The following is a 72,089-nucleotide window of genomic DNA, read 5'->3' as shown; positions in this document are numbered from 1 at the left end:
GAGAATGTCCTGACTATTGGCTAGATCTGGGTAGGGGTTTAAAGTTTACCGCCTGTATTGTCCTTGGCTGGTGCCTTAGTTTGAGCGGGACCCCCGGGCCCAAATCTGCCTATCATAATGTTCTACTTGTAGGTTTCTAGGACCCTCTGGATCCTTCTACTTTGCTATTCTCCCATGCTTCTCTCATTTAGAGTCCCAATAGGATGTCCTCCCCTCTGTCTCAGTTTCCTGGTAAGTGGAGGCTTTCGTGGGACATGCCCCTTGGGCTAGTATGCAGATATAAGTGAGTATATACCATTTGATTCTTTCTGCTTCTGGGTTAACTCACTCATTATGATCATTTCTAGCTCAATCCATTTATCCACAAATTTCGGGAATTCCTTGTTTTTAATAGCTGAGTAGTATTCCATAGTGTATATGTACCACAGTTTCTTTATCCATTCTTCTACTGAGGGACACTTAGGCTGTGTCCATGTTCTGGCTATTATGAATAAGGCTGCTATGAACATGGTTGAGTAAATTTTCTTGTTGTGTGCTGGAGCATCTTCTGGGTATATTCCAAGGAGTGGAATAGCTGGGTCTTGAGGAAGCCCTATTCCCGTTTTTTCTGAGATAGCACCAGATAGATTTCCAAAGTGGCTGTACTAGTTTGCATTCCCACCAGCAATCAAAGAGTGTTCCTCTCTCCCCACATCCTTGCCACCATGTGGTGTCACTTGAATTTTTTATCTTAGCCATTCTGATGGGTGTAAGATGGAATCTCAGAGTTGTTTTGATTTGCATTTCCCTGATGACTAAGGAGGTTGAACATTTCTTCTTCTTTATTGTTCCCTGAGTCTTGGGTGAAGGAGTGTTCTGCTGATGTAGCCATTTGGACTGGATTGTGCTCTACAATTCTGCATTGATTGGTTGTGGTTTCCTGTCGTGGTCTCTGTCTGCTGCCGAAAGAAGTTCTTCTTTCTTTCTTTCGTTTTGTTTTTTTAATTAAAAAATTTATTCACTTTTCATCCCAATCGTAGCCCCCTCCCGTGTCTCCTCCTGGTCCCACCCTGCCTTCCTTTTCCCCCTTATCCCCCCTCCCCTAGTCCTTAGAAAGGAGGAGCCCTGAGAGAAGTTTTCTTAATGAGGGGTAAAGACCAAAATTACCTGTGGTTATAAGGACAAATGTTTATAGACTGTGGTTAGTAAATTAGAGGTTGTAGGCTCTCCTCCAGTTGCCGTGACTTCGTTAGTGCTCAGGGGTTGGCTAGGTCTTCAGCACCAGGCATGGTCTCCCTCCTGTTCAGCAAATCTTAAGTCCAAGTAGAGAGCAGTTGATTACCATCAAGGAAGGTCTATAATACTAGAACGCCTGTAAGGTTCTCAATCCATGCTGGCCAGGACCTTGTTTTGTGAACCTGGCAGGCTGGTGACCGGTTGGCACTTAAAAGGAAAAGTCAACAAAGGTGCTGTGTGGGTGTGTGTGTGTGTGTGTGTGTGTGTGTGTGTGTGTGTGTGTGTATGTGTGTGTGTGTATGTGTGTGTGTGTATGTGTGTGCATGTGTATGTGTATATGTGCATGTGTGCATGCATGTATGCATGCATGTGTACGTGCATGTGTGTGCAAGTGTATGCATGCATGCATGTGTGTGTGTCTCAGCCACGTGTGAGAAGAACATTTTGAGTCAGCACCAATAATTTCCCAGAAGGAAAGTTAAAAAAAAAAAAAAGACAATGCTGCAATATTTAGGCTTCAGAAATCTGCCTCTTAGAATTATTAGAATAAGATACAAGCTTGATTAGTATTCCTGTTGGGCCTTTTGTTTAACTTTTGGCAAAGGGTTTTATTTCCCTGAAATATGATTCCAATATGATGATCATAAGCTGCAGTTAATTCTGAGACATTTCCCTTCACTTATGAAAAAGGGCTCATCAGCAGTCCCCACCGAAAAACTCATTAAAATACCTTTTAAGCTCTACTTTAAGGCCATTTTAGCATTTGCTGAAGTGCTAATTAGGAAGCTGCAGTTCTCTTTTTCCTTGCTAGAAACCTTCTCAGGTAGCATCTCTGACCGCTTGGCAATTCTGCTGACTGTGCTGTTCTCAGAGTTAAACTTTTAACAGAATAAATGGCTCTAGCATCACTTTTCTATATTTTTGTTAACTGTTAGTTTTTCAATTTCTGATTAACCTAAAGCTATCACTTATTAATTTATTGAGATGCTGCTCACATTCTCCATAGTTAGAAAAGATACCAATTAAAGTGGCTGCTGCTACAGCGAACACTACAGAAAATAAATGTGTGTGCTCCTAGCACTGGCCTTCTATCTGGTTGAGTTTCACTTTCCTTAAAAGTACAAAGGTCTCCCGTGCAGATTCAATATGCTTTTTTTTGTTATTTCTTGGCAGACATTCAGCAAAATTGCTCAGCTATTGTCTTTAAGAAAGTGCGCAGAGGAAAATGTAAGTTCTTATTTTGCATTTGAGAGAGGAGGACACAGGAACCCTAGCTTCTGGTTCAGGTTATGAGGATCTCCATAGCTAGTCAGGAGCCAATACAAAGCCAGTGTTTCAAAGGTAGTCTTGCTGCAGAATTACACAGGAGCCACTTTAGTGTTGAGGCCCCGTAGCGTTTGTGTATAAGATGCCTACGTGTCCTGAGAGCTATTCCTCTGAGTGCTCTTCAAGAACTGGCATGTGGTGGTAGAGATAAACAGAAGCAGTAAAATCAAACATTTTCATGTGTTTCAACTTAATCCAGATAAAATGGTGCAAGTCCATCTTAGGAGTGTGATATAGCTGGACAGAGAGCACTTTTTGCCTTGAGCCAAGAGATGCGAACTCAGTAGACACTAGGATCTTGCTGGGACAAAAATCATCAGTGACTCTTTGGACCATAAGTGCAGTTGTCATCATGGTCTTCGTCATCATTGTCATCCTCTTCCTCCCCTTTCTCTACTTCCTCTTCTCCCTTCTAGTCTCCTCTTCTTCTCCCCACCGTTCTTTGAAGTAGGGCCTTCTTTTCCAAGGCTGGTCCAGGCACTGTGTAGCCAAGGGTTGCCTTCAAGTCACAGCAATCATCTTTATTCTTCTGCCTCCTAGGGAAGAACAGGAGCCGCAGGTAACAGGGCCAGGATAGAAGTGGGAGGGTTGGTCGGCTGCACGACTCCAGGCCCGACTGATTTTATGGTCACATCAACCATCATCAGCATGTAACGATCACCTCAAATGTAGAAGCTTGAAACACTAGATAATAATTCCCTCACAGTTACCATGGGTCAGACCTCAAGATCCCTCATGGAATTGCATTTATATTGATGGAGCTTTTAGGCCTTGGGTCAGTGTCACATGGGCCTGGCTATAGGCGCCTGTGTGTCTTCAGGGCATGCTAGCTGGTTTTCCATTATGCCAGGATAGGGAGAGGGGTGGAGCAGGGGGAGTGAGGGGCAGGGGGGGGTGAGGGGCAGGGGAGGGAGAGAAGGTATGTATGTCCCATGAGTCTTATTCTAGCACACTGGGTATTCTCCAGTGTGTTCTCCAGAGGTATGTCAGTTAAACTCAAGCTCAAGAGGAGGGGACTTAGTGCTTCAAGGGGGAAGCTTACCAAGAATTTGCCAATGTCTCTTTAAAATCTCCGCAGTCAGCCCAGTGATGACCCAGTGCGTATAGGCGATGGCTGCACAAGCCTGGCGACCCGAGTTCAATCACAGAAATCCATGTAAAGGTAGAAGGCGGGAACTGACTCCACAGAGTTGTCGTCTGACCTCCACACGTGCATCACCGCAATGCATACAACGTGAGCACACATACACTCTGATAATAACAGAACCCCGCAGCACTCTGTGAGTCCCTCCCTCCCCCCCCCCCACTTATGTGGGTACATATTACAGTCTCAGTTAAAAGCCAAGAGGCCAAGGGCTAGGTGTGAAAGGTTAAGGAAGCCTGTAGCTATCCAGAGCAATTCTGGTTCAGGAGCAGCACGGCCACTCTGCAAGGCAGCATGGCGCCCCGGGCCCGGGTTTATGCGTCAGACTCTTGAGCTGTGTGAAAGGATTGCGAAGAGGTGATAGTTTTGCCACCACTATCGGGTGACTTCCCTCATTGAACTCTTCAGTATACTCTATGGGTTTGGCCACTGGCTAATTCTGAGGCATGTGCCTTTCCACAGCCATGGCCACCTCCTCACTCTACTGTGTGATCTAGGTACATTAATGGTAGGCTTGCTCTACTTACGTTCTCGCTTTACCCAGGATGCATTCACCTCACAGCAATCAGAATCATCTTTAAAAAGTACAAGCTCCCGGGTAGGTGTTCCAACTCCAAGCGGTGAGCCCTAAATACATGTATGCCTCAGCATATCATCAACACTAAAGGGATGTTTGTGTGTATGTATGTGTGTGTGAGAGATAATAATAATAATAATAATAATAATAATAATAATAATAATAATAATAATAAAAATAAAAAATAAGAGATGGGGTCTCTAATTTGAGAGGGGGTGTGAGTGCATGGGGGATAGAGAGGGATGGAAGTGATATAAATACCATACTCATGGTGACATTCTCAAACTTTTTAAAAAAGATTTATTTATTTATTATGTATACAGTGCACATTAGGTCATATTATTGGCGGTTGTGAACCATCATGTGGTTGCTGAGAATTGAACTTAGAACCTCTGGAAGAGCAGACAGCGCTCTTAACCACTGAGCCATCTCTCCAGCCCCTCTCAAACATTTTTTTAAATTAAAAAAAGTACAAATCAGTTTGTACCATACCTCCTTAGTAAGCCTTTACCACTTCTGTATGATTTTAAAATGCAAGTAAAATTCTTTGCTGTGATTCAGGCTCTTGTTGCACTATATCCTCCCTCAGGCCCTCATGTTTATACTCCCACTCTTGGATTTCTGCCTCCATGTTTTCTCAAGGCTGTTTCCTTCTTCATCTTGAGGCCTTAGCTTAGCTATCGCTCCCCACAGATGCTCCCTTGGTCACTGGGTATTACAGCTTTTCACATAATTATTTTCCATTAGAGCAGTGAGCATATCTGCCATCTCCCCACCCTTTAAGTTATTGTCTTTACCCTCTTGGACCTCATGCTCTTTGAGTTAGTTTGCTGACTGCCATACCCTTAGGGCTTGACTCAACCTCAGCATCCTAGCACACTCTTAGAAGTGAGTTACCAAGTGAAGGTGTATGTGGAAAGGCATGTTAAAGTGCTAACACCATGCCTGGTGTCTAGTATATGCCAGGCAACTGTGCACTGGCTATGTGAATGTCTGCTTCACAGGACAAAGAAGTGAGTCTTTAGTAGTATTTGAAAGTCACTAACTGTAGACCTTGGCATGTTAAAATTTCAACTACAATTTATTGATGCCTAGCACATTGTTTGTATAATGGACACGGAAAGTGGCTACTCACTTTGTATATGTTTGTCAACATGTATGTATTTGGGATTCCCTAGGAGTTGAACTGAACTTTCAAAGCCTCATATTGATATTATTTAGATTTTTAAATCCCAAGCTACCAAATGTTGTGCTCCATGTAGAGAAACATGACACAAGTGAGCATGTTGTTATATGGGTTCAGTTTATTCCATAAAATAAGCCACTAAATAGATCTTATCATTGGAAGCATCACTAACTCACACACCCCATCAGTTTACCTTTTCTACATGTGACAAAACCCATCTTGTTTGTGCTTGCACATTTGTTCTCTTATATCAGGAACATGGATGAAAAAATTTAGAATCAGAAAAATTATGAAAAGAGAAAAAAAACCCCTGAAATATAAAGACTGCAGTTGGCAGAGTTTTCATTCTGTGTTCAGCTGTGCCTTATTTTAGGACATACCAATGCCACATCTTCTAGTGGCTCCCTTGGCAAACAGGCTAGCACAGGGAAGGTGGTTAACTCATATTTCTTAAAGGAAAGAAAGCATAAATCCATGCCAACACCTTATTCACAGGCTAAGAGCAAACAACACAGGTCTATGGTTTTGAGAGCAGGATTTAGGTCATTACCACTTTGCTTACTAGCTATGTAGCTTTGAGTAATTTACTTAACTTCTCTGGTCCCTAGAGTCTAAAACTGTAACTTGGAAGAATATTATTAACTTTGTAGCACAAGACTGATGTGCTAAAAAGTGGGAGACAAGATAGCTAATTGGATGAAGTCAATTATTTTTATTTTCTTCCCTGTCAGCTGGCCCGAGAAAAATGCCTCGCTTATGTCTTTTCTAAAGTTTTCAATCTTTCAACTTACACATGTGGTTGACAGATGTCAGTTCCTCACAGACTGTTGGATTGAAGGCCTCAACTGGTTGCTGTTGTCTGAAGAGTTTCTATCATCTCAGGCTACATGGATCTCTGTGGAGACAGCTCACAGTATGGTGACTTGCTTCATCACAGTGAGCAACAGTAAGGCAAGGAGAAAACATGAGCCAGGTCGAAGCCATTATCTTTTATGATCCAGTTTCCAAAGTGGTGTTCTGTCACTTTTGGCAGAGTCTGTTCCTGAAAGGAAGTCACTAGATTAAGCCTACACTTGAGACAATTATGCAAGGGCAAAGACACTGGGAATTGGGGGATTATTGGGGTTCATAGTGGAACTTCTTACTGCAGACTTGGGATGGTGTAAAAGGAGAGGCATATTCAAGGGAAAAGACCACAAATAAGAGAAACCATGAAAACAAGAGTAAGGCCTGATTAAAACTTATAAATATTTTAATGGAATACAAGTTTGATGACACATTTATAGTATCACTTGGCCAGGTTTGCTCTGAACTTGTTATGTAGCTGATGATAACTTTGAATTCCTAACCTTCTGCCTTCTAAATCCCAGGTGCTGGTATTTTAGGAGCAATCCATGGATAAGGCCAATAAGAATAAACCTTAGAGGTCTGATGTGCTACAGCCCAGTGGTTATAGCTACTTGTATGGTACTGTAGACTTAAAACATTCTTACTATGGTCCACTAGTTACTTTTCTATTGCTGTGACAAAATACCAAGGCCAAATAACTTAGAGAAGGAAATGTTTATTTGGGGTGAGGGTTTCAGGGGCTAAGAATCCATCACCCTCTGCAGGGAAGCCTGGCAGCAGGCAGGCATGTTAGCTGGGGGCAACGAGCTGAGAGCTCATATTCTAAACCGAAAGCAGGAAGTGGCAAGAACCAACTGGGAACGGCATGCGGCCTTTACACCTTAAAGTCCATCCCTGCGACACACATCTTCCCCCAAGGCCACACCTGCTGAACCTAGCCAAACAGCGCCACTGACTGGGACCAGCTATGCAAACATCCGGGTCTGTGAGCAACATTCTGATTCAAATGCCAAAACCACGTGTCAAGCACTCTGGCTTCCTCACAGTTCTGAGCACTGAACCCAGGTCCTAGGGCATGCCAGATAAACAGCCTGCCACTCAGAAGAAGCCACGTCCTTCATGTTAGTGTTCTCACTGCAAAACGAAATACAAATAATCCATAAAATAACCTGTAGGGACACGGGGAACTTTTGGGAGGGATGCATGTGTCACTACCACAAGTGTGGCAATGGCACCGAGAGTGCAGTTATTCTATCATTTGATGCGTATCTCCAAATATATGAAGTTAAATAGATGAAACATGCCCCATCTTCTGTTTGTTACTTATATCTCAATAAGGCAGCTTAAAAAAAGAGGCTAAGATGTGCCGTGTGTGGAAAAATAGTGTCTGTGTAGTGAGGTTTGGCGAAGGAATTCTGAGGAGAAAAGTGGTTACATATTGTTGTCGAAAGATCACTCTTAGGGCCATGATGACAAAGAGCACATCTGTTGTGCTTCCAGACAATTCCATTAGAACCTCACAACTGACATACATGTCAGCTTCAGGTCTGTAGGAGCACGGGATTCAAGGCTGAATAATACGCTATCGATAATCTATCGCTTGATTAGCTATCGATAATCTATCGCTTGATTAGCTATCGATAATCTATTGCTTGATTATGAGGCTGCACGAGCTGTATTAGTTGTAAGCAAAGGGCAGGTGATTGGCATTGTAGGAGCAGTAGGAGCTCCCTCAGAGTCACTCCTTCAGGTTAAGAAGATAGAGTCTCTGGCCAGAATGGAGACCTAACACTCCAGTTGGCCTAGGTCAAATCACCTGCTAAGGGACCACCTGTAAGAAAGAGAGTTCACCTTAGCCATGCAAAGGAGATAGGTGAAATAATTTAATGTGAAAGAATTTAATGTGAAAATATTTATTTTAGGAGGCCAGAGAGATGGCTCAAAGGTTAAGAGCACCGACTGCTCTTCCAAAGGTCCTCAGTTCAATTCCCAGCAACCACATGGTGGCTCACAATCATCTATAATAAGATCTCGTGATCTCTTCTGGTCTGTAGGCAGAATACTGTATACATAATAAAAGAAAGAAAGAAAGAGAGAAAGAAAGAAGCCTGTGCTTCTAAAAATTTTTATTTTATTAGTTAAGAGTTTCATACAATGTGTTTTGATTATATTCACCCTCTCTCCCTACCTCTTTCCAGATATACTCTCTCTTCATTACCCACTTAAGTTTGTGCCATTTTTAAAATACTTCAATACAAATTTGAGTCTCTGATTTTCCCTCTGTTATCTGGCAACCATGAAAAGAGCCCCAAATTCTAGGATTGATCTCTTTCTAACATGAATTTCATGAAAATTTAAATGAGAAACAGTAGTTGGTTTGTCCTGTGGGGGAATAAAACTTAATATATTCTTGGATGTGTTGTCTTCCTCTGGAGAGTGGTTGAGTTACCAGGACTACACTCTTAGAGAACACCCCTCTTTCCCAGCAGCTAACACTTGTGAACAACTACATGGCTCAGGGTGGGAGTATATGCCCAGCTGTCCTCTCCATGCTAGGATTTTGTATGGATTGGGATTATACAGGCCATGCTGTCCCAATTGCCATGAGTTCATATGTGCAGGCAGTCATATACTTGTGTCAAGAGGAAAATGTAGTCTTCTACCACTTCTGGCTCTTACTCTTTGTGTCCTCCTGTATTAGTCAGGCTTCTGTAGAGGAACATAGCTGATCTCATGAAATCTATTTATCTATGTCTCTATGTCTCTATGCCTCTATCTATCTATCTATCTATCTATCTATCTATCTATCTATCTATTATCTATCTATCTATCTATCATGTATCATCTATCTATCTATCTATCTATCTATCTATCTATCTATCTATCTATCATCTATCTATAATCATCTATCTGTCTGTCTAAAGAAAATATGTGTATATGTATGTTACAGATATATTTATGTGTTGTAGGAAGTTTCTATGAGATCTATGATAGTAGGTTTCCATATATCTTTTAAAAAGGTCTTTAGTGTTATTATCCATCACTACACTCCATCTTCTATCCTACCCTCTGCTCTGCTACCTCAGTTTGACTCTTACTGTGCGGAATAATTTTTCCTTTAAATATATAGAAGATATATTTATTATACATATATAAATCTGTATAGATTGATATAGAGAGCAGGCTTTAACCTCAATCAGAAAGTGGTTGGTTATTCCTATGATAGTTATGCCACTGTTGTGCTAGTGGGGATGTTTCACAAGATAGTCATTGTTGTAGCTCTCAGGGTTTATTACTAGGCATGATGAACACTTTTCTTCTCTGCTAGTTCGCACAGCACCTTGCAGCACTATGAAAGTTAGCCAGGAGGGATAATGTTTCTAGATCCATACCAGCTTGATTTCCCCATGTTCTATGATTCAACTCTGTGTTGTCTTCAGCAATAATGTCTCACTGTCAAGTTCTGGAGGGTAACTAAGAGCAAAGCCTGTAATGTTTGCACGCATGTGTATGTGTATGTCTGTGAGACTTCACTGACTCCAAAAGAAATAACCCATTCTTGGCACTGGGCTTTTAGTGTTAGTCTCTGGTATATAGTAAGGACATTATTTCCCTGTTATAGGTGACCCCATTTTAGCCCTATGTATGTATGTATATATGTACGTATGTATACATGTATAGTGTGTGTGTGTGTGTGTGTGTGTGTGTGTGTGTGTGTGTATGTGAACATGCATCCACATTTGTTAAGAAGCTTCTATAGTACCAGGTCTCAATATATCTATTTTGAATGGTCCTTAGTGTTATTATCCATGCCTAGGCTCCCTCCTCTACTCTTCTCTCTGCTCCAAACCCCAGTTTGACTTCTCCTGTGTGGAATAATTTTATCTCTAATAAGGTACTGTGCTTGTCCTTCCCCGAGACCCTGGCCCCAGAGCAGGATCTTAGTGGGCTGCCGCATGCAGCTTTGTGAGTCTGCCCCATTTTCTGTGTTATTCAGGATAGTATAGCTTCCTCTGTTCTTCCTTCTCTTCTCTAAGCATGCTTTCCCTAATGCTTTGGCTTTTTCTAACATTTTGTTTGGACTTCCACAACGTTTTGGGTGTCCTTATTATTTTTTGAAGCCTTCCATGCAGCCACGTGATTGCTTGTCTGCTATGTGTCTGACACATGGCTCCTTTTTAATGGCTCCTTCCTCTTTATCCCTCCATTACCCTCCTCTGGGCAGCTGTAAGATTTACAGCTTGTCTGCCTTGGAGGTTTTCCTTTTAAACTCTAATAAAATTGTCCTCAAGCTTCTGTTTGAGATAAATTAAATTCTTTATTAATGAAACTAAGAAATCCAAGAGGAGTCCCCGATTTCCCCTCTATTGTCTGGCAACCATGAAAAGACCCCCCAAATTCTAGCATTGATTTCTTTCTAGCTTGGATTTTATAAAAATTTATATGAGAAACAGTAGTTGGTTTGCCCTGTGGTGGGATAAAATGTAATTAGCTTTACCTTGAAACCTTAATGTTGTGTAGTTGGAAAGTTGTTCAAAGCCATTAACAGAGCACTGAGGTTGAAACAAACATGGGCATGCTCTGGTGACCGTTTAGAGATTTGGAAAGGTTTTAAGCTAAAAGCAATAAAGCAATCTTGTCTTAGTTCCTTGTTTGTTAAGCAAGAATCTTGGAGACAGAAGTCCCCAAAGCCCTGAGCATTCTGCAACTGGAAGGTTCTGTAAGTAGCGCAATTGCTTAAGAATCTGCTTGTTTATTTTGCTTCCCAACATTAATCTTAGGGCCGGGTGTATTTTCCTCATTTCAGCATGACATTAATTCTCAGGTTTTTTTTTTTAGGTTGTATCTTTGTGGAGATGGGCTTTTCTTGTATTATTGCAAAATGTTTAGTGATGCAGTTGCTAAGATAGCATTTGTCCCTGTGAAAGGCACTCGCTCCCCACTCTGCAGCTGCCAGGATGAATGCCTTTTTCTTTTCCAGGAGAATTATTGTCATTTCCAACAGGGAGTTTATAACCCATGAAGAAGAGGGACAGCTTAGAGTGATAAGGAAGAAGTGGAGAGTATGGCTCACCTTTGTCAGTCATCTGGGAAGCTCAAAGCAGCCATGTGTGTATCTTTGTGTGCTCATGTCATCTCTGCCACGTGTGAGGCCTGTGGAGAACAGCCCAGGCATGGCTGTGCAGTGTGGAGATGGTGCAAACCCATCACTTGTGAGTTGAGAGGAGGTCTGTGTGGTTTGATAAGGGACTCTCTATTTATGGCTATCTTGAAAGGCTCTTGAGCTTGACATCCTGTAAAGGCAGCAGAATTTATAAGCAATGACTACGGCCCTATTATCCTATGAGCGCTACAGGCAATTTGCCATGCACATTTACTCACCAAAGGGAGGTTTAGGGTTGGAAGGCCACGAGTTCTTCTCTTTGCAGAGCTCATAGATTATCTAACCCAAGCAAAAGCTGCATTTCAAGGTCCCTTATTCCCTAAGTCTCTTCTTCTACATCTTTTTCCTGTAAAATAATTTCTCTACTTAAAATATAAACAAAAGTTTGTATGTAAGAATGCAATGTTAGAATCTCACCTCTGCTCAGGCCACCATTTCCGCAGCAGCCTCCTCTCCCTCTTTAGCAGATACCCACATGTATCCTACCGAGATGTCTGTGTGTCCTTAGCAACCCCCTCCTTGCCTCCTTCCTAAGAGTCAGAAGGCTTGGTTACATATTCTTTTTTTATTAATATTTTTATTTTTTACATATATATATATATTTATATTATTACACACATATAAAATAAACTACATTTAGTAAGAAGAACCACGAAACAATCAGGAATTATATTGATGTTACATTCATAGTGTTTTGGCTGTTTGTATTTGACAACCTTGTAGAAAGCATCTTTCCTATCTTGGTGAGTCTAAAATTCTGAACGTAAGTCAATATCTATCATATCTCATCTCTATCAACTTAAGACATCTATCTAGATCTAAAAACATCTTAACCCCTAAACAACTAAGCTTAATTGTAAAACTAAACTATCTGGTCTTAAAACCCCATCAGAGACTTGAGAAGAAATAAAATTACTTACCCAAGTAAACAATAAGTGCAGGCCAGCAACTTCCAAAGTGAAAAAAAAAAAAATGACAGAGACAATTTGCTGCCTTAACAGTCACTCAAAACTCTCTATAATGTTGGAGCATCATCTTCAGCCTTCTGACCCAGGCAGAAACTCTTGAGGACTTGCTTACCCTGTCTTGGCAGAGTTTGGCTGTCTACTCTGCCTGCATCCAAGCTTGCCTGTTTTTAGGCAGGATTCTGTCTGTAGGCGAAACGAGGACTATTTTTGCCTAGTGGCCTGTTTGCCACATTTGAAGCCATCTTCATGAGGAGGTTCTTTGATGCTCATCATCCTCTTTGAGGTTCTTGCTGTAAGACCTCTGCCTACCCCCAAGAGCTATAAATAGAAGCTTCCTCTGCCATATGGGCTCTGACTTCCCTGCTATACTGTCTCTGGGGCTGGGACCTGAACTTTCCTTGGGGGTCCCTGTGATGTTGTCATGTGTCTGTCCATGGAGTTAATAACATTTTTAATAATCACTTTACTCCCCAGTAATCCATCTACTTGAACACATCACCGGAAAACCAGCATCCCTCATGTATCATCCCTCTCTTCCCATCCATACTTCTTTTCCTTTAATACAAGATGACTTCCCTGTGTAGCCCTTCCCTGTGCATCTTTCATCTTCATATCTGTTCTCTTACTGAACCCTCGTTATGGGAAATAAGCATGCTTTTGGCTGTCTTGTCCTAAAACACCCTCCTCTGTTGAACTTGAGGTCCCAAGTACTTTCTTTTTTACCTGTTTTTTGAAAGAGTAATCTTTCTGTCTCTACCGTTACTCTTCTAATGTCTTGTCCTAGCCTCTGCCCCCCCAATACTCTACTAAGACTGCTGTCCCTGAGGATCAATGGCCCTTTCATTGTCACATCTAGCGATGCTGACATTTTTCCAAGGTTGTTTTATGGAACTCCGAAGTTGTATTTACTCTCTTGTTTTCCAAAACTCTGTAACTTTGAACATCATGAGATTTTTACTTTCTTGGCTCTCCTAGTTCTCAGACTATTTGGTTGGGTTGTTTGGCTGCTCAATGAATCTGCTCTGTTTCCAAAGGAATTAAAATGACTTATCTAAATGAATAGTAAGTATCACATGTTCACTGTAGATATTTCTTGGTTTTTTGAAAGCTTTTTAGCTTGGCTACCCAAAGGAAAACCTTATTGTTAGCTTTAAATAATTTTTAGTAGGTCGTATATTCTAATTTTATCCAATTAAATTTGACATTACACTGGCTTAGAAGACAGAATATCTTCTTGGATCTGTTTATCTGCTCTTATTTGTGCAGGAGCTGGGTGGCCATTAAATCTGTGTACTAAAACAACTGAATCCAGAACATTCTACTCATAGGACAGACATAACAGCAGAATTCTGTAAGTGGGAGTTGAATTTGGAGATTAGAGGAGGTAGAGAATGTGATTAAAAAGAATATGAGCACTTCTAACAATTTTTCCCCTCCCTGGGCATGAGTTAAAAAAAAAAAAAAGAAAACTTTTATTTGCTTTTCCTCTGCTATCTAAAAAGGCAATACAAAGGCTTAGAAATACTAAGCTGCTCTTGGCATTTAAACAGATTTTTGGCATATGGTATAGTAATCCTTGCTTAAGTCAGTTCTATAGTGTGAAGGCAGGTGTTAAAGATAAAGCCTTTATACATAGAATTTAATGTTACATTTGGTAGAACAAGAAAAAAATTAATACAAACATTTTTTCCCTGTCAATACTATCATCTTCTTGCTAGATAGAAATGATCTCTTTAAAATCCCACCCAAGGTAATATACACTGGTCGTTTAAAAGAAATGCCCATGGTTACTTCATTTGATCAAAAATTCAACTACACATATTCCCCCCCACTCCCGACAAAGACAACTATTTAAATAGGTAGAAAGAAGGTCCATGAAGTCCTATGCATGACAAAGCAATTGTGTGTCTATTTATTCTTTTTTTTTTAAATCAAAAGAAATTTTGTTTTCTTTTGCTGGCTCACATGAAATATAGCTGGCTTATGCCCTGTAAACAGCCCCAACCTTCTGCAACTGAGAAGTCAGGCAGCACGCTTGACTAATGGCCATTTAAAGCCTCTGATGCACAGGGATCAAATTAAGTCAGGCTTTGTATTGTCAAGATTTAGAATCTACTGATGCACCGACATTTATTCAGCTCTGAAGGCTCACAGGTCAGCTGCCTCTGATTGCTCTGGCCGCCTTCCAAAGTGGCAGCAGTGGGAGGGACAGGCTTCCTTGCTGCCACCAGGTGGCAGACTTTGATGCAAAATAAAAAAAAATCCACTTATTTGAAACCACTGGTTTCTCTCTCCATCTAATTTTCTCGCTTGTCTCTCCCTCACTCAATCTTTCTCTTTCATGATGTGCATATTTTTGATTTTCATTCCTAAGATTCATCTTATTTATATTTTCAAGAATGGATTTTTTATATTAACATTCTTACAGTCACAACCCTCTTCCCACCTCTGAAGGAATGCAATGCCACTACAGCAGAATAAATGCACATAAAATAGACCAAACCACAGTACCAACTACCAAGACCTCATCATGAAAGAAAAAAACATAAAATAACCTGCTCAAATGTGCATCTAATTCATCCCAGAGCCTCTAGAAATTTTATCCTGCCTTTGGCCTGGAAGAACTGATTGTCACCTGCTCAACCTTGCTCTTCTCACTGGCCACCAGGAGACAGTTTCCTGGTGTCTGAAGCAGACATCTCAGACTGAGATCTGAAAGTCCATGCCTGTCTGTTTTGCTTTCAACCTGTGAAGCAATCTTCTATGTCTGACACTGCCTCAGGTCTCACCACAGGCCACAGGGGAAGGGTCTGGCCGCTTCTCTGGACTGGCCACTGCACAGCTGGAAGGTCAGCTCTTACACCAGCAGCTGCACAGCTGCAAGGCCAGCTCTTACACCGCAGCTGCACATCTGCAAGGACAGCTCTTACACCAGCAGCTGCACAGCTGCCAGGACAGCTCTTACACCGCAGCTGCACAGCTGCAAGGACAGCTCTTAGATAATCCAACATGGCTTTACTAACTCGTGAGTGTAGCTCCTGGTGGAACAGAACTGGCTGAACCCAATGCTTTCTTTCATTCAATCATTTTTTTTCTTTTATTTAAAATAGATTATTTTCTCACACAATATATCCAACTCACATTTCCCCCTCACTCTACTCCTCCTGGTTCCTTTCCACCTCCCGTCCCACCTGGATCCACTCCCTTTCTGTCTCTCATTAGAAAAGAACAGGACTTTAAAAGATAATAATAATTCCTTGTTTTTAATAGCTGAGTAGTATTCCATAGTGTATATGTACCACAGTTTCTTTATCCACTCTTCTACTGAGGGACACTTAGGCTGTTTCCATGTTCTGGCTATTATGAATAAGGCTGCTATGAACATGGTTGAGCAAATTTTCTTGTTGTGTGCTGGAGCATCTTCTGGGTATATTCCAAGGAGTGGAATAGCTGGGTCTTGAGGAAGCCCTATTCCCATTTTTCTGAGATAGCACCAGATAGATTTCCAAAGTGGCTGTACTAGTTTGCATTCCCACCAGCAATGAAGGAGTGTTCCTCTCTCCCCACATCCTCGCAGCATGATACCCTATGAGAATATATAGGGGGACGTAATCCCCCTCAGGAACAGTCATAGGGGAGGGGAATAATGGGAAAATGGGGAGGGGAGGAATGGGAGGATACAAGGGATGGGATAAACATTGAGATGTAACAAGAATAAATTAATAAAAAAAATAAAAATAAAAAAAAAAAAAAAAAAGAAAAAAAAAAAAAGAAAAAAAAAAAAAAGATAATAATAAAATATGACAAAAAAGACATAATTAAAAAAAAACATGATTGTGGTTGGAAATAGCAAATAGAAAAGCGAAGACACAAGAGCCAGGCACCTGCTCATTAGCACACGTAGGAATCTCATAAAAACACTGAGCTGGAAGCCATAACACCTACACAGAGGTCCTGGTGCAAGCCCTGTGCATGCTGCTGCAGTCTCTGTGGGCTTATTTGAGCTTTGTTCATATCGATTTTGAGGGCTTTGTTTCCTTGGTATCCTCCATGCTGGAGGCTCAGAGTTGCCAGGCTTCTCCTCTGATAACCTCCAGCTGCCCAATTTCCTCCACAGAACAAACACTCTGAGGGCTGTAAGGATGGACAGATGGCCAAGCTCTGCCATACAGAGTAAAAAGTCTAAACTGAGGACCTGAAAACTCACTAATCTCTACCCTGGAAATCTCTGCCTGCCCCCTAGGGCTCTGAATAAACCTTGTCTTCTGCTCAAGTTATCTGTTGCTTTTGCCCCGGGAGAGGCATCCACCCTCCTGGGTTTTTCCCTCCCGAGAAATCTGTTGTGTGAGGTTTGTTGTGTGCCGTGACTTGTGGTATTCCTTGACTCCTGACTCCTGAGGTTCTCTTCAGAGCTGTAACACACGCATTAGAGAAACTTTTTCCCCTCAGAGCTGGAATACTTACACATTCCCTCTGCCCCCTCCACTCTTTCTGCATCCTCTTCATTAGGGTTTCCTGCTCCTGGGGATGGGGGAGAGTGGAGGGGAGAAGGGATCTGATGGAGACACCCATTCAGGGATGAGTGTTTCAAGGTCTCTCACTCTCTGTATAATGTCTGTGGGCCTCTGTATTTTTTCCCATATGTTTCAGAAGGAAGCTTCTCTGATGATGGCTGAGCAACAGCCTGACCTGTGAGTTCAGTAGAATGTCATTAGTCATTTTATCACTACATTTATTTTTTTTAGATCAGTAGTGTTTAGTTTTACCCTAGGTCACTGGGCTGTCTTGTCTCAGGTTCTTGGTCACCCAAGCAGTGTTGGGTGTGGGTTTCATCTCGTGGAGTGGGCCTTAAGTCAAATCAGATATTGGTTGGTTGCCGTAAAAGTAACTTTTATCCTCCTGGCTCAATCGTTTGGGAGGCTAACTACCTCCTTCTGCTGGCCATGGCCTAGGCCTGTAAGCTTCTAGCCTCTGTACAATCTAACCTAGGCCTAGAATGTTTTTAGCCTCTGAGACTTACTGCTTAATAGGCTCGCCTTTTCTTGTTCTTTCTGAGCTCTGGGCTAGCTGGTTCAACTCAACTGTTCTGGCTTAAACTCCTTTCCCGGCTGACTTATTTAATCTGGCTTCTCTCTCAGCTCAGAATTGCTCTGCTTGGCCTCAAACTAACTCAGCAATCTGTTCTAATCTTCTGGCTCCTTCTCATTTTCTGGCTCGTTTTGTTTTCAAGTTGCTTCAGGGGAGAGTGAGATAAAGAACACAGGGAGAGACAGCTAAGATTAACTGTCATTTGAGGGGTAGTATGGAAACCTACAGCAGAAGCTTCCTAAAATATAGAAATATATGAATATGATCTAAATGAAATAGCCAAGTAATGGGGGAGACAGAGACTGTCCATCTCTTGTCACCAAATAAGGTTTCCAGGACCAGGATTGGGTTACATTTAATTGGGTTGTTGACCAAAGGGGTCCTTTGGGAATCCACAAATAACCCAGACTGTCACCAAGACTATACGTTGTTCTCCACAAACTGATGGCAAAGCCCCATTGCTGAGGGCAACACCTACACAACTCACTGAACACAGAGAAGTCAAGCTGATGCCTACGAAGCCTTCAGTCCTATGTTCTAGTGTTGTTGGTACAAGAAGTTACTCTGGATGAGACCAAACACAGGCATCAACCCAGCCACAAAAACCTTTGATCTACAGTAGTATATTGCCTGCAAAATATGCCATGGCAATGGTGGCACAAACCTGGTGGGAGAAACCAATGCCGTCTGTTTTATTCAATCTTATAAATCTACTTTAAATCAAAGATGAAGAAATGAAGAAGAACCAGAAACTTAGAGAGGTGACTGTGTTAGAGACAAGACGCAGGTCCATCCACATGAACACCTAAGAGACCTTGGAGTTTTCCTTGAGGTTAATTTTTAACCAGACTTCCCCAGTTCCCCACAGTTCTCTGTTCCCAGGTCTTTCCTAGACCCATCCTTCCCCTCTGGCAGCTTCCTCAGATGCCATACTCACTGTTGGTTTAATCCTCCCTGGTCAGTGCTGTGAGCATTTACACAGGAATCTTCTACTTGGTGAGTAGCCTGCACGTACCCTTTACCTATTGCTCCTCCTTTGTGGGGCCTTTATTCACTCCTGTACTAAGCACATTGACACTCTGCAATATGCTTTCATTTTTTGTTTGTTTGTTTGTTTGTTTGCTTTTTCTAGACAGAGTTTCCCTGTGTAGCCTTGGCTATCCTGAAACTCATTCTGTAGACCAGGCTGGCCTTGAATTCACAGAGATCTGCCTCCCAAATGCTGGGATTAGAGGTGTGCTCTATCACCACCTGGCTGTTTTCTGTACTGTTAAAAGTAGTTTTTCATGTTCTTCAGTGTATTTGAAAGCTTGACTTTCAATATAGCAGGCTTTAATATTTATGAATATGCATCTATTAGTTATTTTTGTATTGTCTTAGTAAGACACACTTCAAGACTGTGAAAAGTGCTTTCCTACATTTTCTGATTAGGAATGTTTTCCCTCTATTACTTAAAACACTTCAAAGTATTTTTTTAATGTTACAAAGCATAGATCTAATTTTATCCCATTTTGAGACTAATTAAGCATTTGAAATAATGAAAATAAACTCAGTAAGCACTTAGTAAATTTACACTACAAGGTAGGTATTTTTATTCTCATTTTTCAGAGAAAGAAAAAGCCACAGTATAGAAATGATATGTAACTTCTCTAATCTAAATAATAATCTTTGTTGGTTTCAGGAGCCATGGAAACCAGTAGCTTTTAATAGGTAATCTGACTTGAGGACTTAGGGTCCATCCTCACAGATTTAAGTAGGACAGATCCTTAATTGTATTTTATATTTTCCCTTTAAAATATTGAAAGGTTAGGATGAAGGTTAACTTAATGTGCTTTCAGACCACATCATAAAATACTAAGTTTAGTAAAGTGATTCACAAGAAGTTTAATACAAAGACTACAATATTAATATAAATATAAACTTAGAAATGGAATTATAAGTGGGTTTTCCAACCTTGCTCAACATGTTTGAAAACGCTTCACCCATTTCCATATATGAAGCTATGTATCTAGCTATGAAGGCAGTTGGAACTGCACCTGCCCATTTCTGCCTGTCTTTCCATGAGGAAGGTGGTTGAACACCCAACACTCACCGACTCTCTTGCTCTCACCCCTTGCGACAGTCTGGACCTCCTGCTGTTTGGGATGCAGTATGTTGCTTTGGAGCCTGCCCAAGACCACTCTGCTAAACTAATCTCACATCTTTCAGGCTCATTAACTCTATACTCTAACAAGTTAAGTTCATTTGAGTTACATTTGTTAATTTACTCTGCCGGGGAATTACTGTGTATGTGGTTATGCCTTAGTGGCCTGTGAGAGAGAGAGATCATTGCTTATTATCTGAGAGTTATTTTTCCAATAAAAAGGATTTGATTTCACCCATTTTCTGCATAACACTAGAATATAAGTATTCTATACTTGACTTCCTGTATCCCTAAACAAATTTTAAATGAAATAAACCCCACTAAGGCTGTGGAGAAAATCAGCGCATCTAGGGACCTGGCATTGTGACCTGGACATCACTGCATTAAATCATTAAGTAATTGATTTGAGAAAAATAATAGCCAAGCCAAATAGAATTATCTTTGAAGTTTTTCAGGGTGCAAATTGTGATTGTGTTCTGTATACCAGACACTGAACAAAATGAAGCCCAGATAAAACCCAAGAATATTTCAAGACCACTTTAAAAAAGCTCATCTCCCTTGAAGTAAGCATTTTGTTTTTAAGAACAATGACTGAATTTCACTTAAAAATCTGATCCAAAGCTGGGCATGGTGGTGCACACCTTTAATCCCAACATTCTGGAGGCAGAGGCAGGTGGATTGCTGTGAGTTCGAGGCCAGCCTGGTCTACAAAGTGAGTCCAAGACAGCCAAGGCTACACAGAGACACTCTGTCTTGGAAAAAAGAACCGAGCTAAACTCTCACTCAGTGGGTAATATGGATCAGGGCTTATAATTATATAGAAACTGACAGCTTTCAAAGAGGTTTCTTTGTGTCTGTCTGTCCGTCTATTTGCCTGCCCATCCGTCTGTCTGTCTGTCCATGTCTCTCTATCTCTCTCACATACACACACACACACACAAACACACACACACAACACACACACACACACACACACACACACACACACACACACACACACACACACACACCAGAAACTACAGACTCAAATGACAGGAGCAAATTCTGAGGGAGCTGTTCCTGTGGTTTGCAGAATAAACTCCATTGGAGAAAAATCATTAGTCTTCGGCCATGGCCGTGTGTGAATGAGAAAAAGACATGTAGTAAGCACACTCAGTGTAGACACTGAGTCTTGGGTGATTGAAGCCGAGTGCTGAACATTCTCCATGATTGCTTTAAGTCCTGTGCAGGGACCAGGACCCAGTGTCTCTGCCCACAGCCATGGGTAATGGAATGATAGGAACCAAGACTCACTGCCTCAGGGAGGGCTGCAGGCTTAGAAAGACAAGCAAGGGGGAGGCTGGGAAGCATGCCAGGCCAGAGCTGTTCCTGCAATCCACACTCAACTAGTCAGGAGGAACTAGAAGGTGACCTAACGCCCTCGTTACTCATCCCATGTAGTCCACTGTGTACACAATTCTGGTGAAGTTAACAGGTGCAAGTGCCCATAGTGGTCCACTGTGTGGAGTAACCATAAGATTCTTGACAGAATAGTTTCTCATTTGTCATGGGGATGACAGCATTCGGTGAACTCCGGCTGATGATTTTATTCAGAGTTCCACCCAGTGGAGAAGGGTTAGACCCCCTAGAAAACCATGCAGTACATAGTCAGCCTGGTGCTCGGATTAATTCAGGAGAAATTTCATAGCATAAACCCAGAAGAGACTAGATCCCATTTCTTGGCAAACTGTGAGATTTTGAGGAATTTAGGTCTCGGAAGGTAGAGGCTCATTCAAGACCATGAAGGGAACACAGCTAGGCTAGGACAAAGTACAGATCAGAAAGCTCTGTTCCCTGGCTGGCCACCCTCTGCTTCCTGACTTCACCAAACGCACTTGTTCTAGCAAAGGAGAGGTCTCCTGTAATCTGTTTCTGGGATAAAATTTTCTCTGCCATTTGCAACACTCCAGGGAACAGAAATGTAACGAAATCATTGTTTTGTGTTAATACTTCTCTTTCCAGCCATCTCAGCCATCAATCAGAACTTTCATCTTGTTGCCTGAAGAGACAAGGACATTTAATTCACCACAATTTCCTCTTCCCTTTCTCTCAGGGACTCTATTAAATAAAACATGATGGATCATACTCTCTATTTGCATGCCAGCTAAAAATGCGGCCATGGTGCTGGTAGAGCAGAGAGAACCGTGCTCACATCTCCGTGACAGAGGTCAAGGGGAGGTCAGCACTAGGGAAGGTCCAAATCATGCAGTAGTGTTCCTTCATTGAGGGAGGGGTGGGGGAGGTGATTGCTAGCTAGAGGGAAAACTGGAAGGTAAGCTAAAATTAATAAATAAGTTCAAATCAGCAAAGAGCATAATAACCCTTCCCAAGTGAGTCTAGCCATTTTAATATTTTTAAAATAACATTTGGGTCTTGGAGGGCAGAGCTGGGCACCACCATGTGCTTAAATATTCACAGTTCTGTACTTGCCTTTTGAGGTAATTCCCTTCTTCCCATAGCAATCAGAGCTGAGGTGTTTTGCATCTGCATTCGCAGAGAATGCTCACCTTTCCTCTTCTTCAGAGTGAGAGTGCCCAGGGACGTTATTCTTGCATGTGTTTTAGAGAAACCCAACACACCTTGCCACCTTTGGCATATGTAGCCATCGAGTACAGTGTTGGCAGGACCTCGGGGGCATTGCTCGGCCCAGCCACCTGGCTTTATGAAGACAGAGGATCACACTTTACTGTGAGATTCTCTTCGGCAGATTGAAGGTAATTGGTGAGGTGTGGAGTGTGACCCTGACTGCAGGTCTCCTGCCTGCAAGCGGTAATGACATTTCACTCTTTTACTTATTCATCCAAGAGATCCTATTTTTGGCTGAAGACATGAAAATGAGCTAGATGAAATAATCTTGCCACAAGAAATTTACAGATGGCGTGAGGTTTAAACAAGCAGGCAGTTATAAAAGTCTGTTGAACCTTTATAAGGTGCACCGGATTCTGCGGGGTGAGTAGTTCACGGTGCAAGTGAGGGTTGAGGAGAGATTTCTGGAGGAAGTGAAGGCTAGACTGCAACCTGAAGGATCACGAGGGGCCTTTTCCGTAAAGCGGTGGGGCACCTGACAGAGGGATCAGTCTGAGGCGAGCCACCCAAGGAAACCGTTGTGCCACTGATGGGCAGGGTGACTAGGTAATTGACGGCGCTTAGGGAGCTGAGCAGACAAATGTGTCAGAGCCTCGTGGTGCTAGTAAACGGTTTGGGGCTTGCTGCTCATTGCAATGAGAAACCGCCGCAGAACTGTGAGAACAGAAATGACCCAGGAGAGTCTGCGTTTCGGAGTATGAGGATTTAATAATATAGAATTAAGACAAGTTGAAAAAGATACCACTACCCCAAACCTGCCCAAGCTTGGGCTCTCAACCAGCCTCCTTCACCTACGGTTGCTCAGAAGGACTCTTAGTGTATTTAGGAGTGAGCAAATAGGAATTCTACTGACTTGCTCCCTGAAGTTCACAGTGTTCCCAAGTTTCAAAAGTATTAATTCTCTAATGATACAGGCCCCAGAGGACAGGATAATGCTACTAGCATGATGGGCTTATTTCGTCTAGACTAAAGCCATTCCTGTAAGACTACATTTATTAAATACACTAGTAAATTCTTTGTGTGTGTGTGTGTGTGTGTGTGTGTGTGTGTGTGTGTGTATGCATGCGTACATGTGCAAGTGCCAGCCGGAGGTTGCTGTCAGGAGGCCCTTTGGTTTGCGTTCTATCTCATGCTGTGATGCTGAGTCTCTCAGTTGAACCTAGAGCCGATACAGTGCCCTTGCTTCAGTTGTCAACTTGACACACACGGACAACACTAACCTCAATTGAGGGATTGCCTACATAAGATTTCCCTGTGGGCATGTCTGTGGGGGCGTGTCCTCGAGTGTAAACTGGTATAGCAATCTGTGGTACCCACCATGTGGGTGGTACCATCCTTAGAGGCAGGTGAGCCTGGCCTATGTAAGAAAGCTAGCTGAGTGAACCACAGGGAATAAATCAGTAACTGATATTTTTTTTCCCCCTTCATGGTTTCTGCTTCATGATCCAACTTTGTGTTCTTGCTAAAATAAATTCCTCTCCTAGTTCCTTTTGCCAGTGTTTTGTCCCAGAGAAGCAAACTAGAACAAAGGGCTAATCTGGCCAGCCATCTCCCTTTGGGGATTCTCTGTCTCTGCATTTCCAAGGCTGGAATTGTGGGTGGCAGGACACACCCGGTTGGCGTTTAAGTGGGTCCAGAGGATTCAAACTCTATTCTTCATCCTTGCTGCTGTGGAGTAAATGATTTAACCAGGGAGCCACCTCCAAGGCCCCTTGCAAACTTTGTTGATTGTAGAAACCAAACAATATGAAAACTGAAACCCAGAGTCATACATTCTAATACGGTCATACAAAATTCATGGCTACACACAGTATGTGCCACAGGGAAAGAGAGATGGGTGTGGGGAGAAGACTGTTGTTGTTGAGGTCTGGTGATAAATAAATAAGTGAATCCTGAAATACACACATAAATAAGTAAACGCAGAGGATCCGTGTTACAGGATGCTCTACCACTAATACTGTAGCCAGCACACAAAGTGTCCTCAGGAGGACAATCATAGCTGAGCTCTAGTAATAGACCTCAAAGGCTGGAGAAGAGCTGGCACAGCTCACTGTGTGGTCGGTTCACGTGGTGGCTTCTAGCATACAAGTTTATTCCCAAAAGAAATACAAAACTTCAGGTTTAGACGAAGAACAATAGAACTATACAGTACCCACAAAACGCAGCTCACGTCTGACCGCAACACCAACCCAGCTTTTGAAAGCCAGTTTAAAGTGAGCACGCAGTTGTTCCGAGGCAGACGCCTGCTCCTCCTGGCATGACAAGCTTGAACCGACCGAGCTCTGTGTTTACAGAGCCCAACAGAGAGACATCAAACCCAAACTAACCTACTGAGCATTATCACAAAGATTGTTTCTTCTAGTCAAAGAAAATTCCCCAACGCCAGTAAGTTACAACACCCACTATGCTGGCTAGTTTCCATCAATTCGATGCAAACCTGGAAAGAGGGAAACTCATTAGGAATTATCTCCATTAGATTGGCCTGTGGACATGACTGTGGGGCATTATTTTCTGCTTTTGGTTTTTTTGAGACAAGGTTTCTCTATGTAGCCCTGGCTATTGTTTTAAAATCATCTGTATTATCTGTAGGCCCGGCTAGCAATTAATTAAGACACAGACACTTGTTATATTTTAAGATAGTCTTAGTTAACCTGGGGCAGGGCAGATATCAATCCTCTAAACTACTTCCCATAGTGGGGCAGGTATCACATACCTGCCCCAATATCATGCCATTTGTTTTTAATAACTTCTATCAAGCTACCTCCCCATCCATAATCCAAAATACTTGTTAATGTTCTTCATCTGGACTGGATTCTCCATCCTCGCTGGCCGTGTGCTTCTCCTCCATCTAATCCATAGTGCTCTTTTTTTTTTTATGGTGATCTTTTTTCTTTCTCCTTGGATCTTTCTCCTTCTTTCTTGTGGCAGCCTCTCTTCTTCTTTTCCCAGGATTCCTCTCTCTCTCTCTCTCTCTCTCTCTCTCTCCCTCTCTCTCTCTCTCTCTCTCTCTCTCTCTCTCTCTCTCTCTCTCTGTCTCTCTCCTAGCCTCACCTATCTCCTCTGCCCTGCCCAGGTGGGATGGCTTTTTAATTAAGCAAAAGGTGGGTCACAGAGACAGAAGAGACAGAAGTAGTAATTAGCATCAAAATACACCAGACCATGCCCCAACATCTCCCCTTTTTTGTCTAAATAAAAAGGGACTTACACACATAATTTTTAGTCAAAATGTATTTGGCAACCTTGCAGAAAATATTATCTATTTTATCTTCATAAATCTAAAGTTTTGAACCTAAATCAACATCTATTAAAGCTCAAATTTATCAACCTAAAAGTATCTATCTAGACTTAAAAGTATCTTTTTAATTCCTAAACAACTAAGTTTAACTTTAAAATTAACTACCTGGTCTTCAACCCCATCAGAGACTTGAGAAGGAATAATTTTAACTACCTGAGTAAAAGGGAAGTGCAGGTTAGCAGCTTCCAAAATGAAAAAAATGACAGAGACAGTTTGCTGCCTGAACAGTTGCCCCAAACTCTCTATAACATTGGAGCATCATCTTTAGCCTTTTGGCCCAGTATATCTGATAGACATATTTATGAAGCAGGAACCATTGAGGACTTGTTTATCTTGTTTTGGCAGAGTCTGGCCATTGACTTTGCCTGGATCCAAGCTTGTCCATTTTAGGCAGAATTTTGTCTTTGGGAGAAACGAGGACATTTTTGTCCAGTGGCTGTTTTGCTACACTCAAAGCCATCTCCGCAAGGAGGTTCTTCAATGTTCATCATCTTTTTTACGGAGGCTGGGTGCTGCCAGGAGTTAACCTGTCTTATTGTCAAAGAATTCTTAAAATAATAAAAGATATTTTTAAACATCATATTTTGTAGGTTTTTGAAGATTTTTTTTTTTTTTTGGTTTTTTGAGACAGGGTTTCTCTGTGTAACCTTGTCTGTCTTGGACTTGCTTTGTAGACCAGGCTGGCCTTGAACTCACAGCGATCCACCTGCCTCTGCCTCCCAAGTGCTGGGATTAAAGGCACGCACCACCATGCCCTGTTAGTTTTTGAAGATCTTATCTAACTATTTTGTCATATCTATCTATAGAATCATATCTGTTAAGCCTATCATGTATATTTTTATACTTGACATGACTATGAATTAATCAACAATTGACTTGTATAACGTAATTATCCTAAACAGCCTACAAGAACACTATCAGGCTATTGGAAGTAAACTATGTCCTAATTGAGCTGTATGCGTACAATACCTCATATTAGAGTAGAAATATAATGTGTGAAGAACAATACCAAATTTTTAAAAAAATACCAAATTTGAATTTTATTTTAATGTATCAAAATTCAACCTACTTTGTATCAATATACAAAATTTTATATCAATGAATCAGAATTAACCCTATTTGTCAGTGAGAACTAAGGTCTCAAGGTGAGGAGTAGATTAAATATTCTACTTTTTGTCCTATCATCCCTACACGTCTCTAAACTCCCCTTTCTTTTTTTTTTATAACCCCTGTCTTTATATCTCTTAATGACAATACATATCTATAGCCCAAGAAAGCAACCAAACACCTACCCAACTCCCTTTAAGGGAAATGGGGCTTTTATTTTTATTTTTTATTTTTTTATTAATTTATTCTTGTTACATCTCAATGTTTATCCCATCCCTTGTATCCTCATTCCCCCCCCCCCCCCCCATTTTCCCATTATTCCCCCCTCCCTATGACTGTTCCTGAGGGGGATTACCTCCAGAAATGGGGCTTTTAAAGTAAAGTTTCTTTAAGTTGATTTGGGGAAGAGAATACCTGTAGGGGGCCCAAATTAAAAAAAAATGTTAGAGCAGGCTGGCCTCAAACCCACAGAGATCTGTAGAGAGAATCTATTGTGTACTGTATGGAAATATCACATATCAATAAAAAAAACTGATGGCCTGTTAGCTGCTGAGGCAGGAAATAGGTGGTGGGGGTTCCGGCAGAAAGAGCTGCACTCTGGGATAGAGCAAGAGGCAGAAAGATTTGCGCTGGACTCCGAGGAAGAAGGATGCATGAAGCCGAGAAGGAAACAGCCACTTGGCACACATAGACTCGAATAAATGAGTAAAATAAGTTATGAGCTAGTCAGGGGATGAGCCAAAGCTCATGGCCTAGGCATTTATTTATAACCAATAAGGCCTCAGAATCATTATTTTGGGAACTGGAGCATCGGAGGAAAACTTATGGTGACAGATATCCACCTGCCCTTACCTCTGGAGTTCTGGAATTAAGGGGATGTGGCAGCATGTTAGTGGGCCTCGGCTGTATGTGAAAAATAGTAAGTCAGTAAACAGTGCCCTGACTGTCCCCAACGGACTCTACTGAACCTTATGCACCAGGTTCCTGCTATAGCTTCCTTAGATAATGAAAGGTCTAAGATGAAATAAACCCTCTCTACTCCAAGTTGGCCTTGGTTTTAGCAACAGAGAAGCAAGCCAGGGCACCACAGATAAAAACCTTACAGAGTCAGTGCGAAGTACAGAATTAGAATGGAACTATATAGATTTTAGGAAAGTGGCCTAAAATAGTCCATGAAGCACAGTGCTAAGTGGTAAGACACTTGACAAACTCTCTAGGAGTCATCCCCTGGGGGCTGGGGAGATGGCTCTGCATTTTAGAGCTGCTCTTCCAGAAGTCCCGGGTTCCATCCCCAGCACCCACGTGGCACCTCACCACTGTCCGTAACTCTGGTTCCAGGGAATCTGATGCCCTCTTCTGGCCTCCGTGAGTACCAGACATGCCTGTGGTGCACATATACACATGTAGACAAAGCACCCATACACACAGAATACTAAATTAGAAAAAGAATCATGTCCCACTAAGCAGTTAACCTTTTTACCTGCCCCTGTGCCTCTCTGAAGACCCGGGCATTTTACCTGGCTGGTTCAACTTCTTTATGATGGGATTTTTGGTCCTGTGGCAATGCTTTGGCACTGTTCATGTGGGATCTTCCTTGTCTTGCAGGCTTACTCTGTTGCCTGAGGAGCCTTGATCCTGCTTTGGAAGTTTCACACAACTCAAAAATATCTTTACCAAATGTATAAACAAAAGTGGCATAGGATGATAATAGCGTCCAAGCTACCCATGTTGTTAAAATGACTTCTTCCTTTAAACTATCTGCCCCGGAAATTTCAGGCTATCTTACTGAACAATCAGCAATTCAGATTTGAATCATCAGAAGCTTGACAAGACCTTAATATTTCAAAATTATGAGCAGTTACTTCAAGGGGAACTCATGTTATTGAATTATGACCAGTTTATTATCACAAGAGAAAGCAAGTGCAGCCTCACCTCTTAAAAAATGTCACAACTGTTGCTTCATAATATAGAAAGACTACATAATAAAGCTACATGTACTTTAACCTAGAACAAATCTAATCTCTTTATATCCCAACCCACCAAATTCCACTCATTAAGAGGGAATAAAAAAAAACAGAAAGACTTAAATTGTACTTTGCAGCAGCATCCAGCTCTCCTCTGAAGTAGTCAACATCTCAGAAATATGCACAATTCCCTTTTCTTGTTGTAAGCTAGACATGGCCTGAGAATTCATCCAAAACTATTTCTGAACATGCCCTTTAGTCAGAGAGCCGGGATCCAATGAAAAAGTCGGAGTATGCATTAGTTTGCTGTTTTGTACTCTTTTCAAACTTTAAACAACCTTTTGTGAGTTTGTTTACTTGAACCTCAGTCACCACTGCTGAAATGTTTTCTGTCCCTTTCTATATACATAAGAGCTAAAAAGGTATTCCTCCTACCCTGTCAGGTCCAGAAAACATCTCTGTATCGGGAATCCTCTGGTTGAGCTGGGAGGCTCCTGAGGAGAGTATGTGAGCATCATGTGATGGTTTGCTGAGGACAACCCCCACAGGCTCATGTATTTAAATGTTTGATTCCCAGTTGGTGGAACTGTTTAAGAAGGATTAGAAGGTGTGGCCTTGCTGGAGAAAGTGTGTCTTTTGGGGGCTTGATGTTTTGAAAGCCTACAGGAGTTCCAGTTTCTAGCTCTCTGCCTCCTGCCTGTAGACAAGATGTAATCTTTTAATTACTGCTCCAGCACCATGCCCACCTGCCTGCTGCCATGCTTTCTGACATGGTGGTCATGGACAAACTCTCTGACACTGTAAACAGGACCCCAATAATGTGCTTTCTTTTATAAGTTGTCCTGATTATGACCTCTTCACAGCACTAGAACAGTGACTGGGACACAACAGAACCAAGATGTTTGCACTCTCCCTGCAGTTCACTGATCTGCCTGCTTTTGTATTTTAATTTTTAACAATATTTTTCAAATACACTTTTCACTTTCTGTGGTTTTAGTGCAGTCTTTAGTTCCTTGCATCAATCAACTTAAAATAAATCTTGCTGGCAAGTTATTTTTCATCTTCTCCTGATCAGGGCACAGGCATCCCAGATGTCTACCGAGTGAGTCTCACACAACTCTTAGCAGGCCTGCTCTGGAAGTCGCTCTCACTTACTGCTAGTCACCGAAGCTCTAGAGCTTTGGCCCTGCTCACACAACAGCCATCTATATTTCTGTGCTTTTTGTGATAACAAATGTCTTCCTTCTGTGCTACAGTCCGTGCTAGAAGTGCTGCTGTTGGGATCCTCTCCTTGTTCTGCCCCGATGGATTGCAGACATGGCAGCAGTTTACTTCCGGGGGAATTCACAAACCTGTGTACAAACCTGTATGCAGGCTAGGGCCACCAGAAATGGATTGGGAATTCTGGGCCACACTTCCCCAGTCCTTTGGCAGAAACAGCCAGGGAAAGTGGCCCACATGGTGAAATGTAGATATCTCCCTTCTTGTGGGAGGAAAAAGGCAGCTCCTTTTGAGCCTTAAATTCCCTTTTGGTGCTCGCTGGTGACCCACAGATCTTTAGCAGCCCTCATAGTTGTAGCAGTTAAAATTTGTCATGTACAATTGCCGGAGAAAATTTAGTCTCTCAGGATTAGTACGCAAGCTCTTGCATGCTCAGGTATTTATGCCCTAACATGGAATTTGTTTCCTTCTTTGAAATTTTATTGTGTCTGAGTCTCAACTCATTGTCCCCGATTTCAGTTTTCTGTCTACTTTGGGGGTAGGTTAGGGGATATATGTAGTCTTGGGCTGTGGGCCCTTTATTGGCTTTTCAAGGGAGGTTGATGTTACTTTGCCAAAGTGCTTGGCTCTGCTCCTTGGATCTACTAATCTACCTAAAGACTCATTATGCTAAGTGTACATATGTGTGCTTTCATATGTATATGTAGAGAACACATAGGAGAAGTGAATAGTTCTCAGTTACTTCATCAGTGATAGATGTCTTACAAGGCTCACTGGCTCTTCTTTGTCTTCAGCATTTTACCACCCCTTGTGGAGGTGGAGGTCATGCTGATGGAGGTTATGCTTACGGAGTCATGCAGAGGCCATATGGACCCTTGAATAATCTTCTTGCAAACCTCTTGGGTCCATTTACTCCCTTTGCTAGGCTCGTGTGAGACTGATTTAGAAGCCAATGGAGATGGCTTCCATGCAGGTGTCATGTTGAACCTTTTATTTCTTTCCATGTCACTTGCTGTGTTATTGACTCAGAGAACACTGACCAGGCACTGTGTCAGTCTAGAACCCAGAACCATCCTCCTTGCTCTGTTGCCTTTAAGAAAACCTTTTGGACTTACACACACATGCCCATTTCTTTAGGATTTACAATTTAGTCAATTAATGTTCACTAAGATGGAAGTAAACTTTCAAAGAAGCAGGTGGCTCAGAATCTGCTGATGGTCCAGTGTTGGAAGGGAGAGGAGTCTTAGCCCCTGAGGACCCGGAGATGTGCAGGGCACTGGGCTGACTGTCAAGGCAAAGGTGATGGATAGGTTTGCACAAGGGAAGCAGCTATTTCAATAAAGTTTATCTGAGTTAGCCCAGAACAAACAGCTGCTGTTCTCTATAGGGAGTGCCACTTGACACGAATGAAGACAAGGACAATGATCAGATCTGAGGGGCAGTTAATGGAAAGGAGTAGGCTGCTCTGATCTGGAGATTGAGCTTCTTGGGAGGATTCAGGTAGCCAGAGTGAGGCAGATGCTTTTACCATGGGAGGATTTTCCCAGGGAGTCACAAACACCAGACTTCACTGACATCAAATCAGGGAAACATTGACCTCACAGCCTCTTAGAAGGGCTTGATTCCCAGGTGGTACATCTCTTAATTGCAGGGCTCATTAAAGTGGCAAGTTCTTTTCCTGTTAGATCTCTAGAAGCTAAAAAACCAGAGAACAGGAGAATGAAAGAGTGAGTTTAAGTACTTAAACCTCCCCTTAACCAAATACATCGGGCTTTTGGTTGAAAGATTAAAAAAAAATTGGCTAAGGACTCACTGCTGTTTTGGTTGACTCTGAGAATCAGGAATGAACAGCATCTGTCTTGGAAGAATGAATGTTAGTTCTGTCTGAGTGATTAAATCGTAACGTATCATGTGTGTCTCTATTATCTCACCCTCGTTTGTCCAATGTCATCTCTTTAGACAAGCCTCTCAGATCTCTGCTCTGACGACACTAGTGTCCCCTCATTCTGTCAATGATTGCCTGGATATATTTTCCTTTATGGCCTACAGTGCCATGTGAGATATTGTTCGTCTGCCCACCTTCATGATGTAATTGACTGTGATCTCAATCTTGTGGAGGTGGACATTTTGTTTAATTTGTTGTTAAAGATATGAGGTGTGATTTTAGCACCCAGGTTAGTGCTTAAAGTATTAAAACTATCACTCAAGAAAATTGGACAAGGGTTATTACATTTCTCTCTAACAAAATGTATTTACCTTCCCACCTGTTTTGAAAGTTACTTTATTATAGATGTCTCCTTTTCATTTATGATGAAGTAATAAGAATAAACAAAAATATTATATATAATCAAGAAAATGCTAATGCAGTTTTTTTTGTGTGTGTGCGCGCGTGTGTGTGTGGTTTTATAACGTACAGGTTGTATTTGCCACACAGTCAAGAATCTCTATCACCTAATCGCCATATTGACATCTATACCTTATTCTTTGCTGCTTTTCATCCCAGGCCATAACAACCGCTAGCCTGCTAGCCTTTGTGTAATTCATTACTTCAGGCCGTTAGATAACTGAACTCACACAATCTACTGCATCAGCTTTCCTTTAGTTAGAATTCCTTGGAGGAGCTATCCAGGGTACCTAGTGTAGTGAGCATTCATTCATTTTTATTTCTCTGTTCCTTTTTTAAAATTTTATTTTTTAAGTTTCCACAGTACACACCTGTGCTTATGTTTAACTAATCATCAACCGAAGGGCATTTGGGCTGTCTGTAGTCTCCTCGTCTTTTTCCTCCTCCTCCCTTTCTCCTCTCTCTCTCTTTCCCTCCCTCCCTCCCTTCCTCCCTCTGCAGTTTCAAATAAAACTGCTGTTGAGTGTTATGTGCAGGTTTCTTTGTAAACATGGGGTCTTGTCCCTTTTATAGTCACTTTTCGACAAAGTACAATAAAAGGATAAAGGGGGAGTTTCACACTTTTCTGAGAAAAATGCATGATGAAACCGTGGTTTTAAAGGTTTTATGATCTTTTGGAATTCATGAATGGTCCTTGAGACAAATGGGTACCATATAACTCCTGATGAGGTGGCTGAGGATGTAATATTATTATGTTGTATTCCACAGTTTGCATGACCTGAATCTAATTATGAGAAAAGTTAGGAAGCCTGAGTTGAAGACTATATTTCCTACTAAATAGTCTTCTCTAATCTATAGGCCATCCCGGACCCCAGGGTATTCCTGAAGGTGCAGACACTCTTCACACCCTACAGATCCTATGTACTTTTCTATACAAATGACAACTTTCTGTCTCAATTTTTATGTTCTTTTTTCTTTTAAAATTCATTTTATTTTTAAACATATATATTTATTTCATTACACATGAATAAAACAAACTACATACATCAGGGAGAACCATGAGACAATCAGGAGGTATGTAATTGTTACATTCATAGTGATTTGGCTATTTATATTTGTCAAAGTTGAAATAAACATCTTTCCTATCTTGTTGGGTCTAAATTTCTGAATGAAATTCAGTATCTATCATATCTCATCTCTATTAACTTAAATCCTTTATCTTGATCTAAAAAAGATCTTATCTCCTAGCCAACTAAACTTGATTGTAAAACTAAACTATCTGGTCTTCAAGCCCCCTCAGAGACTTGAGAAGGAATAAAACTTAAATGCCTGAGTGAACCAGCAGTGCAGGTTAGCAGCTTCCAAAATGAAAAAAAAAAAAAATGATGGAGACAGTTTACTGCCTGAACAGTCATCCAACATGCTCTATAACGTTGGAACCTCATCTTCAGCCTTCTAGCCCAGTATCTCTGCCAGACTTATTTGTAAGGCAGGAACTATTGAGGACTTGCTTACCCTGTCTTGGCAGAGTTCAGCCATCGATTCTGCCTGCATCTAAGCTTGCCCTCTGTCTCAATTTGTCATACTAGGTTCCTGGATTCATAACTAACTCTTTAAACAGGAGTATGAGTATGAGTTAAGAATATCTTAGAGAAAAGACTCAAAAGAGAACACTGAAAGAATATGATACAGAGAAATCTGTGTTTTTTTTAATTTATTTTTTTAAATTAATTTATTCTTGTTACATCTCAATGTTTATCCCATCCCTTGTATCCTCCCATTCCTCCCCCCTCCATTTTCCCATTATTCCCCTCCCCTATGACTGTTCCTGAGGGGGATTACGTGCCCCTATATATTCTCATTGGGTATCAAGTCTCTTCTTGGCTACTTGCTGTCCTTCCTCTGAGTGCCATCAGGTCTCCCCCTCCAGGGGACATGGTCAAATGTGAGGCACCAGAGTACGTGAGAAAGTCTTATCCCACTCTCCACTCAACTGTGGAGAATATTCTGACCATTGGCTAGATCTGGGAAGGGGTTTAAAGTTTACCTCCTGTATTGTCCTTGGCTGGTGCCTTAGTTTGAGTGGGACCCCTGGGCCCAAATCTGCCTATCATAATGTTCTACTTGTAGATTTCTAGGACCCTCTGTATCCTTTTATTTTGCTATTCTCCCATGCGAAATTTGTGGATAAATGGATTGAGCTAGAAATGATCATAATGAGTGAGTTAACCCAGAAGCAGAAAGAATCAAATGGTATATACTCACTTATATCTGCATACTAGCCCAAGGGGCATGTCCCACAAAAGCCTTCACTTACCAGGAAACTGGGACAGAGGGGAAAGCATCCTATTGGGACTCTAAATGAGAAATCTGTGTTTTAATAATGTATCACTTGTCATTTATATACAGAATACTATAAACACTAAAATGAGTTCCTACAGCAGAGTATAGTGGTGAACAGGTCCTGAGCTTGGGGTGAGCCTGGCATATCTAGAGAGATCTGTCACACAACAAGAAAAAAAAAAGCATGGTGATTATTTTTAGAGGGGTCAAAAGTCATCTGTAAAATTTCATGGAGGCTTAAAATAGGTAATATAACATTGATACAAAATGGAAGTATCAAGGCACAACACAAAGAATATGAGATAAGATTAAATAAACAGTATAATATAGACTGAAAAACATTATAGTTACAGGAGTTAATATTAATTTTAAGGCATGATGACACTGTGCCTACATAAGAGACTATCTTAGGAGATTCACATTAACATATTCTATATAAATTATCTTGACATATACAAGTCAAAAATTGTTCAGAAATGTCAGATACGGTGGTGCACACCTTTAATCTCAGCACTCGGAATGGATGCAGAGGCAGGTGGGTCACTGTGAGTTTGAGGCCAGCCTGGTCTACGAAGTGAGTCTAGGACAACCAGGGAAAAACAAAGAAACCCTGTCTTGAACAACAACAACAACAACAAAACAACAACAACAAAAGGCTCAGAAATTATTTGGAATATTTTGTCTTTATGTTAAATTTTCTTTCTTGTTCTATTCCTTATGAGGCACAGCTTGTGCTTAGACTCCATGAAAAGGTTTAACATATTTTAAGATCAGAGCATAAAAAATAAATTTATAAGCCTGAGAAAGGTTTTAGTAAACAATATTAACCACCGAGTGCATATAGACACAGTCATAAAATGTAATACCATTTTTTTTTGAGACAAAGTCTTGCTCTGTACCAAGGCTGGTCTTGGGTACCAAGAAGGCCTTATGTCTGTCAGGCTGATCTCTTAAGTGCCATGCTGGGATTATAGGTATGGCTTCATTTAAATTGGATTTTGGAGGAAGAGGCAGATAAAGGGCCTAGGGCACCTGACAGCCATAGTGAAGCCTTGGTGGCTAGCGTTACAATGTAAACTCTGTAAGAACAGAGAATGATGGGCTTGCTTCTTTCTGTAGCACAGATATTCAATACAGTGTCTGCAGAAGTTGGTAATACCTTCCATCAAAATCAAAGTACCTTAAGGCTAAGTGTAGCTACAGTTTGACTGCCTTTTACATACTGGTGACTGGAACAAACTAGAAGGTTCCAGCAAGGTGGCTCCATGAGTAAAGATACTCGCCTCCAGGTGCCTCAAACTGAGTTTGATTTCTGTGGCCTATATGGTGGAAGAAGAACACCATCTCTCCAGCATTGTCCTCTGACCTCCACACATGTGCCCTGTGCACATCAACATGCACTACCGTAAACATGAAATAACCTCCACACATGTGCTGTGTGCACGAATGCACACAAACATGTACTACCGTTAAAAAACAACAACTCCAAGGTGTCACAAATCATCACGCTTCCTTATAAACCTTAATCTGTTGGGGCAATGTGTAAGGATTATGTAGATTAGGTTGATCTCAAGCTCTGTGCTGGGATTTTAGGCACTGAGCTGTCAGGGTTGGCTGAATCCAAATTGGTTTTTTTTGGAGGAAAAGACACATGAAAGTGCCTAGGGTTCAAAGTTACACAGAGGCACAGAGAACGTTTTTCTGCATTTTAGGAGATGCTCAGGGCATGCATGGAAGACAAAGCTGTCTAGTTAGCATGAACCACAGAGTGCGTCAAGGACCTAGCAGAAGAAATGAACAGGGCCTCGGAGATGAAAGTGGCTCTTAGGAGCCTCGATCAGTTGGAGCTGTGCGAGTATGTGGTGAAATGAAAAGAAGAGAAGGCAGAGAGGCTCGTTCACTGTTTATTTCAGCAATCCACAGAGTTGCGCATGGTGCCGTATAGGGGAGGCGACACGAGGCGGACTTCCTTTTGATTGTGGAAGGAAGGACAAGGATTGGCCAATCAACATTTCAAGAGCTTGACTCACGAAGACTGAGAGAGTTATACTGCTGCTGCAGAGAAGAGGAAGTCAGGATGAGCAGCCATGGTGAAGGTGTCGAGCGATGATGAACTTGGGAAATATGTGCTCAGTATAAAGAACATAATGCTACCCGTGCCACGTACGGTTCTCAAAGAGAAAGGGACCCCAAACAAGAGAGATGCACTGGGGTGATGTGCTTGCTGTGAAAGCTCAAGGACCTGAGTTCAGATCCCATATGCACACACACACACACACGCACACGCACGCACGCACGCACACACATGCACGCACGCACACACACATGCACGCACACACACACACACACACGTGCACGCACACACACACACACACACACACACACACACACACACACACACACTCACTGCTCAGGGTCAGAGACAGGTGGCTCCTGAGGTCTTGACAGGCAGCCAGTCTTGCCCAGTTAGTGAGCCCTGGTTTCGCTGAGAGACTCTGTCTCAAAATAAAACAAAATGGGGAAAAAAAAATAAAAAAAAGGAAAGCAACTGAGGAAGAAGAGATGCAAGCAAAGACCTGTACACAAATGTGAACACACACATGTATAAAACACATTCACAATATAAAAATCAGAAACAGGGGTATCTGGCAGAATGACTCAAGAGCTGGGAAGGCATTATGTGCTGGAAGGCACGAGAGGAGAAAATGTTGAGGATTCAGTTACTAGCCTTGAGGTGTGAAGTGTTCTAGGGAGTCTCAGCCATGCCACCCAAAAGCAGGTTATTAGATTTTGTGGTTTTTTCAAGATAGGAATTACATCCTAAGGGCATAATACAAACCCACACGATTACTAGAAGGAGATAAACAACTTCCCTGGTTCTCTCTTGCCGTTCTCATCTGGATGGTATGGAGTGACTGTACATGCAGGCATGGAAGAGCAGGAGTGAAAACCCACTGAGCTGCAGCTGTCCTTCCTGTCAGAGTGACATGATTAGGTCTGAGCTTTAGGAGGAGCGGTGGGACCAATGCTTGCAGGAAGCTGCCGAGAGGAGATGGGGAGCATCTGCCACAGTTAGGTTAGGAGGAGGTTGTGGCTGGGCGAACAGACTATTTTCAGGAAACAAATGTCAGGCGCTTTATATGGCAACATTATTCCTCAGTGATGCTTGCTTGGCAGAACCTTTCTATGTAGAGACAGAGTTAATATGGGATGAATGGTCTTGAAGTACAGAAAACAGAAGAGACAATGTATCTATTAATAGGTCCGGTGGAAATGGAAGATGAGAAAGTCATCTTCAGCATCAACATTTCAAACTGAGCAAGGTACCGAGACACCATTCTCAGAAACATTTGGGAATGAAAAGACAATTTTCAAATTTTAAGTTTTTAGTCATTTTTTTTTAGAGCAGCAGAAGGTGACATTGGCCTAATTTAGTGTTTCCCTTTTAGTGAAATGATTTAAAAGACACACCGAATTGGGCCATATGAACTTTAAAAACACCAAGAGCCTCTTTTCTCTGTTTCACATTTTTATATTCTTCTACATCCTCTTATACATGTATGTGGAATGCAAAGGTGTTTTCTCACCATGTGGGGGCTGTGGCTAATGTTTTGTTTGTTTGTTTGTTTGGTTTTGCACATGAGTTGATAGGTAAGGGTGCAGAACATCCAACGGTGAGAGCCATCTTTGTTCAGGTGTATCTGGCAGAGCAGTTTGCAGACACTCAGAATTTAGAAGCTACCTTGTTTCCACACGAATGTTAAACGTTTGCCAGGGTTCACTACTATTTGAACTGAACAGCTTTCTGTAGGATTTCAGGAGGATACACAGCCTCTACTCAGTTCTGCTAGGGGGAAATGCTTGCTTTCACTGCTGGGATGTACAAGGCCAGGCAAGGGTCAGGTCAGTACTTCTATGATTGCAGGATTTCAGCGGTGTATTACTCCTTCAAATGTTATACATACACACATATCATATATTATATGCATGCATATACATATTCACATACATACACATCTCTACACACATTATCAGCACAGAGATCTTAAGAACTTGCTTTGTGCAGCAAGCTATGAAGTAGAGTTGAAGGCTGAGTAGTGATTTCTATTTATTCAGCCCTATTGTATTATTACATGGCTGTGCCCTCTATTGCATGACTGTGAAATGTCTCATTGGAAGGTGTGGAATATCCTTCCTACCGCACTGTTTTTATTCCAATACCCCACTCCTAAGGAGAGGCCTTAGAAGAGATCGGCTGCTGCTTCTCCCAGTACTACTGCCGTTCTTTCTGAGAAGAACACGTTGCAAGCAGCTGTAGCCTCAAGAAGAATGAAAATACCTACACAGCCGCCCTCAGGTCCACCTGCATCCTGAAGCGGACCCCACCCAGAGGTCATTAAACGAGCAAACATGAAGTTGAAGGTTGTTTCTGTCTCACAGGAAAAACTGCCCAGTATCAACAGGAATGTTCAGGTTTACTCACCTGGTAGATATTACAAGCAGAGCTGTGGAAAGCAGGTCAACTGATCTCTGTGCCTGCATGTCTGAGTCTGCTTTCTAGCTAATCCACAGTGAATCTAAAGTCAATCTAATCAAGAATCTTAAAAGTATGCAAGATTTGAACTTAAAAAGTTTTATTTTTATAATTTTATATTTATATTTATATTTTTATAATTTTAAAAGATTTGAAGAACTTTAAATGACTATTGGAAAAAAGTCCAAAATGTTCACAGGGCCAATGATCTTTGATTTTTTTGTTCATTTTCATCTGTGGGAGGGTGTATGTGGCACAGACACCACACCAGACAAGTATAGATCTTAGAAGCCTTGTTCTGCTTTAATCTTCTTGCTGAAACACCCTAGATATTTTTCTTTGGTAATAATTTCTTTATCTTGAGAGATCCAAGATGGTGGCCCAGAACACACATGTGTCTCTCTGTTCAGCAGGACAGCAGTGATTGCACAGTGACCTCAGGGCCGAAGTGGGAACTACTAAGCACCAGTGCTGATGATTCCCAGGTGAGAGGGTCCACACTGTGTGGAGCACTGGTGGGTCGGCCTCAGGCTAATCCACAGAAAAGTCCCTGGGTTTCTGCAGGTGTGTGTGCAGTCTCCAAAGCCTAGCCACTTGCCTGCAAGCATGAGACACCTACACTCTGGGTATCAGACTGAACTGGAGCCTACAAAACACCAGTGTCTGGGTTTTCTAGCTCCACAGTCTGGAAAACAAGTGGATCTGACCTCAGGTCACCCTGCCAATGCACAGAAGTTGCCACATCCATTCAGGCATGGGTGTGGGCCCCAAGGACTAGCTGCATGCCTGGCAGGGCACACAGTACCTGTACTCTGTGTCTCAGAGGGAACTGTGGGCTATAAAACACTGGGGTCTGAGTATCCCAGAGGGCACACAGAGGAAGGGGATGCATGCTATCTGGATGAGACCTGATAGGCTGTGGTCATATGGTAGGGGAGGAGGTCCCCTTCTGTCAGAGGGTCTGGGGGGCATAGGGTGGGAGAGGGAGGAAGGGTGGGAATAGAAAGATACAAGTGAAGGGATCACAATTGGGATGCTATCTGAATAAATTATAACAAGTTTTAAAAAAATAGAGAAGAAAGAAAATAATTTATTTGTCTTATAAGCCAGGGAAAGATCTCTGGCTACCAAAGAGAGTTTGTCATGGTGGATACATCAGATAGATACCTTGAAAACTTGAAAGTGGGTTGAAAATGTTGGATAAACTCATTACCATGATGAAACACTTAGACAATCATTTTGGTTTTTAAGATGTGCAGTATCACATGTTTTGAATCTATCATTTAACTTGAAGTCTATTTCTGAATTCTAGGACCATGAGCCACAACACTCAAATCCTAGATTCTCATACTTTTCTAGTTAGTGGTCATCCTGGCCAGTTTTCATCAACTTGCATGTAGGTAAGTCTGTAGGGCATTTTCATAACTCGTGTGGAAGGGCCAAGCTCTTGGCACATGATCCTGGAATGTGTAAGAAAGCAAAGTGAGCAAGCCATGGAAAGCAAGCCAGTAAGCAGTGCTCCTTCATGGTCTCTGGTTCCTGCCTTGAGTTCCTGCGTCCAGATTCCTGCCTTGAGTTCCTGCCATTGCTTCTCGTCATAATGGACCGAAACCATACGTGGAAATAAACCACTTCCTCCTCAAGTTGCTTTTGGTCATGTGTTTATCACAGCAATAGAAAAGTAACTAATAACAGCCTGGTACATTGCTGGAGTGACCTTAGAGAGCCTTGCTTTCCTCATCTGTTACAGAGTGAGACCAACCGGGTTTGGGTTTGCCTACCATGAACCAAAAAGACTGCTCCCAACATCTCAATTATTCTTCAGAAAGGATGGAGACATCCTTCTCCAGGTAAAGACTGAAGAAATCTTTATCATACATTATTTAATTATTTAGTGTATGAGTGCGTGCGTTCATGTTAGTGCACATGTGTAGGTGTGCACATGTGTGTAGAGGTCAGAAGCTGGTGTTTTGTACCTTCCTAAATGCTCATCACCTTATTTATTTCTAGGTAGAGTCTCTTATAGAAGCTAGATCTCCATGAGTCAGCTATGCTCAGTTCGTTTAAGCTTCTGTCCTCAACACCAGGGCTATGGAGAGCCATCACTATGCTTTTACATTGGTGATGGGAGTATAAGCTCAGGTCCTTGTGTTTGTGTGCCACACACTGTATCAACTAAGCCATCTCCATCAACAGGTGACTGAGCATTAGAACCATCCTCAGTGTCATAGAGCCCTAGCCTGGGTCTCACTGTTCTTCAGCCATCATTTGTGATCCCATCTGCCACTTGTGTTGAGGGTAAACGCCTTTCTTCTGCTAGGACTTAGCACTCTGTTCCTTGGCATCAGCTTTTAAGTTTGCTCTTGATCTCTCTGAGTGCCATTCATAATAATGACAACAGAACAATAACAGTGTCAAAATGATTTATTAGTACAAGCTTTGGAACAAGTTTGCTTTTGTTTGAAATTACAGCTTTGCATTTAAGTAGCTTTGTGACTTTATTTCCTCTTTGCGTTACATTCTTCAACTATAAAACATTAATAACCTCATGGTTACAGTGTAACCCCATCCTCATGAGACTGTTTTCAGGAATAAATAAGCTGACACATGTAACAAGTTTAAAACAGTTTGTTTTCCCACCAGTCAGGATGAAAAAACCATTTAACACACAAACATTCATTTCTCAGAAAGGTGTTACCTTAATACTACCGGAAAAAAAACCCAACAAAACAAAACACAACAAAACACACAAACCCATGAACTAAAGTCTTTTTATAGTTACATGACAAAATTAAAGGTAACCTCAAAAGCATCAAACTGATTACAAAGTCCTCAAGTCTTTAAAAGAATACAAAAACCTCTAAACCCCTCAAGACCTAACAATGTAAAATGTATAATATACAGAAGGAAATACAATCCCCAAATATACAATTGTTGAAGTTATTTTTATAAAACAGTGTTTGTTTCTCTTAGCTTATTTCTTAACCCAGCTATGACACAAATAATTGAGACTCTTTTATAATACAAAAGAATAGTTAGAAGAAAATTGGTATTAGGGATCTTTTCTTGGTTGGGAGACTTTTGATGACTGCCTCTATTTCCTTGGGAAATAGCCTACAGAATTCTACCAGACCTTCAAAGATGAGCTAATACTAATTCTCTTTAAACTATTCCATAACATAGAAACAGAGGGAACATTACCAAACTCATTCTATGAGGCCACAGTCACCTTGGTACCTAAACCACAGAAAGACTCTACAAAGAAAGAGAATTTCAAACCAATTTTTCTTCTGAACATTGATGCAAAATTACTCAATAAAATACTTGCAAACCAAGAATCCAAGAACACATCAAAACTATCATTCACCATGGCCAAGTAGGCTTCCTACCAGGCATACAGAGGTGGTTCAATATGCAGAAATCCATCAACGTAATCCATCATATAAGTAAACTAAAAGAAAAAAACGCAATCATCTCCTTAGATGCTGAAAAAGCATTGGATAAAATCCAACACCCATTCATGTTTAAAGTCTTGGTGAGATCAGGGATACAAGGCACATACCTCAATACAATAAAGACAATATATATCAAACCTATAGCCAACATCAAACTAAATGGAGAGAACTTATATCAGTCCACTGAAATCAGGGAGAAGACAAGGCTGTCCATTCTCTCTGTATCTCTTCAATATAGCACTTGAATTCCTAGCTAGAGTAATAAGATGAGTAAAGGAGATAAAAGGGATACAAATAGGAAAGGAAGAAGTCAAACTATCACTATTTGTTGATGACATGATAGTATACATAAGTGACACTAAAAATTCTACCAAGGAACTTTTGCAGCTGATAAACACCTTCAGCAAAGTGGCTGGATACAAAATTAACTAAAAAAATCCAGTAGCCCTCCTGCATAGATATGGCAAAGGGGCCGAGAAAGAAATTAGGGAAAATACACCCTTCACAATAGCCACAAATGGTATAAAGTATCTTGGTGTAACTCTAGCCAAGCAAGTGAAAGAAAGACTTATATGAAAAAAACTTCAAGCCTCTAAAGAAAGAAATAGAAGAAGATATCAGAAGATAGAAAGACCTCCCATGTTCGTGGATTGGGAGACTCAACTTAATAAAAATGTCTATATTACCGAAGGCAATTTATAGATTCAATGTAATTCCCATCAAAATTCCAAGACAATTCTTTATAGACCTTGAAAGATCAAGTCTCAACTTCATATGGAAAAACAAACAAACAAAAATCCCAGAATAGCTAACACAATCTTGTACAATAAAAGATCTTCTGGAGGAATCTCCATCTCAGATCTCAAGCTGTACTATCGAGCAACAGTAATAAAAGCAGCATGGTACTGGCACAGCAATAGGCTGGTTGATCAATGGAATTGAATTGAAGACCCAGAAATGAATGCACACACATATGACCACTTGATTTTTGACAAAGAAGCCAAGTCTATTCAATGGAAAAAGGATAGCATCTTCAACAAATGGTGCTGGTCTGACTGGATGTCTACTTGTAGAAAAATGCAGACAGACCCTTATTTATCATCCTGAACAAAACTAAAGTCCAAATGAATTAAAGATCTCAACATAAAAACAGTTATACTAAATCTGTTTGAAGAACAAGTGAGGAAGAGCTTTGAACTTATTAGCACAGATACAACTTCCTTAGCAGAACAGTAACACCTCAGGCTCTCAGATCAACAATTAATAAATGGGACTTCATGAAACTGAAAAGCTCTGTAAGGCAAAGGATACAGTCAACAGAATAAAATGACAGTTTATAGACTGGGAAAAGATCTTCACCAACTCTACATCTGTCAAAGGGCTAATATACAAAATATAAAAAGAACTCAAGAAATAAAACACCACCAAGCCAAATATCCCAATTAAAAAATGGGGTACAGAGCTAAACAGAGAATTCTCAATGGAGGAATATCAAATGGTAGAGAAACACTTAAACAAATGCTCAACATCTCTAGTCATCAGGGAAATTCAAATAAAAATAGCTCTGAGATTCCATCTTACACCTATCCAAATGGCTAAGATAAAAAATTAAAATGACAGCATGTGCTGGCGAGGATGTGGAGAAAGGGGAACATTCCTCCATTGCTAATGGAAGTGCAAACTTGTACAACCACTTTGGAAATTAATCTGATGCTATCTCAGGAAATTGGGAATAAGCTTACCTCAAGACCACTCCTGAGCATATACCCTAAAGATGGTCCACCACACAACAAAGTCATTTGCCCAACCATGTTCATAGCAGCCTTGCTTGTAATAGCCAGAATCTGGAAACAACTTAGATATGTCCCTCCACTGAAGAATGGATAAAGAAACTGTGGCTCATATACAGAACAGAATACTATTCAGCTACCAAAAACAAAGAAATAATGAAATTTGCAGGCAAATGTGTGGAACTACAGACAATTATCCTGAGTGAGGTAACTCAGAACCAGAAAGACACACATGGCATATACTCACTCATAAGCAATGTTAGCCACTTAATTCAGGATAACCACTTTACAATATAGAGACTGATGTGCCAACCAAGGCCCACGTAGGATGTGCACCTAGACCCTCCCCTCAGATGTAGTAGAGAAGTAGCAAGGTCTCCTTGTGGTTCCCACAAAATGGGGTACAGGGGCTACTTCTAACATGGATTTGGGCCTTCTAATGTTGTTCACTTTCCCCCTGGAAGGTAGCTTTTCCAGACCACAGAGGAAGAGCTTACTGGTAGTGCAGATGATACTGGATAGGCCGAGGTCAGATGTTAGGGGAGGAGGGCTCCCCTTCCTAATGACTAGGGAAGGGAGGGAAAGGGGATGAGAGAGGGGTTGGGATCAGGAGGTGATGGTGGACTACAATCGGGATGTAAAGAATTAAAACTGAAGAACAAGCAGGTAACTTATATTGTTAATCCCACTACATGGGAATATCTCTGAGACTGGCTGAGATAAGAACGTCTATGCATAGACAAGGCTTTGTGGTCATCACAGATTCCCTGTGACTTATTATTAGACGCCATTCATTGTACGGCATGAATGAATATTTGAAGATGTCTTACTTCTGCTCATACAAAGAGCGGAGAACCGGCATTAATTGTTCTGCGCATCCAGCATACCCCATACAATTATAATTTTAGAGCTGTATAATACTTGTGAGAAATTATGTTTTCAGAACAAAAGAACCGGACACTGATGCTAGATCAGACCTGACAGGATTCATTCCTCTCAGCATGCTGGACACTGACATCCTGCACTCTCCATGTTCCAGCCCCAGGTGCCTCAGTTGCTGTTCCTCATCAGAGCAGGACAGCTTCCAGGACAGCATTGTAGAAAGCTTCTGATCCTGACTGGTCCAGCATTTCAGACTGTCCCACACAGGAGTCTTATTAAGCCTCAATTTTCTAAGCATTTAGAAACTGGACTACAAATGCTATCCCTAGCTTAATCATTTTCCCCAATTTTATCTGGGGCCTAAATCAGCCTGAATAAACCATAAGAGAACAATGTCTCATTTTCTCTAAGGGGGGTTGGATAGGTGTTTATTTGCTCTCTTGGTCAACAGATGTTTATTTTCATTAGCAGTTGGTTATAAGTTATCATTGATTTTATACAGAGAGAAAATTAGCTTGGACTCAGGGATGTCTCTCTTTTCCTTTATCTGTAGGTAAGAAGATAGGAGCTGAAAAAAAAAAAAGAAAGGGAGATATAGAAATATAGAGTAATGTTAGAACAAAAGGCAGATTATTGAATCTACTCACCTCAAAGCCTTAATTGTTACTCACAAATAAGGTTGTTTTTAATTCATTGGTATAGAATTTTGTATATTGATGCAAAATAAGTGTAATTTTGATACATTGGTATAGAATTCAAAGCTAAGACTATTCTTCACACACACACACACACACACACACACACACACACACACACACACACACACACACAATTTCTACCCAAATATGAAGTATTGTACCCATCCAATTCAATTGTAATACAAGCTTTACTTCCAAGTTTGAAAGTGGTGCTGCAGACTATTTAGGATATTTAAGTAATACAACCTAATTGTTAGTTGAACAAATCATGGTCATGTCAAATACTAGTCTATTTTTATCAGAAGATCCTAGGTGTAACAGATAGATAGGATTCTAAAGATACATAAGGAAATTAGTTAAAGTCTTCAAAATCTTCAGAGACCTACAGAATATGGCATTTAAAGATGACTTTATTATTCTAAAGATTCTTTAACAACAAGACCAGCTAACTCTTGGCAATATCCAGCCTATCTCAAAGAAGATAATGAGCATCAAAGAACCTCCTTATGGAGATGGCTTCAAATGTGGCAGACCAGCCACTGGACAAAATGTCCTCATTTCGGCCACAGACAGAATTCTGCCAAAGAATGGGCAAGCTTGGATGCAGGCAGAGTTGACGGCCAAACTCTGCCAAGACAGGGTAAGCAAGTCCTCAATAGTTCCTATCTCGCAGGTGTGTCTGTCGGATGTATTGGGCCAGAAGGCTGAAGAGGACGCTCCAACGTTATAGAGAGTTTTGGGTGACTGTTCAGGCAGCAATCTGTCTCTGTCATTTTTTTCATTTTGGAAGCTGCTAACCTGCACTTCTGGTTCACTCAGGTAATTAAGTTTTGTTCCTTCTCAAGTCTCTGATGGGATTGAAGACTGGATAGTTTAATCTTACAATTAAGGTTAGTTGGTTAGCGGTTAATATGTTTTTAGATTAAGATAGATATTTTAAATTAATTGAGATGAGATATGATAAATATTGATTTTCATTCAGAATTTTAGACCCAACAAAATAGGAAAGATGTTTACTTTGAGTTTGCCAAATATGGATAGCCAAATCACTATGAATGTAACATTTATATATTTTCTGATTGCTTCATGGTTCTTCCAGCTGTATGTAGTTTTTAAATTGTCTAATAATATAAATGTATATGTTAAAAAGAAGCATAATTTAAAAATGGAAAAATATTAAGTCCAAATGATCCTTTCAGCTAGTTTCAACAAAAGGTAGAAGAAACCCTCTAAACCAAATAATTATTATGATGCATAAGTGATATGTCATGTGTGTCAGAAATATAATCAAACTGCTTATTACTTACTGAATTCATCATTACAACCAAATGAGTAAAGATTACTCACTTAGTTGCTTTTAACCACATTTAATTTATAATCTTCCATGCCTCAAACTTTACAGCCATGCTCAAACTACTATAAAATAGCTAAAATCTCAGAGCAATAAGAAGATTACATAGCTTGCATACAGGATTACAGGATTATTTATATAATGAATCTGGATTTCTGAAACTTCCAAATTCAAAACCTTGAATAAAGTCAAAGCTGTGGCTCAGCAGGTAAAGCTGTTTGCTTGAATTCAACCCCCATAGGTAGAAGGAATGAGCTGACTCTTGCAAGTCGTTTTCCGCCAGTCACATGTGCCAGTCACGCACCCTCCCATTTTCCTCTGACACACAAACCAAGGAAATGCAATTAAAAATAAAAACCACTTGTATAGATAGCATAAGACAATTACTCTTTTTCCTCTTTTATTAAGCATAGTTTTTTTTCCTCATATAACATATACTGATTACAGTTCCCCGCCTCCTTCTCCTGCCAGCTCCTTCCCATCTCTCCTCCCACGTGTGTCCACGCCTTTTTCATCTATCATCAGAAAACAAACAGGCTCCTAAGGCTAATAATGTAATATAATATGATATGATATGATACAATACAAATATGTTAACACATTTGTAGGCAGGGTAAGTTTTAGATTAAGTTTTTTTTTTTTGTTTTTTTTTTTTTGTGGGTGGGCTGGTTTTCTCCCTCCGCTAAGAGTCCTGTCTAGTTAGAGGACGTCCTTCTTCAGTCTCCATGGCCACTGCTATTAGGAATCTCAGCTATTTTCCCCTCATGTCCTCCCAGAGGCCTATTCTGATTTAGGTCTCCATCTTGTCAAAGAGATGCCTGCATGCCCCACGCATCCCCCCTGCCCTCCTGCCCCTCCCCCCCTGCACAGTTTCCATTACAGGTCTTCTGTCCTCCCTTTCCTCTCTCCCCAGGTCTGAGCTCCTCCCTTATTTCCCTCTGTGCTCCCTCTCCTACCTTGTTCCGTCTCTTCAACCACTATCTCTGTTTATTCTGTTTCACCATCTGAGTGAGAATTAAGCATCCTCCCTTGGGTCCTCCTTGTTACTTATCTTCTTTGGGTCTGTACACTGTAGTATTTTTATCCTGTACTAAATGACTAAAACTTGCTTATAAGCGAGTACATACCATGTATAACTTTCTGGGTCCAGGGTACCTCACTCAGGATGGTCTCTTATAATTCAATCAATTTGCCTTCATTTTGTTATTTCCTTGTTTTTAATAGCTGATTATTATTCCATTGTGTAAATATACCACAGTTTATTTATCCATTCTTTGGTTGAGGGGCATCTAGATTGTTTCTAGATTCTGGTTAATATGAGTAAATCTGCTATGAGCATAGTTGTGCAAGTGTCCTTTTGGTATGGAGAAGCATCTTTTGGGTGTATTCCCAGGAGTGGTATATCTAGGTCTTGAGTTAGAGCTATTCCCAGTTTTCTGAGAAAGCACCAGCTTGATTTTCAAAGTGGTTGTACAAGTTTGCATTCAGGGATAAAGATAAAACAGAGCAGAGATTGAGGGAATGTCCAACCAATGCCTGGCCCAACCCAAGACCCACTCCATAGAAGAGACGCAACCCCCAACACTATCAATAATACTCTGCTATGCTTGCAGACAGGAGCCTAGCAGAGTTGTCCTCTGAGAGGCTCCACCCAGCCACAGTTCCAAACAGATGCTGAGACAACCAAACATTGGATGAAGCATAGGGAGTCTAGGGGAAAAGTTGGGGGAAGGATAAAAGGACCTAAAGATGACAAGAGCTCCACAAGAAGACGAGCAGAGCCACTTAACCAGGGCCTAGAGGGGCCTGTGGAGTCTGAAGCACCAACCAAGGACCATGCATGGACTGGATCAAGGTGCTCAACATAGATGTAGCTAATGGGCAGCTCAGGCTTCTTCATGTGGGTCTACTAGTAGGGGGAGTGAGGGCTGTCTCTGACATGAAATGTGTTGCCTCATTTTTGATTACTGCCCCCTGATAGAACTGCCTTGTCAGGCCACAGGGAAGAAGACAAAACAGTCATGATGTGACTTGATGATCTGGAGTGGGTGGTTAGGGGGACTCCCCTTTTCTGAGGGATAGGGGAGGGGAGTTGGGGTAGAGAGAGTGGGACCGGGAGGAGAGGTGGGAGGAGGCTACAACTGGGGTGTAATGTGAATTTTAAAAAAGTTTACACATTTGGGGAAAGCCAACAGAATGAGAAGAGTCCAAGGGAAGGCACAAAAGCCAGACTCACTTGTTCTGCACACTAAGGAATTGCATAAAAACACTGAACTTGAATCTATAATTAATTATACATGCAGGGGATCTGGTGCAGGCCCATGTTAACCCTGTGGATGCTGCTTCAGCCCCTGCAAATTTATGAGCTTTAGTCATATAAAGTTGACTTAGAGGGCCTTGTTTTCTTGGTGCCCTTCATTTCCTCTAGCTCTTAGATTCCTTCTGCCTCCTTTTTCTCTCAGTTCCCTGAGCCCTGAGGGTAGGGGTTTGATGGAGATGTCTCACTTAGAACTTCATGTTCCAAGGTCTCTCAATTTTTTTTGCATAATGTATAGCTGTAAATCTCTGTATTTGTTCTCAGATATTGCAGGAGGAAGCTTCTCTGATAATGACTAAATAAGGGGTTTACCTATTAGTATAGCAGAATGTCATTAGGAGTCATTTTTAATTCGATTTAACCTCACGTTCTTAAGTTCTCACACAATGTTGGGTATAGGTTCCATCTCGTGAAGTGGGTCTTAAGTCAAATCAGACATTGGTTGTTTACTTCCATAAGCTTTTTGCCACCATTTCTCCATCATTCCTTATGGGTAGGACAGTACTGTAAATGGAAGGGTTTGTGGCTTGGTTGTTGTTTGCATTTCTTTTTTGGTAGAACACAGAGTACCTTCTCCTACCAAAAGCACAAGAACACAGGGGTGAAGGCCTTATGTAGGCATCAGCTTGAACTCTCCATGTTCAATGAGTTGTGTAGGTGTTGTCTTCAACAATGTGCCAGTTTGTGGGGAGCTACCCATCACCAGGCTGGGTTGTTTGGGGATTACACTGGGATCCATTTGGCCAATAACTTAATTAGATGTAGCCAAACAGGCACTGAGAGCTTTATTAGGTGACAAGAGATAAGGCCATTACTCTTACTCATGCCTTATAACTCAGATGTTCTAGAGAATTGTCTTATAAGTTAATGCTTAAAGCCAATTACTGCAAATCTTTGTGAAAAATAGAAATCAGCTAGACAGACATCCAAGCATTATGGATTGTTACTATTGCTCTTGGTTACCAGAACCTGACAGTAAGACCTTTTTTTAGCTGAAGACATCATGCATTTGAGGCATATAGCATGTTGAGAACAAGCTAGTGCTCATCTGAAAGCTTCCTTTCTACTAGCTACTCAGGCAGTCTTTCATGTTGGAAGGTGATGAATGGGCTATTAGAGGAGAGATGTAATTATCAGTCTTACCCAGGTGTAAAACCTTTATTGCTAAATCAGTAAGAGGCTTGGAAAGATAAGCACACTGGTGAGGTAGTGGCATGGATGTCATCGGAATAACCAGCTACTTTCTGGTTGGATTTAAGACCCCTCCAAGCTGTAAGTCATCACTGGTACCACTATTGGGGCCAACAACCTACAGCTTGATAGGTTACAGACTCTAGGGGAGAACCTATTCTTATTATCCTGCTAATAGAAATAATATTAAACCAACTCCTTATGACTTATACCCATAGTTGGGTATATCATGCGGTCCTTATTAGAAACTCTTCTACTTGTCATGAGTAGTGATCAACACAGAAATCCACAACTGACCAAAGTGCAGTGATGAAGAGGCCACGGAGTGTTCACCTCAAGTGGTACATCTGTATCACACACGTCCCCACAAGACTCAAGTATCTCCATAGAAGCAGGGGTAGGAAGATCCTAAGAGCCAGAGGTGTTAGATAATGACAAGTAAATAGTGTTTTCTAGATACAACAGGGTACATACATGTATGAACACACAGTAGTTGGGACAACGTACACAAGGGCTGCATAAGATCAAGCCAGGAAAATTCCAGAAAAAGTAGAAATGAAGTTCCACCCTTGTCTGAGGAGCTATTGGCAATTACTAGATGCTGGGAGAGTGGGGTCAGCTTCTCTCTCTCTCTCTCTCTCTCTCTCTCTCTCTCTCTCTCTCTCTTCCCTCCCTTTCTTTTTCTTTCTTTCTTTCTTTCTTTTTTTTTTGAGACAGGGTTTCTCTGTGTAGCCTTGGCTGTCCTGTGCTCACATGTAGACCAGGCTGGTCTTGAACTCACAGAGATCTGCTTGCCTTTGTCTCCCAAGTGCTGGCATTAAAGATGTTTGCCCCCATGCCCAGCTGAGGCTCTGTTTTCTTAAGAATGTGAACATCTTAGGTCAATCACACTGTGGGGGGGTTAGCCCCACACCCCAGAGCATTTGGGCAGTACAACTAAGACTCTATGTCTTAGAAGAAAAAGAAGACATGAAGTTGGGTGGTTAGGGAGGAGGTAGGGGTGGATCTTGGAAGAATGGAGGGAGAGGAGTAAATATGATCAAAATACACTGTATGAAATCCCCAAGGAATTAATAAAATACTGCTAAAAAGCAATGTAAAAACTGCATTATTGTTTCAGGTTTTGTGTTGATATCTTTCACTCACTTGGAGTTGGTTTGAGAGATAAAAGCCTAGTTTCATTCTTCTACATGTAGATATCCAGGTTTTCCACTGTGCTGCCTCCTGTCCAGTGTTTGTGTGCTTCTCACCTTTCCAAAAGTCAGATGGCTGTGGTTGCGCGGACTTTTGCCCTCTCCCTTTAAAGTTATCCTCCTAGAAATCCCAAAATGTACACTGTATTCTCCAAACAGCAGAGATAGCACTGATTATGGGAGGAGTGACCATGCCTCTTTTTTTTTTTTTTTTTTTTTTCCCGAGACTGGGTCTCTCTGCATAGCCTTGGCTGTCCTAGACTCACTTTGTAGACCAGGCTGGCCTTGAACTCACAGTGATCCGCCTGCCTCTGCCTCCCAAGTGCTGGGATTAAAGGTGTGCGCCACCACCACCGCCCAGCTGACCTTGCCTCTTTATGAGAACCGGAGACCATTTTCTCCAGAGGGATTTTTCTAGATTTTTCTAGTGTGAAGACTAATTGATCTTCTCTAATCTTATCGACATCTTTCTGTGAGACAAAGTCTTGAGAGTGCTAGAAAAGAGATTTCTATGCTCAGTGAAATGTGTTCATGAGGCAAAACCTATGACCCTGGTAGCCTGGTGAAAAGAAAGCACCTTTTAAATTTCCCTTAGGGGTAATCAGGGTCGATATGGGGATCAAGGTTGACAAATCTTTGATGAGAGGGTGTTTGGGGCCGCAAGGAGATAAAAGCTACCTCATGGAGTTAGGGTAGAATGAAGTGAGGAGGAGGAAGACAGAGATACGGTGCTGTACACTGAGTGACCCCAACTGCAGAAGTTCCAGGAGCTCAGCTTGGAAGCCAGACAGGGACAGGATCTCAGGAGACATTTGGGACGCACCTAGTAAAAAGCAGATCAGTTCCTGGGCAATTTTTAAATTGAAGCAGCTATACACAAAAAGCACAGACATTTGGGATCTCTTTCGTGTGAAAACGCTGCCAAGTCACCCAGCTACCTAAGGAAAGCTTTCTGGATGAAAGACTGAAAATTTAAAAAATGAACACCAACACACAGGAAACTAGAGGCATCAGGAAAGCAAACATCTAAAAACAGAGAGACACACCTAGTGTTAGATAGCACAATACACTTCTCACTTGAACCATCAAGAAAATACCACAAAAGTGGTCCATTGATGAAAAAGAAAGTGCTTTTGAAAATTGAAAGTGATTTCCCCAAACTGAAAACTTGAGTAGAGGCTTTGAAATATAACATTCAGGGAATCATTAAAACAGGAAATCCCACTGACAAAATGATGCATGACTGGAGATAAAGATTGTAATAATTGTGTCCCAAAAAAGCAATATCCAACAAATTACGACTTTCAGAAAGCTTGGACAATGTGCAGAAGACATTAGTTTTACTGTTACCACTAGTATGAGTCCCAGCTGAAGGATTGTGGCTTGTGATAGGAGGGTCCCATGGGAGCCACGAGCAGGGACTGACACTCTGAACAAAGCATATGTGCACCACACTTCAGAACACCATGGAGTCAAAGAAGATACTCAGGTGTCAAGGAAAAGGCAGCACACATATGAAGTACTGAGTGGTTGGAAAGACTGTGGCGATGATCAACTGTTTCAGGCCATGAGATGTAATTATCATCTGTGATGATAATTACAGAAATCTACTTGTATAAAAAACCATGGAACCATATCACCATGTACCACAGTGTCAGTTTACAGCTGTTGCTGTGGTTCTTTAGGTATAGAAAGTACACTTGAGGAAACGTCTCATGTAAATTACTGTGGAAGTAAGAAGAAAGAGAGCCCCATCTAATATTGGTGAGAGCCACATCTTGGTCACATAGACTTTCTGAAGAAGGGCAGAAACAAGTGTGTGTGTGTGTGTGTGTGTGTGTGTGTGTGTGTGTGTGTGTGTGTGTGTACAGGTCAGAGGACAACTTCAAGTGTCATTCTCAGGAACATGGTCCACTTCCTTTGGGATATCTTTGGCCAATGAGACAAGACTAGACTGTTCAGGGAGGCCCAGTGATTCTCCTGTCTGTTCCTTCCTAGCACTAGGAGTACAAGCATGTACCACAGATGACAATTTCTATGGATTCTTGGAATAAAGCTGAGGTCGTGGTGCCTCTGAGGCAAGCACTTTACCCACTGAGCTATCTCCCAGCTCAGGCAGAGGCATTTTTCAGCACTCCTTCCTCTGTACATTATCTCTCAGTAGCTTCTTATCCACAGAGGAAGAGACTGTTATCTTGAAGCACTGGGCAGAAAATCAAGTATAATTAACTAACACAGTGCAAAATAATAAATGGCAAAGATGTAATACCTGCTGATATCTTTAAATGAGTCTTGTTACCCATTTCTATGTTGTCAATTTTTCTAGGAGTGTCCAAAAATTACAATTTTTTTTAACTCTGGAGAAAAGTATAATAGATTTCAATTTATCCTGAAATCTTGTAAATGCTTCAATTTAAGGATGATTTAAAAATTTAATCTAATAGTGATTCAAATCAATACAGTCCAAACTGGTAATAGCCTGCTATTGCCAGTTCTTGGAATGTACTGAGGCAGGTTTTCAAGTGTTACTTGGTATCAGGAAAACTCTGGCAAACACAGTATGTGATTTTATTTCTCACAGTTTTGATGAAGTTATTAAGAAGTAATACAAACCTGGATTAATAATATACTTTTTCTATTATGCCTCCATTGTGGTATATACACACACATACATATATACTTACATAATACATACCCACCCACACCCATATATACCCCACAAACACACATACACACACACCATAGGCACACACACACACACCATAGGCACACACACACCACACAGGCACACACACACACACACCATAGGCACACACACACACACACCATAGGCACACACACACACACACCACACACCACAGGCACAAACACACACACACACACACACACACAGTCTTTATAGCGCTCAATCAAATTGTATCAAGGATAATCTCCTATTTGTTCCACATTTCATTTCAACTCCTTTTTTGAAAATTCTCACAGGATTTATTTTCCTAAAAGGTACTTACAAAGATTATTTTGGATTCCATGAAAGAACATAATCTTAAGAAAAAAACAGCAATATAAAGTTAGAAAGCAATACTTACATAGTTACTTTCAAATAAAATACGCATGTAAGTTAGATTTATGAACCATACTATACAGATGTTCTAGAGGCCATAATTTTACCTTTCAATACATCTCATCAAAAGAATGCATTGTGGGAAGGGATTTCAGGTTTCAGAGGGAAATGAATTGTCTAAAGGATGAAAATGTATTGAACCAGATTAAATGGGCAAATAAAATGTGAGAACATTGCAATTGTTACAACAGAGTTGCTTCCTTTTACCTTATAATGGCAGGAATATTTTGTAGTCGTGGGATTGGTTGCAGGGCTCCTAGAGCTCGAAGGTTAGGCTTTGGAATAGTTGTAGTGGAGTTGGAGGAGGGAGACAGTCTTCTACCGTGCCGTAAACAGGAATGCTGGGTGAGATATCGAACAGGAGGCGTTTAGTGTCACTGTTAAAGGAAAGGAGACTTCATGTTCAGGTACCAGGTGCTCAGAACAACTAAAAGATAGCAAAGACTCAGGAGGTAAAAATGGGACTTAATCACATGAGTATTTGCCATGGGAGAAAAAAAAAGATGACCCTTCTGTCACAAGTATCAAGTGCCCGAAAAAACCACGTGGCGAAAGCCCAATCCAGGGGACACGTGAAGAATTTCCAATGGTGGACAATCTAGAGAAGCTAGAATAGACATCGTCAGCCCTGGTACCCACAAGGATGAGCCTGGGTCATATGCAAACCAGGTGTCTTATTTAAGCGTCTTGGGCATCCACTAATTTCCTTGTCCACCGGGATCCTGGAACCAGTCACTGTAAGGTGACTGAGACAAGACTGGAATGTGTGAAATTAAATCAGAGATGACCAGAGAAGAGACAGAAGCAGGCTATGAGGGGAAAAAGAGAAACATTTATCTTAAAAAGACTAAGCAGAAGTGTAAATAAAGGAGAAAATGAGCATGCTTTTGTAGGGGCAAAATTAATACCATTTCCTATATGTAATGTATATTCCACAATTACTGCCGTGGTCCGTGAGAAGTTGTGTTCCAGGCGACTGCACTCCTTCCTGCGTTTTGGGAATGATCCCACACTGTCATAAACCGGTCCTGCCAGCACTCTGCCAGCACTCTCTAGAAACTCCACTGGAACAACTAGATACAATTAATGGCCAGTGATCCTCTGAGATAAAACAGCTTTCCCTTGAGATCTAGCATCCACCCAACCTGCCTGAAGGTTGACATTCCTGACACTCATGAATCCCTGCTTATAGTTTTTTCCTTACTTCCCTATGACCCCCAACCTCTAATTACAGTTTTTCCTTATAAACCCATTACCCTTGAAGCTCTGGTATCATTCTCCTGTCCTGCTGCATCAGGAAGGACTATGATCTGAAGCTCTGAGCCCATAATACAGGACCCTGTGTATATTGCATCAGTATCGAGTCCTGGTGGTCTTTTTTTTTGGGAGGAGGGTCTCGCGATCTGGGTAATCTTGGTATAATACTTTTACATTTAAATAAATTAATAATAATGACAGCATATCTGAGAGTTTAAAAAGGAGAGATGGGGCTGAAATATAGGTGCTATTAATAGGGAAAAAGTAAGGGGGAGTCTGAAGTGGGCCAGTGTATCATAACCACAGCAAACACAGGTGAACAGCTGGAACAAGTTATACAGTTATCAACTGGGGGAGAGGATGGACCGTGGTGCAGGCAGACAAAGGAATGCTGTCGAGTATTAAGCAATCATTGAGATCACCATGGGGCAAGGATAGGTAGAATTCAAGAGCATCATCCTGAGAATGAAATCAAGTGGTAATGTAACTCCGATAGCATGATCCCATTCATGAGAACTTGATGAACATGCAATGCAAAACACTCACAAAAATACAGGTAATTAAATATGAAAAAAAAACAAAAAACAAAAAACAAGCAAAGCTATGGAGATAATATACCCAAATAAATAATGGCTCCTGGGGAGAAATGGGGAAAACCAAATTGAATCATTTTTCAATAGGAACTTGAGTTGCATCTGTGATCTTTCACTTATTTGAAAAAGCTAAAAACAAAAACAAAAACAACTTCCCCAAGCCCCAAGACATTAATACCTAGAAGATAGGTATCAGCATTTGTTAAGATAACCCCGGCCTTTTCATGTATACAGTTTTTTAAACCACTGAAAAGTATAAAGATAGGTGAAAAAGTTATAAAACCTAGTAACTTGAACGGGAGGTTTATCAGATCTGGTATTTCGTTTGTTTCCCTAAAGGGAAGTGTCTCTGTGATTCCGAGTGAGACTCTTGGAAACAACACGGGCTGTGAAGCTCCCCAGGCTCAGTGCTGCCTACTTAAGGGGAGAAACAGCAACTCTTTCAATCGAAGGTATGTGTCTACCTTTCTCCAGTCATCCTGCCCTACCTTAGTTAGTCTTATTATCAATGCGCTTTCCCAGCATAAACAGATACATGAGTGGTAAAAGAGCTCACCTTTTAATTTTCACAAGAAAGACATCCTTTTCAGCTTGTCTTCCTTTATGGCTCAGAGTGGCACATGACAACGGGCAGGCGAGCACTGGGGCTCAGCTGCTCAGAGCTTCTGGGGGATTCTGGTAATGATGAATGAAGCCATTTGAAGAATCTATTGTTATTCAGTGTCAGTGAGGGAAAGCCTTCAACGTTCAGTGGCCAAAGAGAAGTAGTGTGACATGGAGGAAGTATGTTTCTATAGTGAGAGAAAATAGAGAATTCGTAATTCAATCATTTTAGGCAATTAATAATTTAAGAGACAAGTTTAACACATCCTTCGCCTTTGATGTCAACTAGAGTTTAACATATTAATTGCCCCAACCTGAGGTGAAATAATGCAAATTTAATCCTGAATCTGCTCTTTCCTATTTGCTTTAACTGACAAGTCTTTTATGCTTTTCTACTATGAGATCTTTTTTTTCTCTCTTTAAAATATTTATGATTGTGCCAAATGTGTGTAGATTCCTTTAAAAAAAAAAAAGAATCTCTCACTTTTCAAAGCAATTAAAAGTTGGAATATGTCCCATTAAAATTCAGGACTAAAACTTGTCATTAAATGGAGATAATCTTTGTGCTGCACACCAAAGGGCCTGAGCTGAGGATGCTGAGCCCTGGCAAAGCCCTGTGACAAGGCATTAGTGACTGAAGCAGGAGTTATGCTGGAATTCTAAAGAGCCAGGGCAAGCCTCATTTGCATATATGCAAAATAGAATGAGGTTTAAAAAAATTTTTTTAAAGGATATCTTGAAATTCCGGCCGAGTAGTGCACGCGGAAAATGGAAAAGTGCTTGGGACTGAGACTAGAGGATAATAGAGAACAAACGCAGCAGAAAGAGGGGATCTGGGCACACGTCTCCTGGAATAATGCCCTTCCCTCCACTCAGGGATGGATGCTGCAATTGCTGAAGGGATTCTGAGCATAACGAAGCGACAGAGATTGGCACCTTCTTTGCAATTAGACCTGGGGAGCCAGAATGGAAAAATACCAGAGGGACCTTTAACGTTCTTGTCCAATGCCTGAAAGAAGGATTCACATGACTGTCCTGAGCAGGGTTTGGCTGCTCATTGGGTTACCCAGGAATTCACATTACAATATCTCCTGTCTCTTTCACTTCTCTAAGATCATTCCTCACTTAAAAAAAAAAATAAGCATAAGGGGCGTCTTGGTTTACTGTCTGTTGCTTCTCTATCCCATTCCTGCTATAATCCCAGTATCCTTGAGTCGGCTGCGTTGTTACATCATGCGACTCCCAGAAGGATAGTCTTGCCCTAAGTTTGCATGTCTTACTGTGAGCATGCATTCTGGAGAGCAGGGTATAAAAACGTGAAACTACGGACGAGCTCTACAGAGAAGATGTGAGACAAGCGCCATGTTGAGTTACTAACTTTATCAAGACCAATAACTGGCTGAAGAGAAGTTGTCCAAGGAAAGCACATTTTGCGTATAAAGGTGATGTATTTAAATATCCGGTTGGGGCAGAGCCGGTGTCACCTGGTGGCTTCACCTTCCTTTCCTGGGACCAAGACATTTTGGTGAAATGCTGGTTTTAATATTATTAATGATGGAGATCAACTGGGGGGGGGGAATGATGAGTCTCATGTCAGTTTTTCACATGTGTGGACTGTATTTGATCATGCTAGGCATGGGAACTTCTGAACAGAAGCCACCATGGTGGATTGCTGTCTGAGTTTAAACAGGAGCTCTCATTCCCGTTGCTGAGGGCTGCTTTGTTCCTGTTCTCTTCTTCTTCGTCACCCAGAGTCAGGTGACTGTCAGCTGTTAGTGCACAAAGATGTTTACTGTTTTTTAAAAATTTTTTTATTAATTTATTCTTGTTACATCTCAATGGTAAAGATGTTTACTCTTAAGTCAGAGTGAGGAGGGAGGTCCAACCATGCTCCTCACTTCACGGATGTTCACGGAGACGCTAAATGTGTGTGTAAGGCAATGTGCTGGGCTCTGCAACTGAGGGACTTAACAACCAAGTGACTGCTACAGGGTAATAATGCGCTTATCACGAGGCCAACGTTTAGTAAACTTTTCTCCAACCAAGCGCTAAACTGGCCAAGAGAGACAGAGTCATAGAAAGCTTAAAACCAACAGACAGCTTGCACACGCTTTTGGTTAACATGGCTTAGATATGAGACAGCGATGGGACGCCGAATAAAGCATTCTCAGATGGGTGTGTCCTCCACACCACAGTCTCCCCAGCTGGCCTCTTTGGGGTGGAGCCTACAAATGAAAGCCTATTGCAGACACCAGCCTCTACCTCCTTAAGAGATGGTTTCTGGGTGGGAAGCCATGAGCGCCTAACTAGACATTCCAACTTTTCCAGCCAGATAAATCCCTTCCTATAGAAGATTATGCTGTCTAAATATATTTCTAACTATATTTTTAGATTTTATCCTATGAAGACCCCAAAGAGAATCAATTATCTATCTATCTATCTATCTATCTATCTATCTATCTATCTATCTATCTATCTCTCAACAGCTTTTTCATTTTCCTGACTTACATGCACCTACCAGGCTATGCTTCCTCATTGGATCACCTGCAGTTTTTCTTGTTCTTTTAATTTTATTTTGACAATTTCGTACATAGCATATTACGATTATGTTCACCCTCTCTTATCTCTCTTCCTCTCTCCCTGGATCTCCTCTTCTTCCTAACAAGGCCCCTCTTATTTTCTTCCCCTGTACCACTTTCTTCCTGTCTCTAAAGCCACAAAGTTTTATTAGGGCTGCTTGTATGAGCTCCAGTAGGGGACTGTTTGCAGGAACATAGGCAAGATCACAGTGGTACACCAATGAAGGAAAGGATATTCCTCTCCTGGTAACAGTTAACTGTTGGGTAGCTCCCCAGGAAGGGGCGGGAACTCCCGGGTACCGTCCTGACCTGGGATGGAATGTCAAAGGGCCCTTAGTGCAGGCCTGTGCAGGTAGCCAAAGTGTAGTGAGTTCACAAGTCTTAAGGGTCAGAGGTTAGACCAATGTCTAACCCTGACCTGATGCTACCCGTTATCATCCTCACTGATTGCATACAAAACACTAGCCGATGGACGGGACAATCTCCACCGTTGAGTGGAGAGTGAGGTCTGACTTTCATACAAACTCTGGTGCTCCATTTCTGACCACATCCCTTCAATGGGGAGGCCTGGTGGCACTCAGAGGAAGGATAGCAGGTCACCAAGAAGAGACTCAATACCCTATGAGCATATACAGGGGGAAGAGGTCCCCCTCAGTCACAGACATAGGGGAAGGGAGTAAGGGGGAAGCAGGAGGGAGAGAGGAATAGGAGGATACAAGGGAGGGGATAACAATTGAGATGTAATATGAATACATTAATAAAAAAATATGTTAACAACAACAACAACAAAAAACCGTGCCAGGTCCACAGTCCAGTTCCTTAAACTTCGGGGCATAGTCCAACGTCTGCGACTCCACAGTGAGTCTGTGCACCCCCCCCCACCCCCCGCTGGATATGCTACATGGAAGACTTATGGGTTCTGCTTCTGTGGATCTAATGGCTGCTCACCTGGATTCTGGTTCCTTCTGGAGAAACCAGACTATTCTGTTGATTGACCTCCTTGTACTTTCACTTACGTGCAGCACGAGATACAGTAACAGAACAATTAAAGCCCTTGTCTAAACATCGTGCTAAGTTTGTCTCTGTGTTAGTATCACCTAGAAAGTTCTCCAGCCACGGATATCAGATCTTGTCCGCAGAGACTCATGTGTATGCTCTCTAACAGCCCCCACTGGTTATAGTACCAGCAACATTAGAAAACGGCTGAATTGAAACACCCCCTTCTAATTTTCTTTTAGAAAATAATTTAGAAATTCCCACATTTGCTCTTGCTGATCTCCTTCCTCTCTTCTTGCTCCTCCTCCACTTCCTGTTTCTTTTTGGGTGTGACTGTGGGGGTGCCATGCTGTGGAGGGAGAGGACAGCTTTCCTGAGTTTGGTCTAGCTGTGGTCTTGCTGAGGCTGAGGTGGTTCCCTTTTCTGTGTCTGCTCTGTGGTGTGTGCCCGGCCAGCCTGCAGGCTCCTTGACCCATTTCCTGTTTGTGCCCATCTATTTTATCATTGGATTATGATTCTGGTTCCTGCGTGGCCTGTGTGTCAATGACTCAGTCACTCTCTGAGCCATATCTTGTTCACTGATTGTGCTTACTAACTATGTGTTTGATTTTCATTGTTCAATCAATGTCATTTCTCTTAGGAAGACTGAAGTAATCTGATAAAGTGGTGCATTTCCTTGATAATAAGGAGCTTAGGTCTTCTTTTTTTTTTTTTTAAATTAAGTAAATAACAAAATTTACTACTCATATCTGTTTGGGGTAAAAAAAAAATTTGAAGCCAGCTTCAGACCAAATTAGGACTGGTGGCTAATCCCATGGCTTTAAGGCCAGTTATATCTAGTTTGTTCCGCTTCTTGAATGAAGAGTGGGATGAAGGACAGCCTGTAAGATATAGCACCAAAGCTGGAGGTGAAGTTTCAACTCCTTGTTCGTGCTGTAAAATTAGCTGTCCAACCTGTTGCGTGCAACACAGTGAGATCAGATGCTATTATTGCCTGCTGACTGTTGCCTGAGGAAGCTTTGCAGCACCATGGAACTGTAGTGAACACGAGGCCAAAACACAGGGAGGCAAGCAGGTCAGCCATAGCCGCTCCCGAGGCCTGCACAGCAGGATGAACTGTGGAGGCTGACACAGGCATCTCAGCCTCTACAGAGCCACTTAACGCTGCTTAAATCTGCTGCAGACTGTAATGACCCAACAAGCTTTACGTGCCACATGCTAAAACCTGACTTGCAAAGCATCCAGGAAGAACCTATTAGTTATGAAACAAAGCTTCCCCTGTATATATATGTTCATAGGGTATCAAGTCTCTTCTTCTTGGTAACCTGCTATCATTCCTCTAAGTGCCACCAGGCCTCCCCATCAAGGGGACATGGTCCAAAATGGGGCCCCAGAGTTTGCTTGAAAGTCAGACCTCACTTTCCACTCAACAGTGGAGAATGTCCTGTCCACCGGCTAGATCTGGGTAGGGGTTTGAAGTTTACTGCCTGTATTGTCCTTGGCTGGTGCCATAGTTTGAGCAAGACCCCTGGACCCAGATCTGCGCATCATAATGTTCTTCTTGTAGGTTTCTAGGACCCTCTGGATCCTTCTATTTCCCCATTCTCCCATGCTTCTCTCACCTAAAGTCCCAATAGGAGGCCCCCTCAGTCACAGACATAGGGGAAGGGAGTAGGGGAAAAGCAGGAGGGAGGGAGGAATGGGAGGATACAAGGGATGGGCTAACAATTGAGATGTAATATGAATAAATTAATAAAAATAAAAAATAAAGGAAAAAACCCAGTGACATTGAGTTGCACACAAAGTTCCCCATCTCATCAGTTGATCAAATCAGGAAATCTTTTAAAGGCAAACAAAAAAGTCATTGTAAAATCTTAAAAAAAAAAAAACAGAAGAAAAAGAAAAGAAAAGAAACAAAGCCTCAAGCTGGCCAACCCAAACAGAACAAAACACAGACCTCTAGCTTTTGGTAGCACAGTGTATTCAACTAAAACTGAAAGACCCCCACTCAATTAGGTGGTCTATCAGTGGAGACCCTCCCAGAGACCAGCGAGACCAGACGATCGGTTGCAACAGCAAGAGGCTTTATTGGATACACAGGTACCCGGGGCGTCCAAGTCAATGCAGGACTGGCGCGCCCTCGAGCTGGGGAATTGGTCTTTTATAGGGTCAGGAGAGCAAAAAGCGCGCGTACAGAAGCGAGAAGCATAGTTACAGGGTTCTGATTGGGTGATTCAAATGAGGCTAGATTCATCTGGCTGTTTTTCGGTACCAGGAAATTGGGAGGGGGAGTGGGTGGTTATCTTGGGACATCAGGGGCCTTAGGCAATACCAGGTGGCCGACCACCCACAGATATCCTGTTTGGCAAAACATCTTGTTTTTCTCCCCTGCCCTGTCTTGCTTCACTGCCCCGTTCCCTCCCTCTTGGGGGAGGGGGGTTGAACCCTGCACTTGGTTCAGCCTTGCAAAATGGTGTTACCGCTGCTAAACTATTAATGGTGGTTTGGGGTCTTTCAAAACCATGGGTTTGGAAGCTTTCTGTTCCTCAGCCACAGTGTATGCCTCCACCGTACTTACCTTTTTACTAACCAAGTTTTACACTTTGTTCAGTTTTTTTTTTTTCGGGGGTGAGGGACTTCAAGTAGGCATAGGAGGACCAACACCTGACACGCCCTTTCTCCATTCAAATTAGAGACAAAGCAAAGAGGCAGAGTCTCAAACATCAACTTGTTACCAGCAGTGCTCTTTGGTTAGTTATCTTATTTTGGATATTATAAGATACCTACACTATTTTCCTCTTCCCCCTTCAACACCTTCCCAGATACCTACTCCTTGATCTCTTCCAAGTTCATGGCTTCTGTTTTTACTAATTCTCGTTACCTGCATATTTGTACACGGGTCTAGACATACACATCGCTAAAGATAACCTGCTCAGTCTGTGTCATGTTCCTTGTGTGCTTGGTTCCAGGGCTGACCACTCGCTATTGAACAAGCCGCCTGTTCTTCCCTGGGGAAAACTCTTTCTCCCACTCCCAGCATAGTTGCTCTCCAGTTCTTTGTGAAGGACCGAGGCCGTGTGGTCTTTCCCCTCTTCACTTTGCAGTGCCGATGAACCTCTTGAGAACATGACCTGCTTTTGTGCCTACAGTGGGCTTTTGAATACTGTGCTTCAGAAAGATGCCGGTTTGCTTCTTCACAGAGACCTGGGAAAGTGACTGGGAAGCTGCAGGTTTCTTCAGAATGGAAGAGCAGACTGTTGTGGCGTGTGCTTCCTGCCGTTAGGCTAGCCTGAATTAGGCTTCGAGTTAATGTCATCAGTGCTCTGCTAAAAAACGCCCCTCAAAGGGAGGCACTGGAGCTCTCTAAGGGAGACGAGATTTCCTCTCACAAGAAAATGCTACCTGAATGGGTGTCCCTTACAGCAGTGGTATGCAAGTAACTGTGAAAATAAACCCAGTAGATGCTCCAACATAAAACAGGCACGTATGCTCAACCATGTTCATAGCGGCCTTATTCATAATAGCCAGAACATGGAGACAGCCTAAGTGTCCCTCAGTAGAAGAATGGATAAAGAAACTGTGGTACATTTACACTATGGAATACTACTCAGCTATTAAAAACAAGGAATTTCCAAAATTTGTGGACAAATGGATTGAACTAGAAATGATCATAATGAGTGAGTTAACCCAGAAGCAAAGAGACTCAAATGGTATATACTCACTTATAACTGGACACTAGCCCAAGGGGCAGGTCTCATGAAAGTCTTCACTTACCAGGAAAGTGGGATAGAGGTGAGGACATCCTATTGGGACTCTACGTGAGAAAAATATAGGAGATAGGGAAATAGATGGGTCCAGAGGGTCCTAGACACCTACAAGAAGAACACTATGATGGGAGGATCTGGGCCCAGGGGTTCTGCTCGATCTAAGGCACCAACCAAGAACAATACGTACAGTCATCATCAAACCCCTACCCAGATGTAGCCAATGGACAGGACATTCTCCATAGTTAAGTGGAGACTAGGGACTCTGGTGCCCCATATTAGGCCATGTCCCCTTGATGGGGAGGCCTGGTGGCACTTGGAGGAAGAATAGCAGGCTACTAAGAAGAGACTTGATACCCTAGCATCATATTCAGGGGGAGGAGGTCCCCCTCAGTCACAGTCATAGGGAAGGCGAATGGGGTGAAAGTGGGAGGGAGGGAGGAATGGGAGGATGCATGGGATGGGATAGCAAATGAGATGTAATATGAATTATTTTATTTTTCAATTAAAAATGTGTTTAAAAAAACCCAGTAGCCTTAGTGCTGAAGAAAGGAAAGAGTATGAGATGGGCTGGTGGTGGGGGGACTTGGCACTAATCCTATTAGATTATAGAGCTGGGAGATACAGACAAGCCAGGCACTCTAGGGATGTCCTTGGCAGAAAAGTTGCAGAGAGTGTCACCTCTATCCTACCATTACAACTTTGGCTTCACCATCCTCTCTTAATTGGCTCCTCCTTTCCCTACTACACGGTAACCCCATCTAGTATTTCATAAACTATCTCAGCATTATTCCAAGACATTTTCTTGTTTGTCTTCCTAATAATTATACTCCAGGGCTTTGTGATCCAAGGTCAGAAGGCTCACATAGACCCGGGACACCCAGTTTCCTTGTAGAATCGTGTTGTACAAGATAATAGCATAAAAAACAATACGAAGAAGGTAGGTCCTTCCCTCCCAATCCCACCCCCTCATACCCCACTACCCCCCCACCATCCCCACCCTCCACCCCCGCCACCCCCACCATCCCCAAGCAGGATTGAATATCTTGAAATCATGTGAAGATCTTTTTGCTCAGAAATAGAGGAAATAATTACAATAGGTTCCTTTAATAAGAGAAGCCAGTCAGGTGTGGTGGCTCACGCCTTTAATCCCAGCACTCAAGGAGACAGAAGCAGGTGGATTGCTGTGAATTTGAGGCCAGCCTGGTCTACAAAGAGAATCCAGGACAGCCAAGGCTACACAGAGAAACCCTGTCTCAAAAAACTAAAAACAAACCAAAACAAAAACCCCTATCCATTCTTGTGTGTTTCCCCATGAAAATATTCAGAAATGATTTTTAATGCAAAATGTGGTATCATTCAAATATACAAATATTCTAACAAATATCAAGTTAGGAAAAAAAACGTGGCTTTTTACCAAGGTATAATCTTTTAGACAATGTTCAGTCTAAAAGAGTAGCATTCTAGTTTCTCTTATAATATTTAGTTAGGCAATGTGAAAAGACAAAAATCTAGAATTATGAAATATGCAAATTTCATACATTAAAAATTCATGTTAAGTGAGAGTGGAGAGGTAAGCACACTGGAATGTTAATCATCTTTAAAGGTGATATCTCCATCCTTAAACAACGGCTCTCATTTTTGGGTTTTGCCTGGATCTTTGTCTCTCTGGCTCATTACTTGCCGCACCTGGAAGCATCTAACCCAGATCTTTGTAGCTTAAAATGCCCGCACCCAAGAAGCAGGCTTTCTTGGCTGCTGGACTTTATTTTAGCTTGGCCGTCAGGCCCTAAGTGTCCCAGTGCTGATAGCTGAGCAGCAGGACCCCTCAGTCTCAGGGACAGGCCTCTGCATGGACCCAGTCCCCAAAACAAGGGACGTCTTTGTGTTCTTTCTTCTTGCCCTCAAGAGCAGACCGCAGACCTCTTAACGCTCCTCTGGCCTTTAGTTCCAATTTCAAAACAAGGAGATTTCTTACCTTACAGGTTCTGTGGCATAGATTCATGACCTATAGTGCGTGTGATGGCATCCTTAAGCCAGGCACTCAACATGAGCTCCCTCAGGCTCGCTTTTCCGCCTAGGCGTTCGCTGGTGAAGGCCAAGGTGATACTGTAATCACCGAAATCTGAGGGCAGCTGATCTGCTTGGCTAACTAGGGTAGCATTGAGACATTATAGTGTTCGGTCAACGCAGAAAAGGACGTCACGGGAAAATTGGCTGTGTCCTTTGGTTAGGCTAGCAAGACGGTGGATTGCTAATTGGATTCCTCAGTTGAAGTTAAGGTCTTGAAAAGCTGCTGTGGAGCTGACAACACAAAAAAGTGTCCTGGAGATGTCAGCTCCTTGCACATTTGGTTTTTAATCAATATCTCTTATCCTGTTTTGGTTTGTATACCTTCTGTAAGTTACTGACCCTCTCTGAGGGTCAGGCAGTTCATATGAAAATATATTTTGTATGTTTCAAAAATGGGTAAAGATAAAATATGTTTGTAAATCTGAAATATCAGCTCTCAAAAGAGTTCTTTTTGTTTCAGAAATTCTTTAACTCAAAATTTATTTACGACCTAAGGGGGAAAATAATAATAATAATAATAATAATAATAATAATAATAATAATAATAATAATAATAATAATAATTTGGATTTAACCCATGGCCTAGCTTAATGCTATCAGTCACTGAACTATTAAGGTAAACCCCTTAACTTTTTAGAAATTATATATATAATTTGGTGGTTTGAATAAGAATGGTACCCCCATAAGCTCATAGATTTGAATACTTGATCATCAGGGAGTGGCATTATTTGAAAGGATTAAGAGGTGTGGCCTTGTTGGAGAAAGAGTCTCACTGGGGGTGGGTTTCGGTGTTTCAAAAGCTCTTTGTTTATTAATTTAATTAATTTAATTAATTCACCTCACATCCCTGTTATAGCCACCACCTTCCTCTCCTCCCAGGCCCACCCTCCTTTCTCCTTCTTCCTCCCCTACTCAGAAAAGTGGAGCCACTCGCTCACCCACCCACCCACCAAAGCTCATCAAGTCACATCAGGATTGAGTTTATCCTCTTTCCCTGTGGCCTGGAAAAACCTCATGCCAAGCCCAAAGTCTCTCTCCCTCTCTCTGCTCATGGACCAGAATACAGCTTCCAGCTACTGCTCTAGCACCATGACGCCACCATGCTCTCCAACATGAAGATAATAATGGACTAAGCCCCTAAACTGTAATCAATCCCCCAATTAAATGCTTTCTTATATGAGAGTTGCTGTGGTCCACAGCCCTTCATTGGCTGCCCACTCAGGAGAGTGGGCCTGCACCTTGCCTAGAGAGCACAATGGAGCTGATCCTTGTGCCATGGGTGAGGGTGAGCCGCCCAAGGGCACGAGAGCTTTGATCCACCCCCTCCCGACTGTGGCACTGAGTAGACTATCTGGGGCCGTGTTGGAGAGCTTGCCCTGGTGGTGTGGGTGCCGGAAAGATGACAGGCTGACCAACTCAGTTACCATCTGGGCCTAGATCCAGGACTTGAAGTTGGTCCACCCCAACAACTACCCCATATAAAAATTGCTGGAGTGCACGAAGGGCTCAGACTTGCAGAACCAAAGCTGCAGGGTCTTCATGACACAGGACAACAACAGGATATCTGAGAGGAGTCCATGAGGATCCAGTATTGATGGTGTAGCAGAAGCCAGAGGCCTCGAACCAGATTAATGACACACTGCAATGACTATTTGCAAGTAAAGATGTGTGGACAAAAGTTGTGGGACACACGGTGACACACTACAGCTTCCACAATGAGATTTTTTTAATCTTTGGGGTGAGAGCTTGCAAGCAGAGGATGGATACAAAGGGAAGGAGAGATGACTGGGATTGGAATGTATGATGTGAAATTCATAAAAAAACAATAAAAAGTTAAAAAAAGGAATTGATTTGGCTACAGTGTCTCACACACATAGTAATAGAGCAGACTAACACACACACACACAGTCATATGTCACAGATACATTGGCTATGTTTATGGGTATTTTCTGTATTATAAATTAAAAATGAGAGGTATTTTTATATTTATAAATTTATTAAGATAAGAATATACCCATGACATGTTACTATGAAGTCTATTTTTAAATTAAAATGACATTTTCCAAAGGAGCTTTAGAGAATGGCCACATTCCAACTTCGTATTTATCTGAAGAGAAGACAGATGGATTCACTTCATGTCTACACTTGACCTAATGCAGTGAGCCAATTTGTCTGACATGTGAGGAGGACACAGCCTCCCCTGATACACTGCTGGAAAAGAGGAGCCCCTGAGAGTCTTTCAGATAATTGTGTGCATCTTCTTTTAATAATCCTCACAAAATCAATACAGTTTATAAAATCTTAGTTACAATCTAGAGTCATTAAAAAACATGTTCTTAAAAGGTTTACTTTGCTTTAAAGTATTTGTGTATGTGTCTATCTGCAGGCTGGTACTTGCATATACAACTGCAGGGGGCTGCATAGTCTAGAAAAAAAAAAGCATCAGATCCCATAGAGCTGGAGACACAGGTAGTTGTGAGCTGTCTGATGGGTGCTGGGAAACAAATTCAGGTCTTGTACAAGAACAGCACATTCTCTTAACCACTGAACCACCTAGGCTGCTAAACTAGGATTTTTTAAAAACACATTTTTATTGAAAAATAAAATAATTCATATTACATCTCATTTTCTATCTCATCCCATGCATCCCCCCATTCCTCCCTCCCTCCCACTTTCACCCCAATCCCCCTTCCCTATGACTGTGACCGAGGGGGACCTCCTCCCCCTGAATATGGTGCTAGGGTATCAAGTCTCTTCTTGGTAGTCCGCTATCCTTCCTCTGAGTGCCATTAGGCCTACCTAACAAAGGGACATGGCCAAATATGAGGCACCAGAGATTCTGTGAAAGTCAGTCCCCAGTCTCCACTTAACTGTGGAGAATGTTCCGTCCCTTGGCTAGATCTGGGTTAAACTAGGATCTTAAACACTATCGATGAATATTTTATACTCTGTAACTTTTAAAAATATATTTTATTAATTTATTCATATTACATCTCAATTGTTATCCCATCTCTTGTATTATACTCTGTAACTTTGAAACCAATTCCACTCTGAATTTTTCACCCACACATGAGTTTTTACATTGTGCATGGCTTATTTGAAAAATACTGACCCAGTGAGTCAGTTACCAGCTCTCCTGAGAATTGACATTTTATCACAGGACACTTAAAAGTCATGTTTTGCTAAACCACCACCCTTCGGATCAGAGAAATGTTTATATATTGGGAAACTATGAAGCTCCTGGTGGTAGATGGACATCTACAAAACTCTAGTTCTTTGTCTTGAGTGCTCAAATGTTATCAGCGGTTACAGATTTGGTTACTTGTTTTCTGGAAATGACAGTTTTACCTTGCTCATTTTCAAGACAGTATCTGTCAAACATCCCAGTCTGAAAGCCATTTGTCACTTATTTTCTTTTAATTGAACTGGGGTCCTATAGAAAAGTAAAGTGTTCAGCATGCAGCTCAGACTCGGAATTCTTGCCACTATGCCCTTGGTTGGCATTGTGCACTTCCAATCTTGTCATGTCGAATCTTACCAAGTATACACTCAAGGAGCAGCACAGCCTGTATGGATGGGGAAGGCTGCAAGGATTTATAGATAAGGATGTTCTTCTCATGGTCAGAACTGAGCTTCTGTGGTTGGTTTGGAGAACATACTAAGCCTTTTCTGTTTGGTCCTCATTGGGCAGCTGATCATCAGTGAAGTCATGGTTTTAACTATCAACTTGACCCAGCCTAGATCCCACCTGAGAAGAGAGTCTCAACTGAGCAGTTTCCTAGATCAGAGTGGGCGGCTGTGGGCTTATTATAGGAGCTTATATTGATTGTTAATTGATTTCGAAGGGCAGAGCCCTCTGTAAAGAACATCATTTCCTGGGTAGGGTAGGTTTGGGCTATCTAAGAAAACCACTTAAGTATGAGCCCTTGAGCTAGCCTGCAAGCAGTAGTCCCTCACGGTTTCTGATTCCAATTCTTGCCTTGAATTCCTAACCTGACTTTCCTCGAAGATGGACTTTGACCTAAAAGTGAAAACTGAATATGCACTTTCCTCCCTCGAGTGAGGGATAACATTGGTGTTATCTCTGAAGCTGTGACCTTAAGAAATACTTACAGACCAAAGTGAACAGGTTAAAATTAGAAGCCCAGGTAAGGAGCCTTTCTCTTAGGTCTGTGTACCTTTAGGTTCACACACATGCAAATAATCTCACCTGCTTTTGATTAGTGTTTGTTTCACAGTAATAGAATTCAAGTTGGGACACTGACTTTGATCATTCTTGAATATCATTGTCACAAATGGTCTGGGGTTGTTTCTCTGTAGAATCTTTTACTAACTCTCTCTGTTAGGATGGCTGATAGATATGGTTTTGAGACGAATCCCTTAGGTGGGCATTCATAGTTGACCAACCTAACTGCAGTTAACCTAATAAAACTATGATGTAGTGGAAAAATGGATAAACATTTAAATTATCACAGTTCACTAGGAAGGTGAAAAATAAAACAAGACAAAGGACAAAGGTCAAAGGAAGAAGTGTTAGGCACCAGGTATTTGGTCTGTTGGAGGCTGAATACTTTGAGCCTAACATGGGGGTGGTCTTGGCAAACTGATCTAATTAGTTGTGCCACAACAATGTGTGGAGCTATACTTTGAAAATTATCACTGTTCTCTACCCAAACAATACAAAGTGCTACAATCCATAAGAGGAGAATTTCCTCTTAGTCTCCGTTGGTGGCAGAAATTGAACATCAACCTCGTGAGGTGGGGGAGAATGGGCAACTTGACAGCTCATCTTCTGCTAGAAGTGCCACAGTTCCTCTTTATCCAAGTAAATATAGTCTGAGTTTTGAGAAGATAAATTATTCTCTTAATCCAGTATTGCCATAGCTGTTATTTAAATAGTGTTTCCTACACTGTCAATTAAGCTGATTAAGGAAAAAAAGCCCTCAGAAGCAGTGCTGGTTTTGGGAAAAGGGGGTGCTCTGGATTTTTCCTTCCCACCTTCTGACCTACCACACCCCAAAGATGATGCAAAAATACTCATAGGTGATATTTAAATTTGTCAAAGGCATGTATTCACTCCCAAACACTCGCACAAGAAGAAAACTGAGATAAACAGAGAACATTTCATCTTCG

The sequence above is a fragment of the Acomys russatus genome, chromosome 2, assembly GCF_903995435.1.
Source record: "Acomys russatus chromosome 2, mAcoRus1.1, whole genome shotgun sequence".
In the NCBI taxonomy this organism is placed as follows: Eukaryota; Metazoa; Chordata; class Mammalia; order Rodentia; family Muridae; genus Acomys; species Acomys russatus.
The sequence above is the reverse complement of the archived record's forward strand: the minus strand, read 5'-3'. Positions refer to the sequence as shown.